This window comes from Vigna unguiculata, chromosome 4, assembly GCF_004118075.2.
Source record: "Vigna unguiculata cultivar IT97K-499-35 chromosome 4, ASM411807v1, whole genome shotgun sequence".
NCBI lineage: Eukaryota > Viridiplantae > Streptophyta > Magnoliopsida > Fabales > Fabaceae > Vigna > Vigna unguiculata.
Genome location: NC_040282.1, coordinates 1380751 through 1452255, shown reverse-complemented (window position 1 = coordinate 1452255; position 71505 = coordinate 1380751). Strand labels below are relative to the sequence as shown.

The 71505-nt window shown below is 30.4% G+C and overlaps 8 protein-coding genes across 10 annotated transcripts; 4 read left to right on the top strand and 4 right to left on the bottom strand.

Annotated features, from left to right (window-relative positions):
- Nucleotides 1-1605: 1605 nt before the first annotated feature.
- On the bottom strand, nt 1606-3897 carry LOC114181263 (cytochrome P450 CYP736A12-like). The gene is made up of 2 exons (XM_028067669.1): nt 3208-3897; nt 1606-2601 (listed from the first exon to the last, which is right to left on the bottom strand). Exons 1-2 carry the CDS (start codon nt 3874-3876, stop codon nt 1777-1779), a joined length of 1494 nt encoding a protein of 497 aa, XP_027923470.1. The 5' UTR covers nt 3877-3897; the 3' UTR covers nt 1606-1776.
- Nucleotides 3898-17050: 13153 nt separating this feature from the next.
- LOC114180987 (probable 3-beta-hydroxysteroid-Delta(8),Delta(7)-isomerase) lies at nt 17051-19619 on the bottom strand. Its single transcript, XM_028067294.1, has 4 exons — nt 19341-19619; nt 17984-18127; nt 17771-17879; nt 17051-17560 (listed from the first exon to the last, which is right to left on the bottom strand). Exons 1-4 carry the CDS (start codon nt 19492-19494, stop codon nt 17290-17292), a joined length of 678 nt encoding a protein of 225 aa, XP_027923095.1. The 5' UTR covers nt 19495-19619; the 3' UTR covers nt 17051-17289.
- Nucleotides 19620-22689: 3070 nt separating this feature from the next.
- On the top strand, nt 22690-34510 carry LOC114182207 (protein CASP). The gene is made up of 19 exons (XM_028069022.1): nt 22690-22965; nt 23163-23273; nt 23546-23724; nt 24272-24421; nt 25125-25213; nt 25757-25866; nt 26033-26127; nt 27895-27950; nt 28947-29112; nt 29643-29735; nt 29831-29959; nt 30256-30375; nt 30531-30617; nt 31300-31407; nt 31538-31681; nt 31779-31880; nt 32476-32555; nt 33980-34072; nt 34160-34510. The coding sequence occupies exons 1-19, from the start codon at nt 22863-22865 to the stop codon at nt 34218-34220; spliced, it is 2076 nt and encodes a 691-aa protein (XP_027924823.1). The 5' UTR covers nt 22690-22862; the 3' UTR covers nt 34221-34510.
- A 3105-nt stretch (nt 34511-37615) lies between these two features.
- Nucleotides 37616-39405, bottom strand: LOC114182375 (protein ASPARTIC PROTEASE IN GUARD CELL 1-like). Its single transcript, XM_028069244.1, has one exon. The coding sequence runs from the start codon at nt 39296-39298 to the stop codon at nt 37835-37837; it is 1464 nt and encodes a 487-aa protein (XP_027925045.1). The 5' UTR covers nt 39299-39405; the 3' UTR covers nt 37616-37834.
- A 2068-nt stretch (nt 39406-41473) lies between these two features.
- On the bottom strand, nt 41474-43473 carry LOC114181545 (ATP-dependent Clp protease adapter protein CLPS1, chloroplastic-like). The gene is made up of 3 exons (XM_028068021.1): nt 43283-43473; nt 42996-43146; nt 41474-41979 (listed from the first exon to the last, which is right to left on the bottom strand). Exons 1-3 carry the CDS (start codon nt 43347-43349, stop codon nt 41715-41717), a joined length of 483 nt encoding a protein of 160 aa, XP_027923822.1. The 5' UTR covers nt 43350-43473; the 3' UTR covers nt 41474-41714.
- Nucleotides 43474-47532: 4059 nt separating this feature from the next.
- On the top strand, nt 47533-53291 carry LOC114181849 (gastric triacylglycerol lipase-like). Of its 3 annotated transcripts, none has more exons than XM_028068453.1 (9): nt 47533-47862; nt 48439-48612; nt 49547-49955; nt 50074-50354; nt 50452-50520; nt 51016-51072; nt 51507-51559; nt 51648-51723; nt 51971-53291. In XM_028068453.1, the coding sequence occupies exons 1-9, from the start codon at nt 47819-47821 to the stop codon at nt 52911-52913; spliced, it is 2106 nt and encodes a 701-aa protein (XP_027924254.1). In that variant the 5' UTR covers nt 47533-47818; the 3' UTR covers nt 52914-53291. The 3 variants fall into 3 exon arrangements, with proteins under 3 accessions (XP_027924254.1, XP_027924255.1, XP_027924253.1); XM_028068454.1 differs by having other exon boundaries at nt 47534-47862; nt 48434-48612; XM_028068452.1 differs by lacking the exon at nt 47533-47862 and adding an exon at nt 48140-48235 and having other exon boundaries at nt 48434-48612.
- A 1890-nt stretch (nt 53292-55181) lies between these two features.
- LOC114182729 (mediator of RNA polymerase II transcription subunit 25-like) lies at nt 55182-61288 on the top strand. The gene is made up of 14 exons (XM_028069663.1): nt 55182-55322; nt 56211-56238; nt 56608-56659; nt 56897-57021; nt 57439-57639; nt 57729-57794; nt 58047-58215; nt 58918-59135; nt 59745-59798; nt 59929-59957; nt 60075-60149; nt 60244-60334; nt 60465-60551; nt 61060-61288. Exons 1-14 carry the CDS (start codon nt 55222-55224, stop codon nt 61084-61086), a joined length of 1323 nt encoding a protein of 440 aa, XP_027925464.1. The 5' UTR covers nt 55182-55221; the 3' UTR covers nt 61087-61288.
- A 1499-nt stretch (nt 61289-62787) lies between these two features.
- Nucleotides 62788-68024, top strand: LOC114182607 (mediator of RNA polymerase II transcription subunit 25-like). Its single transcript, XM_028069505.1, has 14 exons — nt 62788-62988; nt 64321-64348; nt 65065-65116; nt 65335-65465; nt 65589-65789; nt 65889-65954; nt 66039-66216; nt 66320-66807; nt 67002-67055; nt 67142-67170; nt 67273-67347; nt 67444-67534; nt 67638-67724; nt 67839-68024. Exons 1-14 carry the CDS (start codon nt 62888-62890, stop codon nt 67863-67865), a joined length of 1608 nt encoding a protein of 535 aa, XP_027925306.1. The 5' UTR covers nt 62788-62887; the 3' UTR covers nt 67866-68024.
- Nucleotides 68025-71505: the final 3481 nt, after the last annotated feature.

Genomic DNA, 71505 nt, shown 5'->3' with positions numbered 1-71505 from the left:
TTAGAGTTAAAATGCATCAAAATTTGTCATTAAAACGAATTTTAATTTTGCATCCAAAATTAAGGATAACAAATATATTTAAACCATAAATATATAAATACTCACCCATCTATGGTCCTAATTTAAAAAAGCTAAATATTATTTATATTTATACTTAATCAAGTATTCTATTTTTTAAATATTTAAACGAGTTTAAAGAGTGATTAAGATTTATTTGTAATTCCTAATCGAGTGTCTTTCGCTCTTCCGATAAAGAACAAGAGTTTTGCACTTATATAAATAATGTTTTAGAATTCTGTAGATGAAACAAATCAGCAGGAACAATTATTGGTTCCGAATTTCAGGTTTACCGAGCCCTTAGACACCACATAAAAATAATAGAGATAATGTGAAAGACATAAATGTTAAAGCAATATATTTTTTTTTTTAACTCAAACGAGAGGTGGCAGTGCGAGCATACGCGGTCGTTTCTGACTCTCAACTTTTTTATATATAATAGATAATATTTAATAAAAATTTACATTAATATAATTTACAATTGTATACTTATTTATTTACTTATTAAGTAACCAATTAGTGGTAAAAAGAGTGTGCAAATTCAACTCTTCTATTATAAAATATTAATAATTGATAAAAAAATATAATTACTTATTTAGTATTATCATTTTTAGTTTGGTTCAATTTATTCCTTTATTATTGATTGGTTTAATTTAGTTCTCTAATTATTTAAAAGAGTTTAATTTGATCATATGACAAACAACATTACGATGAATGTGTCCATGTGTTACCATGTGTGTGTCCGTCTTAGCACATGTTGACACATGACAACACTATTTTGTTACTCATTTTTTGCATTTTTAAACCTATTTGTATTTTCCCTCCTTTTTTTGGTAGTAAGTTGAAATAAATTAAAAGAAAATTACATAATTTGTAATATTTGTCTAGAAATCATCAACTTTATGTTAATTATGCCTACTAAGCTCATGTTTTGCAATAGTTACTTTATGTATCAACTTCCCTATCAATCTCGCGTAATCATTTATTTCAATTTTGTTTAGTGAACATCTTTCTCGATGCATATTTTGCGTTTTTGACCATTCTTCAATTTTCACTTGGCTTTATTATTTTGATTCCATGTGTAACCATCTCTTTTTTAATCTTATCCATGATGGTTTCATTTTTCAATTCCCTCACCTCAATTTTATATATATATATATATATATATATATATATATATATATATATATATATATATATATATATATATATATATATATATATATATATACTTCGTTTTTTTATATTTTTACACTTTCTTTTTTTCTTTTCTATTTGTGAAAAAAAAAATATTGTGATTAATTAAAGATAGTTGAATTTAAAAATCTTAAACTCAAAATAGTTTTTCTTAACAAATTTTTAAGAATCAATAAACTTAGTCAACATAGAACTTTCTATTTATATATTATACATCTTATTATCGTTTTTAAGTAATATGAGAATTTTAACTCACTTTGTATTCATAAAGGACTCCTTAGTCATCTAATTTATAAAACAATTCCATCAATGCAAAATATAGGTATCATTATTACAAAACAAACAGAAATATATATTTTCACATTGTCTTTGATTATGACAAACAAAAATAGTTACACTTAAACCATTGACCGGATAAAACACTTGATCACATAAATCCAAAAACATTGTTCAAATTATTTTATCATATTGTTAAATATGTCACATGTCTTAAATTGGAATTGAAATCAACCTTCTCTCAACTTAAAGGGCTAGTCGATAAACTGGTCTAGTGAGTAAATGTTTCTTTCTTGGTGTGGTGAGTCCAAATATCTCTTCCATGTCCAACTCATCACAAGACACGCCCAATGGAAGCTCCCAATCAAAACAATGCACCAATTCAGCCAAAACAAGACTAATAGTGGTCAAACCCAAATGAATCCCAGGGCACCCTCTTCGACCCGACCCAAATGGTAAAATCCGAAAGTCCTTTCCACGAACGTCTATGTTATTATTTTCAAACCTTGTAGGATCGAAAATCTCTGACTTGTCCCAAACTTTAGGATCTCGCCCTATAGCCCAAGCATTTATTATAACCCTTGATTTTTTCTTTATGAAATAACCATCAACAGTGACATCTTCTCTACATTCGCGAGGTAATAACAAAGGTGCAACTGGGTGTAACCTTAGCGTTTCCTTCACCACCATGTTCAAATAGGATAACTTTTCCAAGTCATTTTCCTCCACTTGTCTTTTCATTCCGACCACATGTGTAAGCTCTTGCTGAAGTCTCTTCATGACAGCTGGATGTCTCAAGAGTTGTGACATGGCCCACTCTACTGTAGTGGAAGAGGTGTCAAATGCTGCAGTGATCATATCTAATATGATACCTTTCACGTTTGTTCTATCAATGGCATTTTGGTGATTTTGAAGATCACTGGGTTGGTACATGAGTGACAGCAAAATGTCCACAAAGTCCATGTTGCGGTTTTTGTCTTTGTCATATGGATTACTCTCGTGTTCTTGGATTATCTTCTCCAAAAACTCGTCGAATAACTTGGTTAATTTCTTTAATCTTCTGGTTAATCCCTGCAGAATGGTTGCATTGTATAAGTATTCTTTTACATGTAATAAATGTTTACATTAATTTTCATTCAACGATTTTATTTATTATTTTGTTATAAATACGAGTTGTTTTTAAATAGTCATACTAACCTAACAATGAATTGTAACAATGAATTGTAGATTGTGTGAAAAAATATTTCTCATATTTGTGTGAATATTTTTTTTGTCCGGATATGACCAATAACCTCTGTTATTTATGGAGTTAGATAATTTTATTCAATGACCGCAAATATGTCAAAAGTTGGACTACCATTAAGAAGTGGTGTATAATATTTTTTATATTTTAAAACAAATGTATTTTGTTTCATAAAAGTATTTTTGTTATTATTGATTGGTGGGACACAGACAAATTATACAAAATAAAAATAAGGCTTAACTTTCTCTTTTGTTGTCGAAGGATAATAAATGAATGAAAATTACAATAAAGAAAAAGCAGATATTTATGTATTTATTGTGGATGTAAACAATTGGTATAAACAAAAGCATTTGTATTTTTTACTTAAAAAATAGTATGAAAATAGATAGATTTTAAAATATGAAAATAGATATATGTGATTGAATTTGATATACCTGAGGATCAAACACCCCAAGCCAGGGCATGTAATCTGCAAGATTGAAAGCTCCAACCAAGTTCATCACCTCGTAAATCAGCCATTTTAAGTCAAATCTATCATCTTTGTCACGTCCCAACACCATTTTGAACACGATGTTCTCCATAAGCTCCCCCAGCAACTGACTCAGATCCACAACTTCACCTGATTCTGCAGAATTTTTGAGCGACTTCACCAACACTCCCAACTCCTCTCTCCTCAGAGGACCAAACATTTCGACCTTTGAGGCACTCAGAAGCTGCAGAGTGCACACTTTCCTGGCGTTGCGCCAGTATGCACTGTACTCAGAAAAAGCCAAACCCTTGCTGCCATGACAAAGAAAGTCTGAGGCTTGGATTTTGGGTCTGCTGGCAAAAACAGTGTCATGGGTTTTCAGGAACAGTTCTGCAGTTTGTGGGGAAGAAACAACTATGGCTGGGACCTGCCCTAGCTTTAAGGACATTATGGGACCATATTTTGTGGCAAGAGATTGAAGGCTCCGATGTGGGAGTTTTCCCAGCATGTGAAGGTTACCAATAATTGGCAAGGGTTTGGGACCTGGTGCAGCTCTTCCATGATGTTTGTTTTGAAACACAAAAACAATGAATGAGAGTGTGATGAAGATGATAGCTAGTGCTTGAAACAACATTTTTGAATCTTATGAGAAGTAAGATATGAATATAGGGTATTTATAGACCACACTGGTATTTGTGGTGAAGGAAATTGATTTTTTGAAATATTTTTTTATTAGAACTTGACGCGATTTTTTTTAGGTAATTTTTTGTTTTTTCATATTTTAAAATAATTTAAAAGAGATATTATAAAAAAAATTATCAAATTTTTGAACAAAAGAAACTAAACAAAAATGTCAGGGAATTTTTTTATTTTAGTAAGGTAGGTAACTCCTTTGCACGAGTAAGTAAGAAAGATACACAAGAAACAGCTACAAGTCAGGATAAATAATTTCGTACAGCGTACGCGCACGTGCATCTAAATTTATTGTCGTGTAAATTTTTTTTTTATTCAAATAATCAAAACAAAATGAATACAACATTATTAAAATGTTAATATAAAAAAAACACATCTTTTAATCTACAACAAATATGTATATAAAATAAATATATAAACACTCATCATCATCAGTTGTGGATTTAATTTAAAAAAATTTAAACATTGTTTATACTCATTATGATCAAGTTTTTTTTTTTTAATATTTAAACTAATTTAAATGATAATTAATATTTATTTGTTATTTCTAGTCTTTTTCACCACCCAACTTTCCCAAAACACAAGTTTTGCACGATATATATGATGTTCTGAAGATACTGTTGATGAAACAAATCAAGAGGAAGATGATTGGTTCTGAATATATGTTTATTGGTGTTTACGTAAGTCCTTATCCACCACAAAAAAATTGGTAGACATAAATGCTAATATAATTGCAAGCATAAGAGGTCATTTCTGGCACTCAACTTTCATATAAATATCTTACAAATTTCAAAATCTTTTTATATCAAAAAATTATTATCTAAAAATTTTAAAAAATATTTTTATCTTTTCTATAAAATATGTTACATACATTTATATTCTTTTAATTTATATATTTAATTATTTTAACTGTCAATATAAAAATAACGGAATCAATACCTATTAATTATTTTTTAATCACTATCTTAGCATTCTATTTTATTTATTTAATTATTTAAGAAATTGGTTTCCTTTTATCTTTGTTGGCCCTAATCCTGTGAAAGTCCACCTTGGCTGGGTCCAAGTGTTTTCGATTTTGGCACTAAACGACGTCGGAAAAGACGTGCCTACTTTTACCTTTTAGAGCCGGACACAATAATGTAAGATTGAAAAAAAAATTGAGTTTGGATACTTCTTATTAATTTGGAGTGACTTAAAAAAAAAAAAAAAAAAAAGAGTTTTTGAGCCTTATGATTATTTATATTCTTTTATAAATATTACTCTACCGTGTATTCCGTAGATTCCTGCCTCTCATCGCATATACTGCTTTTTCCGCTTTGCCTATACTGCCTTTCCGCTCTGTCTGATTACTACTACTGCTCTCTTATTTTTCTTGTTTTACAATATTTATTTTATTATGGATAACATACAGCCATTTTTGGGCGCCGACTACAAATCAGCGTTAACCGCTGTAGAAAAAATTACAAGCTCTCCTCCTGTAGGATATAAAAAACCTACTGCAGAGGTAGACTCTGTACACACAGTCCTTATAGGACAAAATAACACTATAATAGCCCTTCTAGAAGAAGTTTCTAGAAAATTGAATCATATTATTGATTCTACCAAAAAGACAAACTTGTCCGAAGAAATGGATGGTCTTATAAAGCAAATATCAAAACTGTCCTTAGGAACACATACACCTATAAAAACAACTTTTAAAAAATCACAAAAGTTTATCAAAGTGATAACCAAAGAAGATTCAAAAGCTGCAAGTACCAACACAGCATCCTATACAAAAGAAGATTCAAAAGCTGCAAGTACCAACACAGCATCCTCTACAAACAATAATAATAGTTTGTAATGATAGCACAAACCAATACCTCTACACAAACACAAACTGACAATATTAATATGAATATTACAACAGAACCTAATAGCACACAAAGATTCCCTGGAACCCCCAGAAGACTAAGGGAACATCAGACTAGAAGTCAAAATCTTATACAACATCCAGGAATCCTAGATAGATTCCTAAACAGACAAACAACTACTAATGTTAGAAGATTAGAAGATTTAGTAGATATACAACAAAATACAGATATAGGATCTAACTCGAGGATAGATTCCTTGAATCCTAGACAATTATACAACATAGGATGGCTAAGTTCAGAAAGAACAAGCCTCTACCGATATAGGAGAATAGAAGATTTTCATCTCCCTGACAACACATATGAGATAATCCCTCTTATATCTCCACAAACTGGAAGACAGTTATTAAACCAACAAGGAAGATATGTCCACATGGGATTAATTACCATTGGAGTAAGATCCCTAGCTAGACATATGATCGGAGCTAGAGCTTTGATAGTTCTACACGATTCAAGATTTCAAAACAATGATTCACAAAGTATAATAGGGATTTTAGAGGTAGATCTAAATCAACCTTTTTCTCTTATTTATCTTGCTCCAAATTTCACATTAACTTTGCAAGATTTTATAAATCATATAAACTTAGAAGTACAAACAATAGGTTTTGGACCAAATTGGATTGGTGAAAATCTACATCTAGACATAACCTTCATAGGAAGAATAAGTAATCATATTTCTTCCATGTATAGAATAAACACTAGACCGTTAGAAGAAGCCATTAGCTCTTATGGTACACAGTTCTTACCAGCCCAAGCCTTCACCAGAAGAAATGAAGGACATTTATGGCAAACACATTTACCCAGAGATGAAAATAACCCAATCACAGCCCCTTCATCTGCTATTTTACATAACAGGTCTAGAGGACTTAGTCTAAGTTTTGTAGATTACACAAATATACCACAACTTGACTTAGAACAAGATAGGATAGCTGAAAATAGACATAGCACTTCAGCCATTCCTAATAGTGAACACATCTCCATGATGAACATAATACAATATGAAGAAGATAAAGATGATGATATAACTGACGAAGAATGGAATCATCATCAAGAAATTATTGCCATGTATAGACAAGGATCTTTGAATCCTACTACAAACACAAATACTGAAAATATTTATGATGAGACAGACGATATCATAAATAATTTCCTTCACAGTTTAAATTTAGACAAAGAAGAAAACTCTTCAGTAATATCAGAACCTTTATCAACAATAGGACTCGTCAATGAAAGTGTAGGATCAGTAAACCCCAATAGTTATCAGTTAGATCATGGGGGCACACAAGAATATCCTACCGGATTCATACCCAGACAATATCCAACAAATGTTATTCTTTCAGATAATCAATATACAACACAGGGAAAAAGACTCCCAATAGAACCAAATTTCACTTTACCAAATCTTTTATTAAATATAGGAGGAATTGACCCTCAGTTGTTACCAACATACATTGAACAATGGACTGCTACTGTAATCCGTGATTATGGTATTCATTATGAAAAAGAAGTCCAATCTTCACAAGAAATGATTGCCAAAGGTGAAACCTATTTAGGTGATATAGCAAGAGCATGTTGGGAATCTTTTAAACAAAAATACCCAGCAGAATTAAATACATTAGTGATCGAACCTGGTCCTAATATTTATAATTTTTGTTCTCTGATACAAAGATTACTTACCTCCCAATCTGCAAACGATGGGAATACACTCAGACAACGAATTTATCTGGGACACCTAGAAAGGTTGTCTATAACGTATTTTGGAAAAATTAAAGAATTTTTACAAGATTATCTCATGTATGCCTCCATAGCTGGATGCTTTCATGATATAAGTATTGGAGAAAAAATGTTTCTCAAACTTCCAGGAAAATTAGGTCAGAAAATTAGAGAATCCTGGAAAAACGATGAGGTAACTCCCATGTTAAATAACCTCTCAATAAGAATACAACACATTATGAAAATAATGGAAGACACTTGCACACATATTGCAATACAAAAACAACTAAAAAATTCTGATTCTGGAATTTGTAAACAGATATACACTCCACAACAATACCATCAAAACAGACCTAACAGAAAATATATTCCAAGAAGAAGACCTAAATATAATCAATCTTACAGCCAAAGGTCTCAATCTTCTATACAAAAACCTTCAAATTCTAGAAAAACTTATACAATAAGATCTTCAAATTCTAGAAAACCTACTCTAAACCCTGACAGGCATGTCAGAAAATTTAGAGAAAATAAAAATTACAAACAAGCATTAAAATGTTATGCTTGTAACCAAACTGGACATTTTTCAAGAGATTGTCCAAACATAGCAAATCTTTATACAAAAGAAGCAGAGCTTGTAAAATCCTGCCACATGAATCTTCTCCCAATTGACGAAGATGTATCTACTGATTCTGAAATTTTATCAGTAGTTAGTATAACAGAATTCAGTGATGAAATTAATCTAGAAAAGCAACCCAAAAATTATGATTTAATAAATGATTTCACAAATAATGAATTCATCGAAATCTACCCTAAAGAAAATAATTTCGAATTAAACGACAAATACAATGAATTAAGTGAAATATTAGATGATTCTGGATATTATCTAATGAATATAACTGAAACAAACATATGTCCTCACACACTGCAATACTTCTCAGGACCAACATCCATTCCCTGCCAGTATTGTGATAGATATTTTCATAACTCACAAAGGGCTCATTGTCCGTTATGCTACAAAAATTTTTGTATAAAATGTATTACAACACATCTAAAAATACAAGATATACCAATCTTGTTAGAACAAAAAGAAAAAGTAAAAGATAAAAACATAATAGATACTAGAATCTCAATTTTAGAAACCAGAATAAATAACCTTGAAGAAAAGATTCTTCGTCTAGAACAAATAACCCAAGATACTGGAACAAGCAACATACAAAATAACATGATGGGAACCACAGAATGTATCCCATTAGTTTGTAACGAGAAACAACTAATATCTGTTAAGGTATTAGTAAAATTAAACTTTCCTAAACAAAACAAGAACCCTGCTAAAGAAAAAATCATACAGGCCCTCATAGACACAGGATGTTCAGAAACAGTTGTCTGCAAAACAAAAGTACCCTCATACATGATTACTAAGAGTAAACACATACAAAAAACCAGGACAATGTCCGGAATAATAATGATAAATGATGAAGAAATAAACAATATCTCTCTCCAATTTAGTACAAATTGTGACCTTTTTGGCCAAAAGATACACCTTAAAACGATACGGGTAGAAAACCTGGTCCCTTCAAAACAAAATATGATCATTGGTCTAGATTTTATTTTAGGCCAGAATAGAGCTATCACTATAAACAAAGATTACGTCACTATTAGTGACAAAACACAAATGTCACCCATAATTAGTGGAGACAGCCATACAAGACAATCCCCCGAGGAATGTTCATGTACAAACCCTAATTCCTCAGAAAAATGTAATTGTATGAAAGAAAATTTAGAAAATATAGATTATTACTCAGATGACACAATGGATTCTTTTTCATCCATAAAAATATCCAAAACAATCACTTTTGATAATATCCAACAGATTTTGGATAGGTTAAACAAAACCAGTATAATAGGAGAAGATCCTACAAAATTTTGGGACCGTGACCCCATTACTTGCAAATTAAACATAATTAACCCAGATTTAGTTATAAAAACTAAAGATATACAGTTCAATAACTGGGAACAAGAAGAATGTCGAATGCATATCGACCACCTTCTAAAATTGAAAGTAATAACTCCAAGTGAAAGTCCTCACAGGAGTCCTGCTTTCATAGTTAATAAATCCTCTGAACAAAAAAGAGGTAAATCTAGAATGGTTTACAATTATAAACGATTAAACGACAATACAGTTGAAGATGGATACACAATTCCATCTAAAGAAATTCTTATAAATCGAATTCAGAATGCAAAATGGTTTTCAAAATTCGATCTCAAAAGTGGATTCCATCAAGTAAAAATGGATCCAGAATCCATAAAATGGACAGCATTCTCCTGTTCTGAAGGATTATACGAATGGCATGTCATGCCTTTTGGTCTTAAAAATGCTCCAGCAGTTTTTCAAAGAAAGATGGACAACATTTTTAATGATTGTAAATCTTTTACATGCGTCTACATAGACGATATACTTATTTTTTCCAAAACAAAAGAAGAACATTATCTCCATTTAAAACAAGTACTATACAAACTGGAAAAATATGGTTTAATTATATCAAAAGGAAAAATGGAAATTTGTAAAAATTTCATTGAATTCCTAGGAACAGAAATAGGTAATGGAACCATTAAACTCCAACCTCATATTTCTAAAAAAATACAAGATTTTCCTGATAAAATGGAAGATATAAAAACACTAAGATCCTTTTTAGGACTTTTAAATTATGCTAGAAATTTTATCCCAGATTTGGGAAAATACACGGCCTCTTTATACAATAAAACTTCACTAAAAGGAGAAAGAAAATTCAATTCTGAAGACATAAAATTAGTCCAAAATATAAAACAAAAGGTAAATAAGTTACCTATTTTACAATTACCATTAGATTCAGATTACTTAGTAGTCGAATGTGATGGATGTGAATCAGGATGGGGAGCCATCCTAAAAAGAAAGAAAAATAAATATTTGTCTAAAAAGGATGAACAAATATGCAGGTATGCTTCTGGAAAATATACTGTAAAACCACAAGTTTACCAAACTAGCACCGATTACGAGGTCAACGCAATCATACATGCCTTAGAAGCATTTAAATTATTTCTGATAAATAAACCAGAAATAACCATTAGAACTGATTGCGAAGCAATTGTTTCTTATGGAAAAAATCAAATAAATAATGACAAAAAACCTCACAGGCGATGGTTACTTTTCAGAGATTATATAAACTCCGGAAAAATAATAAATTTTGAACATATTAAGGGATCTGACAATATGTTTGCTGATATCCTTTCCAGGTACATCATACAAAAATAAGATTCGAAAGAATCTTCTATACAAGTGTATATATGGAAGTAATACACATCAGAGATCCTGAGATCCCTCTTGGATTTCGGGTCAACATCAGATTACAAACATCATGGCCAAGAGGAATTAGTCCTAATTTTAGTTCTAATCCTGCTGTCGAAATAACTAAACTAATAAAAAGGATGAAAAGAAAACTAGCCAGGTTAAGGCTAAGAAGGAATGAATTATTCCCACACAACCCCTTTCTATACACCTATACACTTGCCTCTTATAAGGCCCACATCATAATGTTAGAAAGACAACTCAGAACTCTTAGACATTTTGTTGCCTAACCTTTGTGTCTTATTGCAGGTACAAAAGTTCCAGAATGGAATTTATACAGAGTACAAAGAAAGGACCTTTAGGTCCTAAACCCGTAAAGTCCCCTTTTGTGGTGGACCAATATACAAAATATGGCAAACAAGAATTGCCAATACTTACAAATACCTACCACTTTCCTAGTAGAGACAACACAAACGTCAAATTAAATGTTTTAATTGACAATATTTGGAATATTCCAAAATACACAGTTCAGAATGAACAACAAGTCACTAAGGTGAAACAGAGCATCATTAGTGCATTATACAATTTCTGCAATGCAGATAACAAAGGAGTTTTATTAACTTCATCAGCCTCTCCCTCTGGGAAAGGATTTACACACTATGCCCTGATTACAGGGCCAAACAAAGGAGTTTATACTTCATACAAAGACCTCTCTGAGGCAAAACAGGACCAATTCTGGTCTACATACAAAGGTTTTAATTCCCTAGAAGAAGCTCAAATGGCTTTAAAACTAGGAACTATTGATGAAGAGAAAATAAAAATGGGAATGGCATTCGAACCAAAGACCCAAACACATACCTATGCTGCCTCTTGCAGTTTTTCACCACAAATAAACCCAAACATCTTCCTTGCAAAATTTGAGGTCATACAGGAATTCTTGTTTGAGGTACATTCTGAAACACAAAATTACCACGGTTTGTTTGTTAAACCCCAAACATATTTTGACACAAAGACACCTTGTCAAGAGTCCTCCGACTATTGCAAAACAGTATCCACAAAATGTACTTGCCAGATCAAGTTTATTTTTAGGAAGGCCCAAATTGACTTAAAGACCTTCAAAAACCAACTATACAGAGATGTTGTCATATGTCCTTCTCTATTATTAGAAGCAGGATGTCTCCAAACACTTATCATTCCCCCTACCGAAAAATTTAATTCTCTGACCCAAGAAATAAATTCGGTAGTAAATGAGATACAGGCAGAATACATGACCAACATCTGCCTCCAAATTACCTCTTCTCCCAAGAGTGCCAGTAACCCTGATAGCATGGCAACCCATGTGATAAAACTATACACAGAATCTAATCCTGAGGCCCATGTCCAACTACAACACGAAACCTTGAAAGGATTATCTTTAAACAAAGATAAGCTTTACCAGTACCAGCTCTGGAAGGCCTATGTTGAAGGAACAAACTGGAATTTCTTAAGAAAGGATAACTCAGAGTATATCCTTTTAAAAGAAACCATAAACACCAAGATGTATTGGAAAAAGTTTATGGGAAATAAATTTCATCCTTTCCCTATTGAAGCTAGTCCAATACTAGTAAAAAGATTTGAAAAGGAAAGGATATACAGAGAAATCTACGAAGAAACAGGAATCCATGGACAAGGGACACCTGGATCTTCTTTTCCTTCAGACAATGAAGACTCTGACCAAATCCTTGAAGAAGACCCTGAAGACTTAACATCTACTGTAGTCTCCAGAAAAGGACAATAAGAAAAGTTTTACCTGTGACACAGTAATTTTACTCTTATCTGAGTAATAGACTGAAGGGTAAAACAACACAGTCATCTCATGACAGACACTACAAGTAACCGGTCAGTTAAAATCGGTTCTACAAGTAACCGGTCATTTAAAACCGGTTCAACAGGTTACAAGTCCAGAATTTCTCTATAAAAGAGTCTGTAAGACCCTTATGCTGGGCAAGAACTCGGAACCCCTCTCTCTCTAAATCCTCACTACTCTCCTCCTCTGCCTTCTCTCTACAAATCTCTCTCTCTTTAGTTTCTCTCCTTGTATACTTTGTTTGAAAACATAAATAAACAAGGAACTTCAGATCTCCCCTCTCCCCCTGGAATCTGAGTAAGTCTTTATGGAGTAGTTTCTTTTTAGGCATCTACGGATGCCCTGAGTAATATTTATTAAAAGATGCGATAATCATTTAAAGGCTTAAAAACTTTTTATCTTCCCGTTTAGCTTTCTGTTTATATATTCTGCACTCAGAGACTAAAATTTATGAGAGAATATCTAACCGGCTTTGCCAGATTTATATTCTTATAAGTTTTACCTCTTTCATGTTTCCCCCCCTTTTCCCATTTAAAATAAAATATCTTAAGCCAAACATACCACATATATACATAAACTCAAACTGAGTACAAAATAAATAGTAAAAAGTAAACTTTCTATGATCACAGTTATATTCTGATAGAACTTTGTGCTTTAGGTCAAGATTATTCTAGTATCTTGTGATCTTAAAAAAGATAAATAAATAAATTAGAAATTAAAAAAAAAGTAGAGTAAAATAAATATAATTCTAAAGAAATAATATTTTTGTAAAATAAAACTCGATTAATTAATTATAAATATTTATAATTTGACTTTTTAATATAAAATTATTGATATAATTTGATCCATTGTGTAACAATTTTTATTTATTCAAATATAAATGTAAATGAAAATAAAAATAATATAAGTTGATGAAAAATATCAAACTTGTAGTATTTTGTAAGGATAATAATTAATTTAGAAAAATCTTAAGTTGAAAAATGAAACTAATAATTTATTTCATAAATATTAAATTATAAATATATACTAATTCTACTTTAATTAATGTAGCTACGAATCTAACCTCACACAGCTGTTATTAATATTATTGATTACGTGGCAAACTTTGAGAGGATGTTAATTAATGTAGCTATTTTACTCTTGTTGTGATGTGAAGTTGATTATAACGTTTTTTGGAATCACGTTTAACATAATATCCACGACCAAACACAATAAATATCCACGACCAAACACAAGACTATTTATTCTTTATTCTGGTCGGAAGGAGAATGGAGATCAAGGAAAAGAGAAAAAAAAAAAAAAAAGGTAAAATCTACTTATTTTATTTCTTATATGTTTTCTTTAATATTTTTAAAATTTGTATTATATTAATAAAAGTTACATAATTTTTAAAATAATTATCTATTTTTTAACTTATTTTTCTATTTAATTATCTCTAATTTTTTCCTCCAGACAAAAGATACTATATAGAGTACTATAGTTATAGTCACATTTTCATCATTATTTCTATCAATAATTATTGAAGCATAACTTTTTTTTTCTGTAGTCTATGAATGCTTTATGTTTATGTTCTATTGAGAAATAATATAAATTGCATATTTGTTAAGAGAAGAAAGCAATAATTTTATTATGAAAAGTAGTGGTGTATACTTATTTTAAGTGAATAAATAGTCCATCTTCACTATTGTTTTCAAAAAATTTTATTGATATATATTATAATAATAGTTTTGAGATTTAAATTATTAACATTTTAAAATAGATAGTATATTATACATAAATATATTTAAGAGGTGCTAGGATTCCAAACAAAGCCGAAATAAAACATGGATATCTTCATAGATACTTGCAAATGATAAACATAGGTATTTTACTATATGCTTGCAAGGGTTTAAACAGTTATTATTATTAATTGATTATGTTATGTTTGATTTTTATCGTGTTTGGTAAGATTAATAAATTAGCTATCAATTTATAACCTTTAGTTTATTTATTTATTTATATTTTAATATATTCTTGTGATATCTATACTTTTTTTAATACTAGTTATTTTAGTTTTATAACAAAATTTAATTATTGAATAATTATTTAAAGTTACATGAAAATTACATACTTAAAAATTATAAGTAACAAAACTTAATTAAAGTTTAAATCTCACTTATTTTTAATTATTTTTAATCGCGAGTTAGGTAAAAAAACCAATTGAGTAAATTTTTTTACATTTTTAATTAAATTTGTATGGTTATATTTTTTCATTAATTTGAATGATATGACTATTATTTAAAATAAAACATTTTTCAAATAAAGAAAAACCAACATAACTTTTCCTAAAAACATATAAGTACTAAAAAAGTTAATTATTTTAAAAATTTTAAAATTATAATTACATAATAATATGTTTTTATTAACCATGATTTCTTAGTTTCTAGATGGGTATGAAATCAGATTTATAATTCTTTATGGTTATGACCAAAACAACAGCAAATAGATTATACTTTTAATAGAGTGTGTTTGGGTAACTGGATTTAGTTTTAATAGCCTTTTCTTAGTTAATTCATAGTGATTTTTTAATTTTTTTAATTCAGATCTTATTTTACTTAAAAAGATTAATGTGATTTATAAGTTAAATTGACGTTGATTTAGCTCAAAAGTGATTATATCTTAATAATTTTATTTTTATTTTATTTTATAATTTTTTTTACTCACATGTTTCCACACTTTCGAAGCTGACATGACGATATAGTGAGTAAAAATAGAAAGAGTTAGAGAGTCGAAAAAATCAATTTTAAAATGGTGCAAACATCAATTTTATAAAAAAAAAAAAAACAATTAATTTTAAATAAAATAAAACCTAAATTAAAAATAAAATAAAAAATTAATATATCACATTAAATAAATCCCCAGAGAGAAGGAAAATATTATACGAAGTTTCACGGCATCTTCAGCCTTTTGATGTGAAAGTGCATCGGAATACAATAATCGTAACAACAGCAAATAGCATGTTTAGATCGACAATCCACATGTGTTTTGTCCACTTTTCTTTCTTTCTATTATTTTTTTTTCTTGTATTGAGAATATACAACATGAAAAAAAATTAATTAATGGCTCTATGATTAACTTCTTCTTTTTTTGTTTTCTACATGTGATGTGCTGAATTTCACCTAACATTTGAAAGTTTTGAAAATAGTATTGAATTTCACCTAACATTTGAAAGTTTTAAAAATAGGATATCAATTCACTTCAATCTATATGTTTGCTTTCTATTAAGGCTTTATTTTGTAGTTGCTTTCTTTGTTTTTTTTTATTATTTAGGTATACTGTTTCTTTTTTAATTATGTCCTGTGCACGTTTTATTAGGTTAATTGTTAATTTTTATTAGATTATTATTACAAAATTGAATATATAGGATATTATAATATATTGAAATAATGATGTATTTAATATCTTTTAATATGATATTCAAATATAAAATAATATTATTAATATATCTATATACAAAAGAATTTTATTAATATTATTACTTCCAACTTTTTATTTTTCAAATTATTTTTTAATTAATAAATTATATATATATATATATATATATATATATATATATATATATATATATATATATATATATATATATATATTAAAGTCATTATTATGGTAGTTCATAGAAGTTAGGATACTCATCAAAACTATTTTTACTATTTTTTTTTTCAGCTAAAGGATGGGTGATGGACCAAAATCAAACAAACTAACCCATTTTACCACTTGATACCACAAATAAATCTTTAAATATTTGAATATCACTAATTTCCTTTTAAAAAAAAATCATAGACAAGAAATACAATACACACTTCTAACAAAAACACATTAACAATTTTTAAGTTTAGTTAATTAAGTATAAAAACATTTTAAAAAAACATGAATAGATATTTAAGCTTGGTTAAGTAAAAGTACTTTTCCTACTAAAATTCAAAATATAATAATAGTGATAAATTTTGAATCATAACTAGATATACTAAACATGTGTAGATGTGTTTATTTTTTTTAACTTTTATTCTAATTTATTATCTTTAAAAACCACATAGCAAGATAACATAGATGAACAGTCTGCAATAAATTTCCTTACCATGGTACATGTCAAGCCATAAGTTCCAATAAATTTATCTGAAGAATATATATATATATATATATATATATATATATATATATATATATATATATATATATATATATATATATATAAGAAAACACCCTAATAAGGATGTAATAAAATTTCTCATAGCTCATGCATATAGGTAATCTATGAAAAGAATATAGTATCTTCTTAGGAAGCTTGAGATGGTTGAATCAAGACTAGGATTTGCTGGATGTCGAATCTGATTAAAGACTATCAAATTCTAAATAAAAATTACACAAATGTCTATGTGTTGCCATGTTCAACCAAACATTTCACACCAATGTTTCAGAAATAATTGTTCAAAACATAAAACACCACCTCCTCAAATTACACGTGTAGTTCCGGATAATCAATTCACATAATTCTTACAACAATGCTATCCTAGAACTCAAAGGTCTGCATCAATGAGTTTTAGGCCTTTTCGTCTGGCCTCCTTGAGGTCGAAATGCTGCACAGATCTTCTTCCAACAACGGACGGCAACTATAGAGGGTATTACAATCCAAGATGCATTTGCTCCGATATAATATGCATAATAGTAAAATGTGTTGCTAGAAAAATTATCACCTTCCAAAATAGCTGTGATATAATAGACAGCAGTTCCATATAATTGACCCAGAGAAATGGCAAACTGAAGAATATAGCTATATGACTTTCCTGTAGCTATTGCATATCTGTCATCACATACAAACAATGGGAAATGAAAAACAAGAGCAGATAAGATATTCAATCCAATGTTAAACTCACCACAGCAACAAGAGTTTGTTTATTAAAAGTTATTGAAAACATAAATCAGTCAATAGTCAATTAGGTAATGAGAATTCCAACAGTGTCACAACTATAGTTATCTTATTACAGTCTTTTGTTCTTTAAGTTCAACTTACACTGCTAGGAGGCTAGCTGGACCCTCCAAAACAGCTGTTATTCCTTCAACAGTAACCACCCCTGCATCCCTTCCTGCATACCTTGAATCCCCTTTGCTATATTCCTTCCCTGTTCATTCAAAAACTTTCATCAGCTAAAAGAATGCAAATACCTTGAAGGGAAATCCAAATTTCAATGTCTATACATTTCTGCTAAATGCTAAAGAAACTTACAAACTTCAGCCAGGTAGAAGCCACTCTTATCCTTGAAGAACTCAGGTGAGAAAACAAAATAACCCTCAAGAATCATGTGTGTAAGGCCTGTGAAGGCCCACCAGCACATCAGCACCCTGTCAACTTTGCTTTTCTTAAAACCTCCTGAACAAAATACAAAATCATCAAAATACAAACAGAAAACCTACTATCACCATTCCCACAATTTGATCACAGAAATTCAAATAACAATCATATTGGAAAGCACGGACATCCTAAACATACCACTCATATCAATTTCACTCTCTAATACATTATACTCTCAAATGTCCTTGTTGGTCAGGACAAAACTTAGATGCAACTTTTTAACTGCATCTGGTACTGTTCTCTCCAAATGCATGACAAATCTGTATTACTTGGATTACTCAGATAAAACTTTTGTTGTAAATCTTCATCAAAATCACATATAATTTTGTTCTACTACACAGTTAGTCATCATGCAGGTGGGTTTGACAATCAAGGACTATAAATAGTTTCAGAGACAATACACGGTTAACTGGAAACAACTGCTTTTGGATTGTATTATACTGACATATTATTAAACAATAAATCAGATGCATAGCAATGCAAATCAAGATTGGAAAACAAAAAAGAAAACAGATCTATTCAAATGTTTCACAGATTTGGAAGACACTGCACATTTGTAACCTAGAGAAACAATGTTTGACAGATGCAAATAGATTGGAAGACACTGCACAGATGAACAAATGTTTGACAGATGCAAATCAAGATTGGAAGACAATGCACAGAGAAGCAAATGTTGGATTTGACATATGCAAATCAAGATTGGAAGTCACTGCACATAGAAGCAAATGTTTGACAGATGCAAATCAAGACTGGAAGACACTACACTGAGAAGCAGATGTTTGAAAGATGCAAATTAAGATTTGGAAGACACAAGCAAAATGTTTTACAGAAACAAATCAAAATTGGAAGATACAGCAATGCTAACATAGAAGCAAATGTTTGACATATTGTTTTAATCCTGGATACTTACGATCAAAAAGAGGATAAAAAAGCAGTCTTTTCATTTCAATCACACATATTGCAGCACTTGAAACATGTGAAACATCTAACCAGCAGTCTCTCAGTAACATTCAAAATCAAATTTTGAAAAGCACCCAACACTCAATACTCCAACTTTAGCGGAAATGAAAAGTTTCGAACAAAGGGTTTTTAATTTTAAAAAAATTGTGACCAATTAAAGTCACAAAAACCTCACCATACACATACCCTAGACGCAGCTTTAAAATCTGTCAAGAAACACAATTGAAATAACATTGTGGGTTTTGAAAAGCAGAGAAGAAAGAGTGGAAACCTGAGAAAACCCAGATGAGAGAGACGATGAGCAACGAGGAGAAGGCGAAGACGACGAGGATGTTGGACATGGAAAGTAAGCAGGGAGAGTAATCGGGTAGGTGCAAATCGAGTGGGACATAGGGGTGAACCTTCGAGACTAGGGATGGATCCATCGTCGTCTTCTTCTTCTGCTTCTCCTGGCGTCGCAATGGGTATAGAGACTGCCTAGTGTTGACTGATGAGTTGGACAGAGGGAGTGTGAAAGGAGATAAGGGATGCGACACAATACTTCCTTCATCTTACGTTAATTCAATATTACATTAGTATTTGGAATTTTCGATGATATATTATAGATATTTTTAAATAAATTAATTATGTTGAATTGAATCAATATTTTTACTAATAGTATTTTTAAAATTATTTAGAGTTTTTTATGATAAGTGAAAATAGAAGCAGATTATGTATATATGAATGAAGAACTATTCATTTATTTCAAAATAACTAAAATGAATTACTCTTGATGTTAACATTTTATTTTACAGTTTAGAATTAACTATGTTTTTTATTTTTAAATTTGAATGCGAAAATATAATTCATTTCTGTCCCAAATTTTTGATACATTTTTTATCTCAGGTTTTAAAACTAAATAATTATAATTATTTTAATCAAGTGGTATTGAATTTTTTTACTTCAAGATAATTATGATTATTTTAATCGAATGGTATTGAGCTTTTGTTTAGTTCAAGGTCTACATTTGAATTGGATTATATATATCAAGTTGTTTAAATAACTCAAATATTGATGTTCACTTAAAAATATTTAACATAATTAAATTTTTTTTGACTAAATTTATTTATTTTTAACATTTAAGGGGATCAAAGTTTAAAATAAAAATGAATTTTGGTTTCACGTTAAAGTCTAATAAATAAAAATACATTTAATGTTGTATTCTTATAACGTTTCAATGAATTTTATAAGGTCACATTAATAATATTTTTATATAAAAAGAATAATTTATATACTTCAAAAAAAATCTTTCTTTTTCATAATAATAATAATAAAAGTAAATAATGAAATTAATTTAATTGATATATAAACTCTTTTTTTTCTTATCGAGTATTGGGATAACATTATTTTTTATTTAGTTCCTCTCTTGAAAAAAAAAACAAAGTAAAAATTGATATGTTTAGATAACTATTTTTAAAATCGAGATATTTGAGATATATACTTATATACTTATGCAAGGAATAATTTTTTTATGTAAAGAATTCATAATTGAGTATAATTTTTAAGAAAGAAGTATACTCATCAATTAAAACAATTTATTTTATTATTAATTTAACAACAGTTATATTTTGACAATGAAAAAGATGGAAAGATTGTTTCAATAAGTTGTATACAATAATAAAGATGATAGAGAATTGTGATATTTAATAAGATACAATTCATGAGAGGGAGAGAGAAAGAGACATTGTTGTTTTGATATGAAATATTATTGATGTGTATATATGATCATTAATAAGATGGAATATTGAGATTAAGAATAATTACTTTTGTAATAAATGAATCCTACTCATATTTTAGAGAATGAAATTATTAAAATTAGCCAATTAGTTTATCCTATATGCTATAAGTTAACATCTTAAATGGGATGAATTGGAAAATATGTTGATTAGGTAAAAAATGAATAAAAAAATTAATCACATTTATGATAGTAATTGAATTACTAAAAATGAGATGATTTCAAAATTAACATCAAAGTTAAAATGTGAAAATTTTTATATCAAATATATGTCTATTTTCCTTAAAAGGTTTGAGAGATATTAACTTGAAATTGTATAATTTGTTACGATTAATTAAATTATTTAAAATAAATAATGTTAAGTTTCACTTAAAAATAAAATTTTGAAAATATTAATATTTTGAAATTCATGTCTTTCATTTATAAGTTGTCGAGAACTTTATATTATTGTAATTTTTCGTTATTTCTCTTTTGATATTAGTTAGAATCATTTACGAGAGACTATTTTTTTATTTTTTTGTCTAGAAATTACTTCTTCTTTCTTTTCTAGTATCAACTCAAAAAAGTAAAACAGAAAAATTAATTAGATGTAATGCGTCTCCCTTTGCTGTACCCAAATATATTGTTTACCGGATCATGGGTTTTTCGTAGAGTTAAACATTTAATTATGTTAATTTTACTATTTTCTTGTGATTGAAATGGTTAACTTTATATAAATTAATGTCCAAGTAATGTTTCCGTATAAATTTATTCTTTATTATAAATTAAAACAGTTACCATTTCTCAATTATGTTTTGAAAAAAATACAAAAAATAACAATTAAACGATAGTAAACAATTCAAACATTAAATCCATAATGCAACAATAAAGAAATAATCTGAAGAAGTTAAATAAATTGTTAAAAAAAAAAAGTGTACATTAAGATTTCATTTTAATGAGTAAGAGAATAAAACACAAGTTTGATTTAGGTAAGTTATTTTAAAATGTTAATACAATGATTTAGTAAAACAAACTAAAATTTATTAAAATACCTTGTCAAATTCGGATAAACTAATTCCATCAACAATTTGGATTAAATGTTTTGTCAAACTTAATCTACAATTCGTATAATTATTTATACAATTGAAGTAAAAGTCAATTCCAATATCATATTGACCATTTTCTTTTTTTCTTCATTGGAGTTGATAACGGAACCAGTTTACTTACCAGACTTTGAATATTACCTGTACCAATGTTTTTGTTTATCGATAAATTCACGATTACTTATCTAATAAAACTATGAATTAAATATTAATATAGCTTTTTGTGTAAAATTCTCTTGGCAATTCTTTTATTCTTTTTCCATTTCCCAACACAACAATCAACGGTTTTACGCTTCAAAATTAGAAAATAAATCCTAATTTTTTTATTTTGTAAAAAAATTTAATATCTCAAATTCATTTTTAAAGGCTGGGAACAGTTTTGAAAAAAAAATTATAATCCTCAAATATTTTACTTATTACTAAAAAAACACTTTTAATTTATTTTAAGTTCACCTCAAACTTTAGGAATTCTAGATTTAACTAATTAAGTCATAAAAGTTTGTCCTAAAATAAATAAACAGACAAATTAACAAATACCCAAAAATTGAGCGGCGCGGGGGCTCAAAGCCCAGAGTACCGACTCGGCCCAACGATTACAAGGAAGAACCTGTCTCCTTCAAAATTGAACCTGTAAATGTAAAAATTACTCATGGATAATGAAAAAAATTGATAACAATGATACAAATTAATTATTAACCCAGCTAAATCACTGGTTATTGACCAAACAAAACATGAATAAAAGGTATTAAGCTTAAGCTAATATCACTTAATTTAATTAACTTTGCAACACATTCAGATCCGTTTTTCTGATTCCACATTACTCAGCACATAAGAGTTTTCCGGTTAGGCGAATACAAAACCCGAAACCGAGACACGAAAAAGAGAAGAAGAAACTATAACACAATTTCTTCAACCAATTCAGACACTGCACCACAAAATGGAGGCTCCATTAGGTGGATCCGGATCCGGACCCGAGAGGGACAAATCCACCGCTCCTCCATCCTCTTCTCCGATCTCCGTCGTCTCCGCCTTCTGGAAAGGTATCATCGAAACTTCACTTCCACGTTTCGCTGATTCTTCTCATTTCGCTCTTTCCAGTTTCCCATTGATATTCATAGCTTTCTTCTTAGTCTGTGTTTCTGTGTGCGGCAATTGACTTGGCTGTCTCTAATCTATGATGCGTTGCCGCATTGTTTCAATTACTATTGTTTCGGGACTTTATTTTTCTTCTTTTCAGATTTTGAGTTGGAGAAGGAGAAAACAGTATTGGATGAGCAAGGGCTTCGAATTGCGGAGAATCAGGAGAACAGTCAGAAAAATCGACGCAAGCTTGCAGAGAACACTAGAGGTATGAGCAGTTAGTGTTTTCGTTTCTGTTTCCGAATTGTGCTAGAAACGTATTTAGTAGAATTATTATTGATCTTTGTTACGAAATCAGCATTTGATTTAAGCTTCAAAGTTCACAGTTCACCTTGGATAATGTATATTTACATCTTCGGGCATGTTTTCACTAAAATTGGAACAACGGAAGGAGCACTGCTGCACTCTGCTTTTTCATGCTCTGTTTTTTTTTTTTTTCTTTGTCGTTTGTTGAGAAACTACATATTATACTTCTTACAGATTTCAAAAAGGCTTCCCCGGAGGATAAGTTAAGTTTGTTCAGTTCCTTGCTTAAGGGGTACCAGGAAGAGGTTGATAATCTTACTAAGAGAGCCAAGTTTGGAGAAAATGCTTTTCTCAACATCTATCAAAAGCTCTATGAAGCTCCCGATCCTTATCCAGCTCTTGTATCGATTGCTGTGAGTTCTAGGATTTAGCTTACGTTCCTCGTTCTTTTTATTTTTTATTGTGTTCGTATGTGAAAGAACTTGTGTAGTATTACTGGATGAATTGCATATACATTCTTGAGTTAGTTATGTATAATGAGTGTATGATTCTCTGATATAGAGATACTGATGTAATAATGCTTTTTTTAACAATGAGCACTGGTCCTTCCATCTTGGAATGCATGCAACTTTAGCGGTGTTTCCTTGCCATCAAATCTATGCTGAGACAATATTCTGTTTCCAGTATATCTTTTTTGTTCAGCTCATTATTGCTTTAATTAACGCATTATCATATTTTGACTTTCAGAGAGTTTGGCAACCATACTTTCTTAGTTTGTATATTTAAAGATTATCAACTTAGGCCTCCGTCATTAATTTATTATGCAATAACAGATCCATTTTTATTGCTTGCTAACTTGTAGGTACAATGCTTTTGTGCATTGGCACTTATGTTTTATGTGTGAAGGATGTGCATGTTTACGTATGCTTGTTCATGTTCTGATATGTTTTCATTGTACAGGAGCAAGATCTCAAGTTATCTGAACTTGAATCTGAAAACCGGAAAATGAAAGTGGAGCTTGAGGAGTTCAGAACAGAGGCAACTCACTTGAAAAATCAGCAGGCTACAATACGAAGACTTGAGGAGAGAAATAGGCAATTAGAGCAACAGGTTATTAATGCTTCTGATACTGTTGTATATGGTTACGTAATGTAGCAGTTCCTTTCATTTCTAGAGGAGAACAACTGTTGATGCTTTTATTTGTTGCCTCCTGTTCCCAATCTTGTATCAACTGGTGTGTTTTTCAGGATCCTATTTGACCGCCTGTTTTCATTTCTGTTATGAAACAATTCTCCCAAAAGCTTTTAGGTGAAAGCACAACAATGGTTTTTAATATATTAAATCTCTAAATCCTAATCCTTTATCCATGTTCCTTGTCTAATTTAATTTCTTAATAATATAAGGATGAATAAACTAAGGGGTACAGTAACTACAGGTATAGTATTGACTAAAGATTGCTTTACATGTGTTTTATCTAATACTGTATCCTACAACTTTCCTTAAATCTATTGGAAAAGGGGCAAAGTAGGACTTACCAAGTTGCTGATTTTGTACCCTATTTTTCAGTAAAAAGATTTCTCATGAATTTTGCATATATGGTGCAAACAAGTGAATTTGGGATGCATTTGCATGTTTCACGCCGGTTTATTATCTTAACATAACTGAATTCAACTCCCTACCATCAAATTGATAAAGTTCCTTTCAATCTGTTTTGGAGTGCTCTAGATCCCCAATATCTTTAAATTTCAATTACAAATTAAACCTAGTTTTCTTTCATGATTTTTAATTAGTCATTTGAATTTATGTGTATTAGATGGAAGAGAAAGTGAAAGAAATTGTGGAGATTAAACAACGGAGTCTGGCCGAAGAAAACCAGAAAACACTGGAAGTTCTGAAAGAAAGGTATCCTACAATCTTTTCTGCTATGGAGAATTGTTTGTTTGTTCAGTTTAGTACATGCAACAATTGCATTACGGGACCATTGAAAGAAGAGAGGGGAGGTATGGGATCGCACCATGTGTGAGCCAAATAAACACTGGCTCCAAGTACTACTTGTACACATGGCAAGGTGGGAGGAAGAAACAAAATTTGTTAATCGTGTGAAGTATAAGAAGGTCTGACAGGGAAAAGGAGGGGCAAAGAAGGACCTATTGTGACATTGGATGGATGTTAAGGTCTCTTGCATGACCTTGACTTTCTTTTTTTATTCCTTTCTGTGTGTACGTTTTCGTTAGCTTTCAGTTTTCTGTGAGTGAGGGAGAGTCCATGTTTTGTAAGTTCTGTTTATGCTATTTGGAATTATTCCTCTCTTTCTACATTCAAATATGAAATACCTAGGTTCCCATTAGTTTGTCCCTCTTGTTCTGTACAGACTGACTATTACTACTGTATCAGAAGTGTCCTCTGCTTTGATTACCTAGTATGATGATCTCTTTTTTTATGCAGGGAACAAGCACTACAAGACCAGTTGCAGCATGCCAAAGACAGTGTTTCTAATATGCAGAAATTGCATGAAATTGCTCAAAACCAGTTGTTTGAACTCCGTGCCCAATCTGGTAATCTAATAGTTTTCACTGCAATTTTAGTTGTATACTTCACTGGAATCTGTAACATTTGTTCTTTCATTACTTTATAATCTGCGGATTAAGAGTTAAGACCGTGATTCTCCTGATATTATCTAATATTAAGACCATGATTCTCCTGTGTTCTTGAAAACTACAGAGGAAGAGAGGGCAGCTAAGCAATCGGAGGTTACAATTCTAATGGATGAAGTGGAGCGTGCACAAACAACGCTTCTTAGTTTAGAAAGAGAGAAGGTGAAATTTACCATCTTTTATTTCGATAATTTGATTGTGAAGTATGATTTTTTGTATATGTGTTTACCTGTTTGATAAACTTTTTTTCAAATTTTGCTGCTTTCTCTTTATTTGTTTTAGAAGTTATGAAATAGTATGGTGCACTTCCTTGGATCTATCCCGTTTGATCAAATTCTTCAATTTTTGCTGCTTTCTATCTTTTTGTTTTAGAAGGTATGAAATAGTATAGTGCACTTCCTTTAGATCTATTTAATTGTTCTTTTGAAAAAATAGATTTTATAGAGCCTAGTAATAGGTTTTATAGAGCATAGTGGCAGAGTTTGATCTAAGGTGCAAACTTTTCCTAGTGAGATAAGGCTTGAGTTTTTTTTGTATTCTTTTTTTTTTTCACATTAGGTGCTCTGGTGGGTTGTAACTGTTTGTTGCTTTTATCCTTCAAAAAATGTCACTGCTGCAATCAATTCATGCTCCATATACATCTTAATTACATAGCGGGGAGTCTCTTACAAACCCACAATGCAGAATTTAAGTTTAGAATGAAAGGTAGAAATCTCCTTCTTAGGGTTTCCCATTGACAAAGGGGTTCCCTTTTTTTGCTTTCACATCTGAACTATTTTTCTGTTTTTCAATACCAACACTTCTCAATGTTTTCTCCTTTCATTCCCATCCTATTAGTTATGCTAACAAATAAACCAGTTCTGTAACTGATACTTGCTAATATTAACAACTATTACTAATTCCATAACTGGTTAGACTACTTTGCTCTGAATCCCATTCCCTTCAGAGTTCTTCTATACTCAAAAGTGGAACAAGAAAAAATATATTGGTAACCAAGGGAGATGGCGTCTTAACACTAAATCCTTTAACTATTCCCTGTGTTTGGTTATTCAACTATTAATTGATTCTTGTAGGGATCCTGATTGAAATAAGGTCTCTGAATTTGAGGACAGAGGAGCCTCCTAAACTAGAGAAGAGAAGGAATTCTCAGATTATATTCAGCATATCTCATAATATTAGAGTACACAGGTTATATAGTAGTCAATGCCTCATTCTAACAGAATTTATCCTAGCAAGTTGCCAGCTGCATAATATCATAATAATATTCTGGAACCACTGTTATGCTTTTATCCATAATAAACACATTCAGAGCCATGATTCTGTTAGAAGACCCTTTTGGGCCTGCTGGACTGGGCTTCTTCATTCACCATCGTAACAGATTCCAACTCTTATAAGGGTTGGTAGTTGTTGTTATTGTTGAAAGTTCAAAAGAAAATTATTTTCCTTTCTAAAGTTCATTTAATATCCTTTATAATCAACTTTAAATTTCTTTTACAACCTACCCCTCAATATTCTATACTGTTCTGGTCTCGCTAACAGTTTTCTTCCCACCAGGCATAAAGTATTGAATTACTACATTATATTATATGCTAACGCTATCATTGACTGTAAGCTAAATATAATTTGTAATTGTCATGCTAAAGGAACAGTTTTATTTGTTCAGGAATTTCTTGGGTCTTTAATGTAGGGATAGTTATTACTAGCTCATGATCAAATCTTAAAATGACTAAGGCTCTTTGGATATGCAAACTTTGGATGGGAGAGGAAGGAACAGGGGAACAAAAGGATTGGTCCCTTGTTTGGTATCAATTAGGGTAGAGAGGAAGAGAATTGGATGAGTTTCATTGTCTCAATCTGCTGAGTGCTGATGCAATTTTACATTCAATTAGACTTACGGTTTATTCTTGTGATACTTCTTTGTCTATGCAGGGGCTTCTCCGATCTCAGTTACAAACAGCAAATGAAGGTACTGAAACTAAGAATAGGTATGGCAGTCCTCTTTGTTTTCTATTTATTATTCTTTTTTCTAAAATCAATATTATCTGCATTTCAAGTTTCTAACTTCCAAATTGTACATAAACATTATTTTCATTGGTAGCTAAACAAGAACAGAAGTTACAGTTCTATGGATGTGATTTGTACTCTTCTCTAATTAGAATTGGAATTTCACCTTGGTAATATGTATAATTCTTTAATGTAAAGCTTTCCCTACATTTTAACAAGGTGAAGCGCCTAGTGTAATTAAAAAAAATAGCAGCTATTGAACCGTATGTAAGTTTTACCTTAAACAAAAGCAATATGTTGTAAGTACACGATCCATCTTTACTGTCCCTTCTAAGTTCAGTAACATTTCTGCTCTGCATTTTCTCCAAAGATCCTTTGGTCTTCGTTCTTCCAAACATGATTAGTAAAGGCAAACTTAGTTGAAATTGTTCAAATCCATGTTTTCATCAAGAAATCCAGTTTTATTTTTATGATCAATTTGCTATTTCTTGGAACAAAGTGAAAGTTGCAGCTGCTTGTTCCAAAATGAGTAAAATTATCACAATTCTATGAATATGCTAAGCAACAAACCAGAAGTTGTTGGATATATAGCACTGTTTCTGTTACTCTTATGATTCTAATTTGGTATTTTTAGCTTTATGTGTTATTATTTTAATTATTTTGTTCAGGTTTAAAAGCTTGTAAAACAAACCCACTTGATAAAATTCAGAGCAGAGCAAGCGAAGCAAACTGCATTCTTCACCTTTGGTTTTATCTCTTTCTGTTAACAGAAGCGATTACCTGGACACTTCAACCTATTAGTCGTACAAAAAGTTATTCAGTGGGCATAGCTACTTGACTTATTTTCTCTTTCTGTCTATCTGATCCTATATTCATATATGCATACTCACTCATTGATACTGCTCAAATTCTTCTAATTTCTTACCTTTTACACTGGATAACACTCTTCAGATTATTGTTTGTTTTTATTTTTGCAGTGATAGTTTTGACTCAACTAGTGCACTTGAGAATTCTTTAAATGCCAAAGAAAAGCAAATCTCTGAATTGAACTTGGAACTACACAATATTGAAACAACCTTATCTAATGAAAGAGAGGAACACATGAATGATGTCAAGAAACTTACTGCAATGCTCAATGAAAAGGTAATATTATGGTTTGCAAAAGTCTACATCAGATCTACTTAATGATATTTGAATTCATGTTAAGTTAATTGTGGTTTACGAATAAGCACATATTTTGATCCAATATATTGTTTCAAATTGTACAAGTTCCACAGTAAATGCATTTCAGTTGATATATTAGCAATTCCATCTGCATCATTTCATGGCACATAGTTTTGTTCTTTCATGTTCATGAGACTCTGAAACTACTTTTTAACTATTCCAGTCACAAAATTCTCAATTCAAATTGTGGTTTGGCATGTAGGTCTGTGAACTTTCACTTTGATGATGAATATTTCTTTTCCATTATTTGAGATATAAAAATGCAACTTGATAGTGCTCTTCCTTTGTGAAACTTTCTTTGTGTATGATACCGTGATTTACAAGCATTTGTTATGTATATCTAAAGCCATTATCTCGTAGTATGAACAGTTACAATACATGTCTGCTAATTTGAGTCTCTAAATTATTTTTGGAGCTAACTCACTTTTTTATGTCTTTTCATAATGTAGGAGGCTGCTCTTGAGGAGATGAAGAAGGAACTTCAAGCAAGGCCTACAGAAAAAACAGTTGATGATCTGCGAAAGAAAGTGAAAATTTTGCAGGTGGTGTTAGTGTTTCTTGCATTCTCTTATTTATTATTTTGGTTACCTCTTGTAACTTCACTATTTTTATACCTCCTTGTGAGCTATACATGCAGGCAGTGGGATATAATTCAATTGAAGCTGAAGACTGGGAAGTGGCTACAAGTGGGGAAGAGATGAGCAAGATGGAGTTTCTTCTTCTTGATAAGAACCGTAAAATGGAACATGAACTAACACAGTTGAAGGTAAGAATGTGATTTATTTAGCAATGGGATGCCCAGTCTTCCTGCCCCTATAAACAGAGAAAACTTTGCAAAAATTAGGGTGAAATAAATGATCAACTACCATAGCAATGTCCTTTTTTTGAAGAAAACAAGACCAGTTTCAAAAGGATCCTCTGTACTTCCTTCATTTGAGCATTGTTCATGTTAAGGACTCAGTAACACTATCATGTAGAAGGATGTTCTTTAAGATGATAACAAGTGTTCTTGCTGTGCATTTCAAAAACCTTTATTATTCAGATGAAGTTTTACCATTTCAGGTCTCACTTTCTGAGAAAACATCTTTACTGGAAACAGCTGAAGAAAAGATAGCAGAGCTTACGACAAAGGTTAATGAACAACAAAAATTGATACAGAAGTTGGAAGATGACATATTGAAGGTTTTGAATAATTGTCTCTGCCACCACTTTTACATATCCCCCACTTTGATTAGGATATGAATTGCTCTCTTTTTCTGATCTCTATTTGTCTGTATATGCATTTGTAAATTAGGATAATTATTATTTTTATAATGCATTTAATTCTTTTGATACAGGGATATAGTTCCAATTCAAAAGATCGTAAAGGCAACTTCCTTGATGATTGGGATCTTTCAGATGCGGGAGGGGCTGAGGCCTCTGAGGTAGATTCCTCTCTTGTGCTTCCATTCTTTCTGGATTTTATTTCTTTTCAAAGAATAATCTTGAAAGACACTAATGTCATGCATGCAGAAATTGGAAATAGATGCTGCCTCAACCATTAGTTTATTTTAGGCTAACCAAAAGGCTTAATCAGTGATTTGTTGGCTGGAGTGGAATTGAGTGTACTGAACAATGGATAAATTTAATTCTTATTTCAGATGCATCTCTTGGAGATATTAGCAAAATTCATCACAAGCCTTTTCCAACTTATGCTTTTGGGATAGCTAGTTCATGGGGTGGTTGAAATCTTCTTTTACCAGACAATTGATAGATTGATTCTTATAATTCGCATTCTCCCATTCAAACTTAGATGAACATTAGATGTGCTTCAAGTTAGCACGCTTTGAAGGGATGTACACCATTATTTAACTTTTTCTTTACAGCTTAAGCTTTGAGACAGATGGTTTAATGATACAATCTATTTTCTTTGGTTTTTTTAATGATGCATTTAGCTACAAATATTTATTTTTGCAATTAGAAGATTAAGACGTCGGAAAAAATGAAAAATTATTTTGCTGGATAAGTAAGTGGTGATTGATTAATCATACACCCAAATATTCCTCTGTATGTAAGTGCTTTAAAATAATATTTGAAGGACTCTTAAATTGGCTCTTTGTTTATCAGAACACAGACCAAAGGCAAGTATCCTTGGACCAAGATCAGAGCTCAATGCTTAAAGTGATTTGTAATCAAAGAGATCGATTTAGGAACCGCTTGCGAGAGACAGAAGAGGTATGTATATAATTGATATTACCTCATTTATTTTATTTCTTTATATCTAACATTATTTAAACCAAATTTTAGATTATGGATATGGCAGTGTAACAAGTGTTGACCTGGGTGAAATTTTCGCTTTTAATAGGAAATAAGGCAATTGAAGGAGAAGATTGGGATATTAACAGTGGAACTGGAAAAGAGTAAAGCTGATAATGTCAAACTATATGGGAAGATGCGTTATGTTCAAGATTATAATATTGAGAAAGTGGTTTCAAGGGGTTCGAAAAAGGTTTTCTAAACTGCGCTTGCATCATTTTGTTTCTTTCTTCAAGATCGTTTTTTAGCTTTTACCCTGAACTTGAGATTTTTTTGTGATTTTTGTTTAGTATGCTGAAGATATTGAAAGTGGTTTCTCGTCAGATGTTGAATCAAAATACAAGAAGATATATGAGGATGATATAAATCCTTTTGCTGCATTCTCGAAAAAGGTAATCCAGCTTGACTAATGTAATGAAACCCGGCATTTTAAAAGATGGCTCATGCATCATTATTAGTTTGTATTAGTGTCATGGCTTCACTGCCTTAATGAAATACACACATGTTAAAACTCTGATGTCTATATGTCCAAGATAACTAAAAGCCTAAAACCATACAATAAAATCTTTGAATGAATGTTCTATCTATTTTAAGGTTGTGACTGCCATCAAACGTGACTTCTTTATAACTGTTTGTAAAATAGCTTGAGTTTTCAGGTGTAGTATTACTAGTATTAAAAAGTTGTACGTGACTAGCCTTTGGTACAGGGAAGATACCTATTATGTCCTTGATTGAAAATCTAAACTTTGTCGGTTAAACCTGCATTTAAATAGTTGTTGTTGCTTGTTGGATCTATTAAACACTGGATTCTCTATATGCATAGATCTCCGTCTCCCATTTTGAACCTTACCTAGAAAAGGGAGGGCAAATTGGTATTGGATGAAAGAAGTGATTTGGTTAGAAATATGTAAACGTTGCCTTTGTTGTGTTCTATTATCAATTTTATTTAATTTTAATTAACTGCTTCATCTATTTTCATTTAATTAGGAAAGGGATCAAAGATACAAGGAGTTGGGATTCAGGGACCGAATTACACTCAGCAGTGGGCGTTTTCTCCTTGGTAACAAGTATGTCTTAATGCTTCTACAATATTTTTGAAATTATCCAATGCTCCTGTTTTCTTTTGCTTAAATTATTTATTAAACTATTTGATTTCAAAATAATGGAGAAAAAAAATTTCTCAATTCTTCTAATGCATTGACTTGCAAGCTCATAACTCATCATTAATTGTTGGCTTAAATATGTTTCAGCTCTTCAATATATAACCGATTTTTGTTGAGTATCCAATACAATTTTCCTTCAAATTGAATACTTAATCAAAGTTTCTGGTTAAGTCTCTTTCGATTCTTTCATCAGTTCCATGGTCCACGTGACTGTTTAGTTGTCAAACGTGTCACAAGATTTGAGTAAGTTTCTTTTGTCACTTGTATTAACATTTTCCGTCATCGCATAATGAAAAATATATCAATTGTTGTGATAAATAAAATCTTGAGGAATTAAAAGGGAAATTTAGAAATATTTCAAGGAATTGAACCAAATTAATATTTCATCTAAGAACTTAAATCAAAATTCTTAATTTATTAAGAATCCAATTTAAAGGAAAAAAAATTATTGGGTATTCAAGATAAAAATCGGTCGTATGCAGGAAAGCATATTTAAGTCTTAATTTTTTCACCAACCATTAATTTTTGGAGAAGGCTAGCTTTCATGCTTTCGAATCTCCAATTTCTTGCTGGTTCTGTCTGCCGAAAACAATGCCTCTTTCTACTGACCCAAGCAGGGGTGGAGCTATGATGATTGGCTAGAGAGGAGCCATGGCTCCCCCAAGCTTTTCAGAACCACTTATATACCTATATTTTTTATATTAAAATATTAATGAAAAATTGTAACGATTTAATGTTGTTTATTATATATATAAGGTATGTGATCGCGTTACGTATTCTGTTGGTGTCGTATATGGTCTTTTATGTTTACAAGAAAATTTAAATTATATATATATATATATATATATATATATATAATATAATATAAAATTGTAAATTTAATTATTTTGACTCCCTCGAATTCTGGATCAAGTTCCCCAGCCCAACTGGTTGCACTTTTTAGTTTTTAGGGTTACCCTGGTCAATTCTTGACACAGCCTTTCTTATATGTATGTTATTTTATTGATGTTATAGTCTATTTACCTCAATGGTATTCTTGTCTTGCGCACTTTCTACCAGTGTTCTTATTTCATGGGAATCTGCTAGTTGCAAATAATTTATTCCACTGAGTATACCTAATATTTTTCCGAAGAAAAGTGGTGCTCATTGTCTCTTCACCTTTATTCCTGGTTGTCTCGTATGATGCTGCTTTATTACTCTCTTTTCTACGGTTTCTTGATTATGTAGATAAGAGTTGGTCTAATCGTTATCCTCATGCTGAAACTAAGGAAATTGGTATCTTTAGTTTGGTTATCGTACAAGTTAATTGATAAAAAAATCACTTGCAGGTATGCCCGAGCTTTCGCATTCTTTTATACCATTGGATTGCATGTATTGGTCTTCACCTGTCTCTACCGAATGTCTGCTCTCAGTTATCTTAGGTAAAAATATGTGATGACTAATTTCACTGTTATAACTAACTATCATAGATGGATTTCAGCCACTCTTACCCTTCTCTTTTCCTGCAGCAATGGCCCAGAGGAATTCCTTGTCGGAGAGAAAAACGTTGATCTTCCACGTGGACTGTAACTCAGTTTTCTTCTGCAGTGATCGATTTCTCAAATTGAATGGTGCATGTGGTCGGAATGCAACCTCTTTTCAGTGGTCTTTATTTTTGCAGACAAAACGATAACATATTGTCAATATTCAACTATCAAATGTATTGTACATATGACTGTTGTTTTACTCTATACAATGTTGCAATGAAATAGAGAGGATTTTTTGTTTCTTTTCTTGTACACGACAAAACACTATAAAGTCGTTGTTGACGGGCCCATGAAAGAAGAAGTGTGGACTGAAAATTAGTTCCTTTTCTCAAACTTATGCCTTCAAATTAGTATATAGATTTAACAAATTTATATAAAAAGTCGCTTCAATTATGAGTGCTTAAGTCATTAAATTTTGCAATGCACCGTCACGTGATTTGTTTTGGCGATTTTTTTTTTGTTATGCAACATTGTTTTATTTTAGAAACCTCTTCTCTAGTACTCTAATTATAGAATAAATTATTATGGGATATGCTTTATTGGATTAGTTAATAATTTCTGTAAAATTTTAATTTCAGTTACTTTTATACAAATAAATTTTACCAATTAAATTGTTAAAAACTTCATTAAATAAATTAAATTAAATATATTTTAAATAAATACAACTATTGTTATGATTCCGAAAAAAGATATAGCACGAGTTGAGAGTGGCTGAATTGAATTGGAAACAAACAAGACTGTGTTTTAACATTACCTCAGAACTAAACTCCATTTCATCTTTTTTATTGATAAAAAAATGAAATGACTTATTTTTCTCTTGTTTAAAAAAAAAAAAATCATCTTTGATTGTTAGCTCTGGAAGCCACACTTCAAAGAAAGTTTGTTGTGTTATTTGATGAGAAAGTCCTCCACACGTTAACTGTTCCATTGATTTTATGGTAAGTTCAACTCTTCAATTGAGATTATATCATTCCTTTTTTGACCATATCAGAGAAAATAAAGAAATATTTGCAAGCTTTGTTGTCTTCTTCACCATGATTTTTTTTTCAATGATCATGTGCACACCTTACCTTCACTCTGAAAAAGGAAATAGTCAATTTCCTTCAGAAGAACGTTGGATACATTAGGTTAATTTAAAAGAAATAAAAAAAAAAAAATTGCCAAATGTATTCTTAAACTTGTTGAAGGTAAAAAGGTTCAATCATGTTCTTTATCAAGACTTGGATGTGTGAACAATCTATTATTGCCCATATCATGTCACTTTCAAATAGTTTCGGGAATAGAACAGAACAACTATGCTCACAGAAAATAATATACTATTCAACAATAGTCTCCTAGTAGTTGGAATTCATCAAATTCTCTTTATGAAGAGAAGTGCTTGATTTTGAAATCAAATTTTAATGAACCCCACTTTTTCCTCTTTGACTTACCCTCCCTTTTTCACACCGCTTTGGATGATCCCAATGCGTAATCAGTGGTCAACATACAAAACTTTTTCCTGTCCCAAGACTTCATAGATTTTGTGTAATGAACCCATGTTATATAAAGTGATTTTTCATCATAAAGTGAACTATAATCTTTAGTTAAAACCGTATCAATCAGTAAGCTCTTGAATGGTTGAGTGGCTGAAAAATATAATTACCCTAAGAGATTTCATCAAAAACAATCATTTAAATTTTTAAGTTACTTTTATAAATTTTTAAGTTACTTTTATAAGGTAGAATTTAAGTTTAATTTAACTTCATAGAAAATCGATAAACAGATTTGAATTCATTTAAATATTATAAATTTATTTTATTTATAATTGATGTAAAATCTTTAAAATAATAAATTTTAAAAAAATAGGTTTTATATGATCTGATAGCATCTTAATAATTAAATTTTAAATATAATTCAATCTTTGTAAAATAAAGTGTGTATCTAATTATATTTTGTAAATTCGTCTTAACAATATAAAATTTTTAACAATAATGGATAAAAATTTCATATTAATAAAAATACAATGTTAAAAGAATAGGAATAAACACATCTTTGTCTTGTAAAACCATTATATATGAGGCTTTATCAATTAGTGGCACAACACGTGCAACATGTAACATGTAACGTGTGTAAAGTATGAGATTTTGGGACTTGCATTGCACTTACTTTATGCAGCATTTGTGGTTGACCAACCTGCATTCAACCATTTTTTTCAATGACATGATTTCATAACTCAAACTCTCTCTTCTTTGCTTTCACTGTGCTTCAACATCCCCAACCACTGCTTTCAATTTTACAAATACAAAATTTTTTTTCTTCCATCCACCCTTTTCTAAGACAATAACATATCAACATGACATTTTCCTAAATATCTCATTTATTTGGTATAAATTATCTATCAATTTCCTCAATAATTCAATTTAAATAATCATTTTTAGTAGAACATCATATCATATTTACTTTATGTAGAAAATTTGAATTCAATACATTACTTCAAACAACAAATACAAGTGTAAAACCAATATTTTATTTTGTTATATTATTTTATAGGGAATATCGAATTACAATGAGTAACTTTTACAAAATGTTATAGGGTTCAATATATTTAATTGATAATGTTTCTTTTTTCAAAACTTAATGTTAAATTGAAAGTTTTTTCCTATGAATTTTATGTAGAAAATTGTGTATTATTAAACAAATTAATTTCTAATCTATGTAGATCAAAATTATCATCTTAGATAAATATTTAATTTGATATTTAACATAAATAATTATAATGCTATGAAATTATCCGTATTTTATACGTTTATCATACTTTTAATTAAAGTCAACAAATAAATACAAATTATCATTATCATAAATAAAAATAGTAATGAGTAATATTGGTAAATACTTTGGTAGAAATAGAAAATAGGGAAATATAAGAGTGGATTCCAGCTGTTTAAAGTAGACAGAACCAAACCTATTTACTGCTACCATCCATGCATTATTTGGCCTACAATCACGGACCCTCTGCCCCACTTTTTAATGTTCACCCTTTGCAAATAGGTATGCTACCCTTCTTCTCTTCCCTTAACCTTCACAATAATAATAGGTTTATTTATATTATATTCATTAGGAAAAGATTATAAGATTATGCATGCATGATTTCACCTCGATCTACATAAAAGCTGATACAAATTCTTTTTGTAAACCTTAAATATGTCCTAAAATAAATAAGGAGAAAAAATTAAAAAAAAGATCAAAGAGACAAACATCCTTAAATCTCCTTCATTATCCAAATAAAATAAGAAAAACATAACAAGTTAAGTTCTCACATCACTGTCACATTTTGTATGCCATGTGCCCTACATGCAAAGCCTTTAACCAACACAACAGAGTACAGAACAGAGGAAAAACATGAACATTGACCTAAGACTCCAAACTCAAAAACCAGAACAAAAGAGTGAAGAGAGAAAAAAAAAAAAAAAAGCTAAGAACTTCATCAATCTTACAAACAACCCATGTAATGGAATGGAGTATTCATTCTCATTAAATTAAAAACAGCTACTTTTGGATCCACACAATCCAATTAATAATACAAACCTACCATCACTATATATATCATCTATTATTCATGTTATTTTTTTTTTTTCATAACATTAATAACAATAAGGATAAAGTGGTAAATTACACGATCTAGCACTTGTTGGAAGAGAATCCGACTAAAGAGTTCGCTAGATCGAAACTGACACGTGTCCCTTGCTGCTGCACGTTCCCTATGATCGACAGAGACGACGACGTTGGCGCAAACGCGAAACAGTAAGTTCCGGCGCCGTCCACCGGAATCAGATAATTCTTCGCCGGAAGCGCCCATATCTTGTCGCCGGAGAAGTGAAGCGACACCGTCGGCACGCGCACAGACTGCAGGGACGACAGGTCGTAGCAAGTGTCGAACAGCGCAACGCCCTCCGCGGGACGCAGGTTCTGGGTCATCCTCTTGAATGCGTCGCGCACGGCATTGTAGGCCCGGGTCTGCAACCGAGTTATGGCGGTACCGGAATCGACGATCACCCCGCCGACGCCGGACTGGTCGACGGCGAAAGTGTCCGGTGGGATGGAGACCATCTCGCCGCCGACGCTAAATCCGGTGAGTTCCACGTAGTAGAACGTGTTCACTTGGCGGTTCTTCAGCAACGGCGCGGTGACCGAGTCACTGGGTCGAGGCGAGTTGAACTCAAGAGTGGACGATGTACCCGAGTCGCGGTCCACTAAACAGTACGAAAACGACGCCGCTTTGATTTGCGAGGTTAATGACAACGGCCCACCACCGAGACCGAGAAGCCCCGCAGCCCCGACGAACAGCCCCTCGTTATCGTGGCCGCACCCGAGCGCGACCCGATTAACGGACCCGGACCCGCCGAACGACACCGTTTCGGTGACGTACTCGCCTACGGTGAACGACCCGTCTCCGTAGGAAACTTGGTATTCGCATCTACCGTTTTTGCACGCCGACATTTCAAGGTCCTGGCACTGCTGCGCGTCGCAGGTTAATGGGTAGTACGAGGAGGAGGATGTCGGGTCGAAAACCGGGTCGGACTGTTGGTAACAATCTGAGCAGGGTTTGCATTGGAGCCAGTTCACGTCGGAGCCTGTGTCGAGCACCATGTAGAAGGGCTTTGCGGGCTGGCCGACGCCGACGCGTGAGAAGTACTCGCCGCTTCCCTGGGAGGTGCCGGAGGAGACAGGCGTGGAGAGGTCTTCGAGGCGGACCTCCGTCTGGGTAGGGAAAAGGTCCGATCTTTTGACGCCATAGAGTGCGAGCTGAAGCCTGGTCTCGAGCGAGTTGACTCGTGCCGAGTCGCGGGCGAGTCGGGCCAAAACTAGGGTTTTGTAATCTGGGTGTTGCTCATTGACGAGGGTTTCCCTTGAGTGGAGCTGAACGGAGAAGAAAGACGAAGATGGTGAAGTGGGGTGGTGTTGCTGAGTTAAAGCTTGTTGTTGCAGAGCATTTTGGGGTTTGAAGGAGAGGATTTGATGGGCTTGGTGAAGGGAAGAAGAGATATTGAGAATGGTGGTGTGTGAAGGAGTAGTGATGGTGCGAGAAGAGGTGAGAGAGAGGATTGTGAAAATGGTGAAAAGTGAGAGAAGAAAATTTGCCATTGTTTAAAGAGAAAAAAGGTGTGAGAGTGAGTGAGGAGTGTGGAGGAAGAGAGGGTGATTGGATTGGCTTTATTGGAGTGAGAGAAGGAGAAGAAGGCACGGAGAAAGAGGTGCTTGCATTTCATTTCATTCATTGATTTTGTTGGTTGGTGGATGGGAAATTAAATTGGGAAAAAGAGTTTGGTAATGCATCTTATGCATTATTATTATTATTATTATACTTGTAAACTGTAAATAGACAGGTAGATTTCTAATATCTCATTTTTGTCTTTATGTGCATGCACAAGGTTCAGGTTTACTCTTATTTATTTTCTATATATATAACTAAAATCCCACATACAAGAAAAAAAATAACTCAATAAAGAAAAGTTTAAAAAAGTATCAGTGGATTGAACATGTTTTTAAAAAAGATTAAAAACTGTGTCAGAAACATAGTTAGGAGATATATCGGTAAAGGGTAAGTTGAGAGTAAACAAAGAATAATATGTTAATATATGTACCATTGAGAAGTAAAATCAGTAATTAAATTATATTTGTTGGCAAGTTGCAAAATGACTTTAATATTTCTTGTTTAATTGATATTAGCATCGATAAATTATAGTTTAACAAGAATGTCGAGAATAACTTTAAATAAATTATATTGTCAATATAACTTCTTATTAACCCTTCTTGGTAACACGTGCGTTACAAAAGGAATTGTTTAATATAATGTATTTCATCAGATGGGGTAATCCTTTACATAATTTCAGTATCATTATCCACTCCAATGCTCTCAAACTAAAACTAGGGAAGTTTGTTAGTTAATATATACCTATTGTATTTTTTTGATTAGTTTTTATGTTGTTTATTTTAGGAAAAAAGATGGTTATAGTTTAGCTTGCGTTCAGGGAAATATAATTGGTGAGGAAAATGAGACGCAATGCCAGTGTCTTTAAATGTTTTTATCAAAGTCCTTCAACGAACCAATTTTATTTTATCTAAGGGTAATAAACTCAATCGAACACGATTTTAAGTGTATAGAGTATAGTAGGCTAGAGTGAGTTGTCTTGCATAGCACATTAATGTTAACATAGTAACTACCAGGGATGTTCAAACACAATAGTTGCAATTGTGAAAGGTATTTGAGCTAAGAAAATTAGAGAACAGAGAAATGATAACAACGTTAATATTTCACTAGGTGGTTTCTGCATGTGTGTACAAGAATAGGACATTGTTTGATTTTTGTTTCAGATTGTTTCTGGCCCAATATGCTTGAATGCGCTACTTTAGCCCAAAAATCTGATCAGCCCAAGTCATATTATGAATCAAACAAGGTTGATCAAGTCAAACTGCATAGATACAAAATTTCTAAGACAAGTTCTTCAACAGTAAACAAAGCTTTGATCCAAGTAGAGTTGTCGTGTCAATGTTCCAAGAAACATTGATTTATAGGAAGTGTTAGAAATTCAAGTGTGAGTCTAAGTCCTATATTGGATAAAAATGATAAAGTAGAGCAATATATAAGAATAAAGATCCATAAACCCATTGCTTTAAAGTTTTCGATTAAGAGTGATATCAATACCTTATGTGGTTCGGCTTAGCTTTCATTGGTATTAGTTTTCACCGGTGAAACCCTTGGCCAAACATAGGACCGGTAACCTGAAGATCGAAACACCCAAAAGATCTAGGAAGAGTGTCCGACCGGTCATGTAGAAGCAATTGTAGTATCTAGAAGACACCAAATTTATGTATACCTCAAATTTGTCTTGGTTGTTGAGGTTGTTGTATCGGTCATAAAAGCATGTCAGTGTCATTGCTATTCTTGCTTCCTAGATTTTCTTTTATCTAGCTATGATTATATTTTCACTTTTTCTAGATTGCAACTAACCTGGATAACTTTGGAAGCAGCCAATGTTGTGCTGATGAATATATCAGCAATATCTGTTTGTTTTTAATGCTGCAAACTAGAACATTTAAAATGCTTTTCAAGACACCAACAAACACTGCTATAGTTAAAGCTCATTCCCTGTGATATTTATTCTTTTAGGTATGAAGCATTCTAGATAACCAATTGGTGCTTCAACTTTTACTTGAGTTTCAACCAACCATCTGAATCCAAATTTTATGTTATGTTCTGAATATTGCTTATATCAGAGTCTTGCTTCGGTGAAGGTGGAAATGTAGGGAGTGATGATATAGTATAAGGCTTTAAATCTAACCCATTGGTAGCAATTTATGTCTTGTATTAAGTACAAAGTAGCTGCTACCATCCCTTTCCTTAGCTAGTCATTACTTTTCTATACAAACATCATTAATGGTCGGAATTGGAAAGAAGAACATTATGGAACTGAGTAATTTGTAAGATATGATATGATTTGTGACCCAACCAAGAAAGTACTAGGCCAAAATAAGCACATGCCAATGATCTGTTTTTCTATCAGCAACCACCACCATCAGCTGGCTCAATTGAGCTCAAAAGGCCGTTTCCTCTCAGTTGCATGCAGTGGTCTTCAGCATCCACCTGAGCACATGTGATCACCACTGCTAATCCATTATGATGTGCCTCCTGCATGATGTTAACTGCATTATCAATTGTCATTCCAGGTATCACCTTCATCAACACTTGCACAACATATTCTCTCTTGTTGAAGTTGTCATTGTGCAGCAAAACTCGAAATGGTGGAGATGTTTTCCGAGATTTCCTGGTAGAAAAACATGTGATCAAAGATTTCATCATTCCCTTTTGGTTTCAAACATTTGATGAAATGAGACAGGAACAAACAAGAAAGATAAGAGTGAGCACTGGCAGAAAGATTGAATGCGTTTCCAGAAAATGGATTACTTGTCTATTTAGTTTGAACCACCCATTGAAATTGAAAGTTGAATTGTTATCAGTGAAATAACCATAACTAATATGGCAGACAACTAAAGAAACCTTGAACAAAGATATCAACATAATTTGGACATTTGCTATTGACACAACTTTGGCATTTCATCTTCCACCAAGATCAGTTCCAGAAATCAAACATTAGTATTGATGTGATATGCAGTAATGCTTTCATTTCATCAGTGGTTTTCAGTTCTTGCTGTAGTAGTTTAGCTAAACTGAAAGATAGTTATGGAATTTAAAATCTACTCCATACTCCCAGTAACAGTAGGAAATTAAGGGTCCAAATTTGTACTTCAGAGGCAGCATCTATAGTTTTTCAAATTGTTTAAATATTATTAGAAAGTAATGTAAATTCTAAAACAAAATCAAATGAAAACAAGAAGATATAGACTAGAAATGAGAAAAAGTCACAAAACAGAGGAAAAACATTTTCTCTGTGGCATCTAGCTAGATAAACTGATTCCAAAATATAATAATTTGTGTTGAGTGTTGACAGTGGAAATTTCTGACCTTGAACTAGGAGTTACAGTTTCCTAATTACACTACACCAAAATCCCCTTTCTGTTCTTACAATATATTTGAATGCATCATAACAGGGGCTTCAACATAACAACACAACTCAGCTAAAGGCTTAATCTATCACAGAAGGCTAAGGCAAGGGTTCTACCATTTTAAGAAACCAAACTAATACTTGGTAACACTTGTAAGAAAACTTATCCAGACATACACACGAATTTTCAACACGTCTCTTCAATTCTTCAGCATAATCATACAGTGATAAAATAAAATCCTCTCAACTGTGCTTACTGTTCCAGATGTTGGTATTACCTTACATCAAATTCAGATTCCCTTCCAGGTGTTGTAGTCTCTATGGTTGGCTTCTCAACCAACCCTCCACCTTTTCCCAATATTCCAGTGGCTGCCATTGTCATTACAACAGTACGATCTTTGCAATATTTCAGAGCAAAATTTTTATCTCCTGCGATTACAAAAAGTAATGAACCCTTCTATAATTTTGGAAAATATGTCAGAAATATAAACAAACAGTTACAGTGCAATATGCTGATGAAAAAAGAAAAATGGAACATAGTTAGAAAATGGACATGCTATAGTACCAGGATTTACTGCATTGAATACTTGGTTAGGTGAAAGAGCAAGTGCAGTGCTTAATGCAGCTTCCATTGCTGCTCTTTGAGTTTCTTTGTTGACACTTAGCAAATAGCTCCTGTAACAATAGGAGGGTAGCAAGAATGTGAGATAATTAATCCAATGTTGTCTTTGTCGTTACCTCACTGATTTTTTTGGGTGTGTGAAAGAGATGCAGAGGGTATAAAAAATTGGTCAAGAGAATTTTGTAAGGTGCAAACTCAATTTGATTTTACAAGCTAATATGGTGACACGTGTAGATCCCAATTTTTTGAGGTTTTTGTGCCTTTGTGATAATGGAGGATTGAAACGGACATGAAATTTTGGTAAAATGCTGAAAGCCACAAACTAAAATGGTGAAGTTAGCTTGAATTGTATGGCTGAAGAATTTACTCAGAAAATTGAAGTTTGTGTCACAATTAATAGAGCATACATTGTAATTGCCACAAAAATCAATTACTTTGTTAGCCAAATCTTCCCTTTACGAATGTGGTCATCATGAATTCAATACCTAACTTTTTTAGGTTTTTGCATTCACATTCCCATTCTGAAGAGTCATAATCTATTATAATTTAACAGTAAGTCCTTATGATAGCAAGAATATGTTGAAAACTTTGTCTTATAACTTCTAGTAAAATATAAATAAAAAATTTTAAAGTTCAGATTTTTTTATTGATTTTTTTATTGTTATCAGTTGAATATTAAAAATACACTGTTTTGGTATTTTAAATATTTTTTAAATATATTTTAAAACATCAAAATAATAATTAATCAGTGTATTATAAAAATACAGTAGAAAAATAACACAATAGTATAAAATCAAAATTCGAAATTTTATCTTCCAAGCAAAATAATTTTTTAATGTGGTAGATTTAAATCTCTGTTTACCATTATGAGACTAATTTTGGACTAAATACACCATTCAATGAACTATCATTTTTCAACATTAAGAGAAGGTAAAATTGTGTTATTTAATGTTATTAGTATACTTTGAAAAAGCTTTTTAAAAGAGATACTATACAATTTTAATCTACCAGAAGTTCTTTTAAGATAAAACTTTGAAATATTACAATGTCTTTTTTACTTTGGAGTCAAGATTAATAACAATTCATATATATTCTCCTTTTTTAACTTATTCAAATGACTTATAAGAATAAAAAAAAAACTATAATAACATTAAATTTTAAAATAGACACTTGAATATGGTATTTGCTTTAACGATTATTATCAGAAACTTGAATTTAAAATATTAAAGTCCTTGTGAGAACAAAACGAAGGATTCAATGTTACTTTTACCTTTTAGCTCTTTATCTCTCCTTTTTTTTTTTTTCTTCTAAAATATAAATTGGAATTTGTTTATTTTTACTTAAATATACATCTAGATATTTAAATTTTTTACCTCTATATTTTAAATTTGATATTTTAATCTACTGGATTTGAAAACAAAAATCGTCTTAATCTCTTTAATTAAATAATATTATAAATTTCGCTTGTTTGATTAATAAATTATAAGTTATTTACATAATAATTTATTTAAATTTTACATTTGATTCTTAAATTTTATAACAAATAGATAAAAAAAAATTAATAGAAATATTAACTTAATTGCCTTTTTAATTACATAGACGTAGAAATAATTTATTTTTTGAAGAATAAAAACAAAACTTATCCTTAAATGAAGAAACTAAAAACAATCAATTGTTTATTAGTCAGAATATCCATGATAATTATTATTGAAAAAAATATTAAAATTACAGTATACCTTTTTTTTCTTTCTAATTTCACACAGTTAACTTAAAAATTGTGTAATATAGGTTATATTAGGTAAGACAAAGTCAATCTGTGCTAGCTTGAATGAAGTATTAATGATACCACCAACCTATAGCCACATTAAACTCTAATTGCTAACCCTAATATTGGAGGCTAACATGAATTCTTAATTTTACTTTTCATATATACATCTATCATTTTTATGGTATGTTTAGGTGAATTAGGAGTTATTTTAAATCTAACTTAATTATACAAAACTAATTTGTAAATACATTTTTTACTAATTTATATATCGTTAACATTATTTATAATTGATGAAAGATTTTTGATACATCCTTATGTTGAGATAAATACATTTCAAACGACATGTGAATAAACATTAATAGATGATTTGATAAAAGGTAAAACAATATACTAAACAAAAAATAAATTTCGTTAGAATAAACTCTAATACATGACTATTACACATGTTAAGAAGTGAATTTTAAATTTAATTCAATCTTACAAAATTCATTTGTAGATTAAGATTTACACGCACTTATATATTATAAATTGATATGATTTTTGAATGTCGATGAATAGATTAAAATAAATAAATAAGAAAAAAATTGAATTTAGAATTCATTAAACAAACAATTTCTAAAAGTCAAATTTTTTAATTTTTATTTCCTACCAAACAGAAGAAAAGAAAAACATTAACTACAATTTTCCTTTTGACGCAGTTTTTATAACAACTTTGTTAGACTTAAATTTTTTAATATTCCCAAAACTAAAATTTTTCATGTAATGGAGTATTATTATTTGACGCTATAATCCAACATACTTGGGTCAATTGAGTATAAGCAACAAACTCTTTTTCTTTATTGTTGATTCAAGACTCCGTCCATTGATCCATCTTTTCAGAATTTCCCATCATATGAATCACGTAATGAAAACGTTTATTTTGTGCTAAGTTCTTCATCAAACATATGATTAATGTTTGGTTTGGTAAAAGGAAATTAAACGTAACTTCAGGACTAACTAACACCACTTAACGGAGTGCGAAATTGACTCTATTTTTTATTTTTAGATTTAGTTCCGTCCATTAAAAGTATTTGCTTATTCACTTTTGTTTAATATTAAGGAATAAATAAATGTGTGAACTATAACATAAAAAAATGAAGTTACATAGTAAAGTGGAGCTTCGACGACAACAATAGTAAATGCTTGATTTTAGGTAGATCTTGTCGAAAATGCTTTGCTCCTTTCAATAAGCTCAAATTTATTATAATTTAAAATTTTTGACTTATCTTGTCTCATTATGAATTTATCTCCTAATTTAATAGAGAGCATGAGTAAGATAGGATACAATAAAATTAATTAATAGCATGGGATTAAAATAAAGTTAAAATTAGTTTTGCTTAATATTTCATGTACACTCAAAATTAGATAATAAATTATAGTAGTAAGGAGCTTGTGACAATGATAAGGGATGATAATAGGATGTTAGTGATAATGATTATAGTTGTGATACCAATAATAGTAATAATGAGTTAATGATGAAAATAATAATAATATTAATATTAATAATAAGAAAAAGAAGAAGAAGAGTGATGATGATTTTTATTAGAACATTAATATTAATAATAATAATAGTGATAAAAATAAAAAAATAACATAATAATAATTTGATAATAGTAATAATGATAAGAGTGATACTTGTTATAGTGAAATTAACCCATATCTTAAAACTAACACAACTTAAAAATACGAGAACAACAACAAATAAATAATACAACAGAAAAAATTATATTCTATTGTGTACAAAATAATTGCTTACAACATTATAAAATAATGACCCTATTATATCTATCATTAAAAAAAAAATCCTAAAAGAGTATTAAAAATAATAAAACCAAATCAATCGTATGACATGCACTAAATAGTTAATTGTATCAAGATAAAATAAGGTGATAAAATATCACGTTATATTGTGAGCTCCACATGATCTTAATTATAAAAGTTTTACATAATTAATTCATAAAAGATAATGTTGATATGATATATAAAATAGTTAGTTAAAAATTTAATACGGTAATATATGATTGGAGGATGCTAGCTAGCGTATTTTATCTTAAGATGAAAAATATATATGAATTATATGTATTTAATTATTAATTATTAATTATAATGTAGTAAACGTAAAAAATTTATTCACCTTTTTCCGTCAAATTAAAACGTTTGCAAAGAACGCGTGTCTCTTCTTTCAAATCAAAGCAACAGGTGCATCATTGATTATACTTCACTCGTAACTGTCCAACACATAACCGATTAAACTTGATCAACGGTTCATATCTTCTCCTATAAAACCAGGGCAATATAGCAGCACCACATAAATTCTCGGGACCCACACCTTACGTGTAATCATGATCCCCAGACCAAAAATAATATCCAAAAAAGCACACTAAACCTATTTGCCAATCAAAGGTGTCCACGTGGCTCCCGGCAAGAAACCACCGATCTCGTAGGGGAAAGGTTCTCTGATTTGGTGTTTTATTTTAGAACCTTTCATCGGGTTACCGGTCGGTCACTGATTTCAAACTTCCATGACCATCCATTCCCAATATCTATTTCCAATTTGTTATTTTTCATTTTGATTCGATTCTGGGTATCGCCCAATTTCTCGATTTTCCGCGTATTTTGGATTTGGAGAGTTTCAACAAATAACCGAACTTTGGAAGGAAAAACACAACCCCATGATGCAACGGCTGGTTGATCATGTTCTTGCTGTAACTAAAGAGTGAGGACATTTGACTTACCTATGTTGGGTTTGAATATATTATCATGGTTGTTGATTATCCATGTTTTTTAATGAAATGGGGGGTGCCTGTATTTTATTTTTTCTGTGTGTGGAGTTTAATGTAATCATATTATGATGCTTTTTTTTTTTGGAGGAAACGATTCAATGATAAGGACATGTTTGTTTTCTTTGTTGTCATAGTTTCCGTTTGGTCATGATTTTTCTTTCCCTAAGGCTGTAATTCTGCTGATCCTCCTACACAAGGATGTTTGGTATCGTTTTTTACTGTTCAATGTTTATCATTTTTTTTTTTTGTTGGAGAGGGTTAAGTCCTTTGGCTTCTCTTATAACTTTTTTTCTTCTGGGGAAGGGGGTAAATGTTGTTTTAATGTTAATCTACATGTTTTGCAGAAAATTGTTCTGTTTTATTGTTACTTTTATTCAGCCTTAAGGTGTTGATCAGTTTAACAGATTCTTTTTTTATGGCAGAGATTTCAGAATTCTAAAACTATTTCAATGAATTAATCAGTTTTCACTTGGCAAAGGATGAACATGTTTATCTGGTTTTTAGTGCAGGTCCGTGAAGGCGTTTACTTATGAGTCCTTAAACAATATTGTGAGGCTAATCAATGGAATATCTGCCCTTTTGTTGGCAATCCTTCCCGGGAAAGCTAATATACTTGAAGGTATCCATGGTTGGGAACTCAGGCCAACTTTCCGTGGACCACGATTTCCACGGTGGATGGAGAAGTAAGTTGCCATTATAACATCAGTAATTTCTGTGTGGATTTTTTCTTAATTTTCCTACTGTCACTTAGTTGATTTTATATACTTCTATCTGTTGCTAAGTTAGAACTCTGAGTATTGGTTTGGAGTAATAGAATCACTATTTATTTGCCAAGAGCCTTTAGTTCAATTATTATTACTTGTTTGTTAATGTTCTTTACAATATTATTATATTTTCCATTATAGATTTTGTTGTGTTATTTACCAAGTGATTGAATGCACCCTGGTAATTAAGAAAAGGTGCACCTATGCATTCTGAGGTTGCATTTACCCTTTACCTTCCCATGATTCTGGTGTCAATTGGGTCATGCCTACAGCACTTGGCTACTAAAAGAATTCATAAACAATGCAAGTAGCAAATAACTATATTATTGAAAAAAACCAAATTCGGAAAGAAACGACTCAGGCTTTATATTTTCTGAACTAAAGATTCAGAGTTTTAAACTCAAGACTAGAAGGAACAATAAAAACTTAAGGATTAGCATATGAATAATTTAGGACATTGAATGTTGCTAGAGAATTGGCAGAGAATGAGCTTAGGTAGACTAGAAAATAATTTATGCCAAGGAGTTAGTACACAAGGATAAAACTTGATATTCTTTTAGTTATTGTGTTAGTGAGACATACGAGTCTATCAGAAATTTGGGGTTGTGCTTATTTATTAAAAATATTGTACATGTGTACTGTATTTTATTATTTCTTTTACATTTTTGTACCTTACAATCTACATTCTTTTCTTTTAATGTTTTGTTTTTCTGATTCTTTGAAAATTTAGAGTTTATATCATTCATTCTATCTTATTTTGAAATGAATACCTTTACTCTACAGCTTAATAATGTGGCTAGTTCGTTCCTGGTATTATTGCTTTTGGCGCTGATTTTTGTTTTCTGTTTTCTAGTGGTGTATCCTCTTTCAATCAGTTTGTCTATGATCTTTCTGTGGATTCTGACAATTCAAGCTTTGAATACTCGTCCGAAGACGACGATAGTGAGATATATAGTGATGGACTTGAATACCCTCCAACTCCTGCATCTCAGAGTTCTAGAACCTCAGAAGCTAGTAATACCAAATTCAGCAGGCATCGGAAGGATTGGATCCAATTTATCAAACTTTCAATTTTGTTTCCTTTCAAGTTATTGCTGTGGATTCCACTTAACCTTTTTCGGCTAGTTTATTATGGGGTGTCAAAAGCCATGTCTTTCTCCAGAAACAAGCGTCCTCCTCCTTTACGTGCACATAATAGAGTGCTGAGTCTCAAGGATCATATTATCCACCGTGCTACTGATAGGAGACGTGGACTTGTAGAGGTTGTGCAACAATTTCTTTATATTAATTTATATTGTGTTTTTTTTTTTTTTTTGTATTTCTCAGATAAATTTCATGGGAATGTAAAATTTGTTTTGCTAAGTTTATTTTGTCAATCAGGATCTTCATCTAGGCATAGAGTTATCCATAGAAGCTGTGTTCGATGTTGTTCACAAGGCAGCACATCTTCTTCTTTCCCCTTCAGAAGCTTTTGGGGCATTACACAGGTTGTTTTCATCTCATGAAAGTGCTGTTAAAGAAGATCCTGATGGTGAAGAGGACGGTTCCATATATACAGATACATTAGGAGAAAAAGACCCAAAACCCACAGAGAGAACTGTCAAGTATCAGCCTCTGAATACAGATGCTCGGACATGTCAGGATGTCATAACAGACCTTGGGTAATGTCTATCATGCAGTTGCCTTTATAATTTATTCTTTTTTTATTTTGAAATCTTTGCTTGTATGCCTCATGATTTCCCATTCTACTTATGGCAGGTATCCATATGAAGCCATTAGTGTGATCACTTCTGATGGATATATTCTTCTTTTGGAAAGAATACCCAGGTAAAAAATTCATTCTGAGAAAGTATATGGATCTTCATAAATTTAATTGCACATCCCTTTTTTATTTTTTGTACTTATTTTATCTTCTGAAATTAAGCGCATAACAGATTGTTATATATGATGAATCACTTCAGAAGTAATAAATGTACACAGGATACACTAGTTGTGATTCTAGTTGGCGTGTTTTGACATCTCATCTATTATGTCATTGTGTGGAATGAATTACTTCAGTTTGTTGAACAGTTACTGATGGAAAATATGGCAATTTTGGGACGAGGCCTTGTACAATTCATGTCTAGAGCTGGGGGAAATGCATGAAATGTATAGTAATGTTATCATTATGAATAAAGTTCTTTTTCATAAATTGATAACAAAGTTGAAAAACACATTTATGTGGAATGTGGAGATGATTAGGGTGGTCATTGTAATTTCTAGAAAAAAAGTGGTCTCTTTGCATGCAGTGTGTTGTGTCTAATGTGTGTTCTTACTTCCCAGGCGAGATTCAAGAAAAGCTGTTTATCTTCAACATGGGGTTTTGGATTCATCAATGGGGTGAGTCATTTTTATCTCTATATTTTCATAGTTCTTACTTGATTCTGTTATTAGTTTACCTCAGTTAAAAGAGTTGAGTAGTAGTATATATATGTTTGGAAATATGGTTTTGAAGAACAAATTTTTGCCCAATCATTAGTATGACGCCAGAGTAAGCTAATTTTGTGTAGTGAATTTGGACAATGTTTTTGTGACAACAATATGAGCTTTTGTTTAAGTCAGTAGGTTCATGACTATTGGTAGGATATGAATCACCTGTAGTTTCCACTTCCCACGGAGTTAGTGACAACTGACAAAACTTTGTTCTTGTCCAAGTCACGGGTGCAGAAGAGTTATGACTTTGGATTTAATTTTTTTGTTTCAATTTACTTCTTAACCCCAGACTATTCTCAAAATGACAATGATACTCTAACCTTTTTCTTTCTTGGGTTCAGTTGGGTATCTAATGGAATCGTTGGCTCTCCAGCTTTTGCAGCATACGATCAAGGTATGCTATATTTGGCAATAATGTCTGTACTTGAGCAAAAAATTCGTCTTTTTGGAATTATTACATGTATAGTTTGTTCTATCTGCAGGTTATGATGTATTTCTGGGGAATTTTCGGGGTTTGGTTTCACGGGAACATGTCAACAAGAACATATCATCACGTCAGTAAGTTCATAAAGTAAATCTATTTGAATACTTTTGGAAATTTCAGAGAGAATGGAATTGGAAAGGGAAACAAAAAATGAAAAGTGAATAGATGGATTCAAAAAGAGGTTATTGAAGAGAAACATGTGTTTGCTATTGTTTAAAAGTTAACTCCCAAATAAGAGGAAGTATTTCCTTCCCATTCTTCCATTCTTCCCCCTCCCTATCTTCATTTTGAATAATCTGTGTTTGAATTGATGAAATGCAGATACTGGCGATATTCCATCAATGAGCACGGGACTGAGGATATTCCTGCTATGATAGAAAAAATCCATGAAGTAAAGACTTTTGAATTGAGGTTTACCAAACCTGATATAGAGGAGGAAACTGATGACGATCAACCTTACAAGCTTTGTGCCATTTGCCATAGTTTGGGAGGAGCTGCTGTGCTGATGTATGTTATTACTCGAAGGATTGAAGGGAAACCCCATAGACTTTCAAGATTGGTTTTGTTATCACCTGCTGGTTTTCATGATGACTCTAACATGGTTTTTTCTGTGGCTGAACTTCTACTAGTTTTACTGGCTCCTGTTTTGTCTCTTCTTGTTCCTGCCTTCTATATACCAACCAGATTTTTTCGCATGCTTTTCAACAAGTTAGCACGGGATCTGCATAACCTACCTGCAGTTGGAGGGTTGGTTCAAACATTAATGAGTTATGTTGTTGGTGGAGACAGCTCAAACTGGATTGGAGTTTTAGGATTACCACACTATAACATGAATGACATGCCAGGAGTATCTTTTCGTGTTGCTCTCCATCTTTCACAGATGAAGCGCACTGGAAAATTCATAATGTTTGATTATGGTAAAGCTTCTGCCAACATGGAAGCGTATGGTTCACCTGTGCCTTTGGACTTGGGTGAACGCTATGGACTCATAGACATTCCTGTTAATCTTGTTGCTGGACAGAAGGACAAAGTGATAAGGCCTTCAATGGTGAAGAGACACTATAAATTGATGAAGGGTGCTGGTGTAGATGTTTCATACAATGAGTTTGAATATGCACACTTAGACTTCACCTTTTCCCACCATGAAGAACTCTTATCATTTGTTATGTCATGCTTGCTGCTTGTGGATTCTAATGCAAAACATCAAGTGAATCAAAGGGGTTTAAGGTCAAGAAGAAAAGGGCAAGTTGCAAGCAGTGGTTAGATTGATTGAACAAAAATCTTACACAGAGTTTCATACTTACTGAAGTACTTCTGCCATTTCTTGCAGGAGTATCTGGCACATGTATGCTTGAATATAGAGTTGCTCTTTATTAGGGGTCATCATTTCCTTCAAATTTCTGTTTTCTGTTTGGAGGAAAAATAGACCTTGAAATATGTTTGTATTGTACATTGTAAAATGTTGTACTGATTATCAAAATTCAGAACACAGACATTAGAGTCTAGATTAATGTTGTACTATGTTGGTAGTTCATCCTCAGGCTCACTGATTGCAATGATACTTCATGAGATGATACTTTCTTTCTTAGTATCATGCTTTGCTGTTTACCCCAATAAATATATGTGAACGCCTTATGAAATTTGTCCTAGAGCATGAACTTCTAATTAAATGTCTAAAATTTAGATAACTTCAAAAATGTTTGTTTTATTTCTTAAAGAAAACAATCTTTTGAACATGAGAATCTCATTGTTTAACACAAATTTATTATTTTGAAACAGGACGGAATATGATAAAACACTTTTTTATCTTTGAATTTGATAAAAATATGGGATAAATAATGGGTTTTTTTTATTTCAGGGTCCCTTTGACTAAAAAATTGTAAAATAAGATCCGTTAATTTTTTTTTTCTAAATTAGGTCGAGTGATGACATTTAGGGTGAAGTCGTCCTCTCCTAGACTAATTTTGCTTGTTCTTTTTTAAAGTAATGTCGTTGTTTTTTAGAACGACTTTTATTTAATTGAGAAGTGAAATTTTCCTCTAACATGACGACTTTACTTTTCACTTTTTTTTTTCAAACTTTCCAGTTTTAATTACTTTTAATTTTTTTCAAATTTTTCACTTTTCATTATTTTCTTTTTTAAATATTTCAGATTTTTTTTTTAATTTAACAGTTTTGATTATTTTGATTATTTTTTTATTTTTCAGTTTTGATTATCTTTTCTTTTAATTTTCCAGTTTTCGTTATTTGTCCTTTTTTTTAATAAAATTTATCAGTTATTAATGTTTTATGAATTTGTAATTATTCTTACATTAATTGGAAACTGGCGGTTTTGATTTCATTAAATAGAAACTGGTCTTGGCGCACACGGTTTTGGTGGTTTCATTAAATAGAAACCAATCCTGGTGCGCACGGTTTTGTCAGGAAATTGGTCCTTCTCATCACGGTTTTGCCTGAAACTAAAATATAATTAAAATTCATTATTAACGAAAAAAATTAAAAAAGTGAAGTCATCATGTATGAGAATGATTTTACTTTTTCCAATATCACAAGACATTGCTTTTTTCTAAAAAATAAATAAAGAAACCGGTGGGGTGAATGACGACTTCACCCCAATGTCCTCCACCCTGACGACTTAACCTATTTTGAAAAGAAAAAGAGAACCCATTTATACAATTTTGACTTCCAATCGACCCCAAAATACAAAAAAACCAAAATAATGCGTAGAGAATAAAAGTGTAGTAAAATCTGAAGTATTGTACATGAAAATTTATCTTTAAAATTTATTCTTTTTTTAAGATAAAATAAAAGTATAGCAATGGAATTTTACAATAAACAAAATAATGCAACGAACAAGGTATCAATTATTTTATTGAGACACAAAACGAAAACTAATTATTTAATTATATATAAGTTTTTGTTTCCTTTATTGAATTTTAAGAAATACATATGCATTATCTTTTAGATTCATTTAATTTTAATATAATAATTCTACTGAAAAATTTGTGATCTTTATTATAATTTTATAAACTTTTTTCTGTTTTAGGTCGAAGTAATATGTTCCAAACAATACTCATTAAGAATGACGGCATTTCAAATAATACTTTATACGATTTAATAGGTTTTTGGTCTCAATATTCGAAGAGTTTATTACGTGGTTGTTCAACGTTTGTTCTCAATTCAAATTTCATTTTATTTCAAAAGAAATTAATGTGATTCCTTCCATATTTTTCTTTTAATAATAAAAATCAAATAACAAATTACTTAGAAAAAAATATAAATTATTTGAAATAATTAATGTAGTAATAATTGTTAATTGATACTTAGGAGATATTTAAATTTGATTTAAGTCTTAAATTATGAACGATGATAAATATTTGTCATTACGTGTCATCCATGCATGAAAAAAAGAATAAAAGAAGTAACGGAAGTTAATTCCATAATTAATGAGAGTTGAGCTGTGTAATGAACATGAGTGTTATATAAACAACCAAACACTGCTCCATCTTCTTCATTCTCAATCTCATCTTCATCTTCTTCATTTTCTCTGGTTTTTAGTTCCAGAGAGTTCAATGGCAATTAATAAATGGTTAAACATAATAGTAGACGGAAACTCAGCCTTACGTACTTACTGGCCCAACATTTTATCACACTTTCTCGAGAAGATTCTCAGGTTATTATTAAAAAAATCATATTTTCTAGCAATTTTATTTTATAGATTTTTTTGTAAAAAATATTTACAAATTTTGTTATAAAAAAAATTACGAAAAATTGATACTAATTTTCTTGTAAAATATTTTGTATAAAACATTTTTTGCAACAAATTTTGTAGGAAATACTTGCAAATTTTATAATTTTGTAGGAAATGATTATCCACGAAGGAATTATTTGTCAACTAAAAATCTTAGAAAAAATAGTAAAAAAAAAATCTTTTCTTATAATTTTTTTAATAAATTTGCAACAAAAATTTAATATAATATGAGAATTTCTAGTATTGGGTGTCTAAATTCTTGATGCATCATTTGCTTCATCTGTATGTATGCATTTTTGTGTGTTTCTTGAAACTATTTATTACCCTTTTTTCTTTCTAGAATGTAGATATATAAAGTGCAGAACTTTTTCTTAGATTCAAGTACCCCAGTGAAAATTAGTCGTTTTTATTATATTTTTACAAGTAAAAACCATGACTTTAACATCAATGGGGGAAATGTAACCAAAAAGAAGACGAAGGAGAATATTTTATGACTTTTACTTGATTTAATTGCTTTTATAGTAATAGATATATATATTAAAGTTAAGCTGAAGCAATATGAATAATTTTGTATTTTTATATGATAAACAAAATATCAAAACATAGTCTCCATGCATCATTTCTATCTTAGTATTTTCTCTTTTATATTTTATATCTTGAACCTCATTTTCTTGTATATAAAGTGAACTAGCCAACCTTGTTTTAAGAATGAAACTCTGGCTGGCTTAATTTATTTACTCAATTTAAAATTTAAATCTGTAACTCTGTGAACTGAATTTGCTGTGCATCAATTAATTACTTCTTATGCAGGTCCTTCTTTGACGACTCAGGAGAAGAGGTAATTCATAATCCTTCTGTATGTGAATTTTTTATGGAATGATCTCTTGTGTAAACATGCACATAGCTTAGAGAGACATTTGTGCTATTTATGACAAGAAATGCAGCGAGGAAGCAAGTTTTTTAGTAGCAGAAGGTTTAAGCTACTTGATGTTAATATACTGAATCCTTACATCGATTTGAAAACAAAGTTTGAGGTTCATGTTAAGAATTCAAGTGTGAGTCTAAGTTTCACATTGGCTAGAAATTAAGTAGAGCACTATATAAGAGTAAAAATCCATAGATCCATTGCCTTAAAGTTTTGGGTTTAGAGTGGTGTCAATACCACCAGACAAATCATTTTTCCTTACCATGCCTCATATGTTTACAGGGAACTAATGCACAGGTAGCTCTGGTAATGTACAATGCCAACTCCAGTGCAGGTATTATTTCATTCACCTTTTATTTTCAGTGTATATAATAAGATACGCCATGTTGAGTTTAATTAATAACAACTTTGTACTAATTATTTTTGCTTTTAGTCTTATGTAATGTTAATTATCTGGTACATTCCCTTAGTAAGCACACACATCATATATAGGATAATTTCTTTTGTTCATACAGTAAAACTGTTATATTGAAGCAGAAATCCTAAATTTGTTTCTGTGTCCCTTACACAGCTGTCCAACATATCCATTGGACAGGAGAGTTGGATTTTTTCTTAGGTGTGTTATCATCATTAGTCTTCAATGGAAATAGTGAAAACCAACACACCATGGTGCTAGGTCTTGCAGAAGCTCTACTGGTATATATCTATTCCAAACCATTGATTCTGATAACATTGTTGGGTTATGTGTTTTTTTTTTTTCATATATGATATGTTATAGTCATATTGAGAGATTTTGGTCGACATATATATGACATTAGTATTACACATGTACAAGACATTTGACACTATTTTAATCCCAAAATCTTAAGACAATGGTGTTATGAGTCTTTATTCTTATATAGTATTTAACTTTTTTATTATATCCAATGTGGGATTTTGATTCACACTTGGACTATTCTCAACAAGAACTGACGTTAATCGTTATATGATTAAGCTCATCTCACACACATATATATATATATATATATATATATATATATATATATATATATATATATATATATATATATATATATATATAACAATGTGTAATGTGAATCATGGTATAAGCAGTTGTTTCCAAAGCCGTCTAATGTGATGACAAAAGAAGAATACTACAATGGGAGCAGACATTGTATTGTTATAGCATCTGGGGACCCTGTTCCTAGGAGAATGTTAGTCTCTGTGCCAGAGATTGATAAAGGAAGAATTTTGGGCACACACTTGAATACTTTATATGTTGATTTTTGTGAGGTGGCAGAAATGTTTGGCCCGGTAATATTTTGGAACTCTGTTCTTACTTCTTTTACCCAATGGTAGCCTTCTATTATGTACACTAACTGTGTTCATGTTACTACATGCAGCTAGCAGTATCCCTTTCAATAATATCTGCACTGCAACATCCAATTTTTGGAGTCATATTCAATATGGTATAAGTTAACATCATTTCACTAATATCTTATTTCTTAAGCTGGTTTAAGATATGTAATGGCATGTTCCAATCTAGAGTATTGTTAATACTGGTAGCAAAGGGAAGTGATCCCTCTCATTAGTCTAAGCCAAGGTTTTTTGCACTTTAGTTTGTTACAGTGAATCATCACAAGTAGTGTTGCATGTTTAGGACAACATGGTATTCATATATGTTTTGGTTAGTACATAACTTTGTTTTCCTTCTTTTGTAGGGAAATAATGGTTCTCCACTTGCAAACACTCGAAACTCTAACATTAGAATTGGCGAGTTGAATATTTTATTGGCAAGAAATTTTAAGGAGGCACGTGATGCCCTTCGTGGGAAAAGAAGAGTGACTCCAGCCACAAAAGAGAGTGTAAAATCAATGATGATGACAAACGGTATTAGACTTCCCATAGATTTTTCTACTGACAATGGAGGCAAAAGCACCATTCTGGTGCAATTTTTATTAAAATTTACCAATTTGAAAAAAATTATGGATTTGAGTATATCATGTCACGTTGACAAGACTTTATTAAGAAGTTATACCAGGGTGACACAATTTTAGTGGAGAGTATTTTTAAGTTAAAGTCATATTAAAATGATACGACTTTAGTTCAGTGCATTTTAAACTGAAGTCGTGTTGAACTAAAGTCGTGTAAAGATAACAGGACTTTAGTTTAATTTTGATAGAAAACATGTTACGAAAGATACAACTTGAGTTTAAAATATTTTGAATTAAAGTCATGTCACCTAATCACTATTTCAACTTTAAAATGTTTTGAACTAATGTTATTGAAGTAATGGCATTCTTGTGAAATGAAGCATTGCATGTTATATCCTTGTTATCCTTGTTAGGAAAATTTAGCTCTTGCTTCCATTTTATCAAGAAAAGACTTGTCCACATATCTCAGTTTTTCTAGCTGATCAAAACTTCAAACTGTTATCTCAATTTTAGTACTAATCATTGTAATAAATCTTCCAACCACTGTGTAGCTTACTGCTATTTTTTCGTCTATAGACATTTTTTCCAATTCGTGCACAAAATATGAAAACTTTGGATGGATAACATCGTTTTTTTATCTGCAATGTGGTATTTTCAGAAGAAGTTGCTAACATGGTTGATCCAAGGGGAGCTAGCAGCAGTAGGCGTGCACATCTTCCATTCCTGGCTGCAGGGTTTGATCCATATGGTAGACCTGTGTTTGGACCAAGCACTGGGGTTCCACCTCCACCCAAAACACCTCAATTTAATCCCCATGATTTTTGGCCTCCACCACCATCTTCTACATATTCTCAAAACCTGGTGCAAGCATGGGAGGTAAACTCATTAATTAGCTTCATTTTATGCAGAAAACTAACATACTATGCCTTCGTAATTGCATGATTCATTGAAAGTCTCACACCGATTAAAGATAAGGTCGATCTATAGTATACAAGTGGGTGCAAACCTCGTTTTACAAGCCGGTTTTGTAAGGTTGAGTTAGACTTAAAGTCTATTTCTTAACATGGTATCTGAATCATGAGTGAGAGGTGTTGGAAGTCTCACATCCACTAAATATAAGGTCAATTTAGAATGTATAAAATAGTACAAACCCTACCTTACAAGCAGATTTTGAAGAGTTAAGATAAATTTAAAGTTCACTTTTTAACATGATCATTGAAAACATTTATGTCCAAAATGGATTGCTAGTTCTTTAACTGGAAGACCTGTTTGGTGTTACTTCAGGAAAACGTACAATTTAATGGAAAAATCATGTCTTTATGTTTTTTGGTGATGAAAAGATATATATACTAATGCATTGTTAGCATAGTTTTATGTAACTCGTTAAGTTTTTCTTATACTAGTTTCTCTTTAAGATATTTTCATACTTTCTAGCTTAAAATTTAATCTTTGGTTTTACATTGACATTTTCTCGTGCTTCTCTAGGGAACTTTGTTTGGACAAATGCACAGGAATCGCACAAACACTCAGAGAGGAAAGGTGTGTTAGAATCCATTAATCTCTAAAATCATTTTTCTTGGCCTAGAACTAGTTTTATGTTCTGAACTTTTAACAATCAAAATTCTATTATAATAGCTGAATTTATGTCCTCTTTCTACCCATGAAACAGGCCCTCAGAAGAGCAACATCACTTCCAACGTAAGTGTGTTGTATTCCCAATCTTAAGTTTTCTTAGAAATCCTTGTAGTTACATTTTCCCAATTAAATATAGTGCTATAAATGATCACTGTAATCTACTTTTGTTGTTCATTGCAGACTTACTTACGAGTGGTCGAGTAGGCTAGAGATATCCTTCTATTTACCTCAGAAAAGTATCGACTATATGATAACGTAATTTTATGGAACAACGTTATTGCTACTTCTGAAACAATCACTTCCTTTTTGTATGGAATCTTACACATCTTCCAATAAATTTTAAATGCAGGATTCATCTTGGACCCATAGATTATGTTTTCTTCGACATATTGCATTTCAACAATCTGGACTTGTATGAACATCTGACAAACAAAAACCTGGTCTGTCATCTATGCTTATAACAACACTGTCCAAAAACATGTTATTTCTCTATTGCATTGCCTTTTAACTATAATTTAGTTCATTTTCTGCTTGGCTTTTTCACCACTGATGTTAGATATCTGTGTGCAGTGTGCGAAAATTAATCTCCCTTCTCAGATTTTGATCATATCCCCAACCAGCAACAGACACTACTACATAGGAACAATCTTCCCTGCGGTGAGTGAGATTTGACATCATTATTCTCCTTAGGGTTGGGTAAAATATACCAAATTGCACTGCACTATCAAAAACTGCACTGAATTAAAAAACAGTTCGTCTGTACTGTATTGAACCGAAAAACAGTTCAGACGAATTGAACTGAACTGTTTTTCTTAAAAATAAACTGGACTGAACTGCATTGTATTATAATATGAACTGAAATGTTTTATGAACTGCACTACGTCAGAACTGAACTGTATTATTTTTTAACTGAACTATTTTTTAACTTAAATGCACTGTTGTTGAACTTAACTACACTGTTTTTAAACATAATTGCACTGATTTTGAATAAACTATACTATTTTTGAATCAAATCGTACTATTTTTGAATCAAATTGCATTAATTTTGAATCAAATTGCACTATTTTTGTTCAATTTAGGTTGTCTTATGAACATTTAGGTACACATGGTGTGAGCTTTTGTTCTGTTTTCAATACTTTAATTTTGACTAATCAATAAATGGCAGGATACTACATTTATTCAGAAGATCTGAGTTTGCAAATGACTTTGAAGAGAAGATGAACTGCAATTTGTAGGAGCTGTTGTGGATTTAAAAGAGAATTAAAAGGAGAGATAGATGATGCTCCTTTTTTTTTATCAAAGATATAGCAGTTTTTAACAGTTAAGGGACTGTACATGAGTTTTATCTTTTATTGTTTCAGTTTGTTAAGTAAATTCCTCTGTTCAGAAACTGATACCTTGTTTTACTAATATTATAATTATATTTTCTTTTGAAACTTATGTAAAACTATATATATATATATATATATATATATATATATATATATATATATATATATAATTATGTGTGAAATTTTTTGTATAATAAACATATGAAGGTATTATATAATAACAAAAGTGATAAGAAAAAAAATATTTGAGAGAGAAGTTAGTTTAAATGGTTAATTTAAAAAAAAAAACATATTACTCTAATTTATAAATTAATTTATTAATTTAGAAAAAAAGACGTTACATTTTTATTTTTTATTACACCCTTATTTCTTATGGTAATTCACAAAATATATTTATTATATTAGATAAAAAGAGAAATAGATAAAATACGAAATTATACAATTATTTATTAGAATAAAAAATGTATTATATCTATTTTTTAGAAAAATAAATTTAAAAGATAATAATAAAAAAAAAGAACGGATGTAATATTTAATACTTTTGCAAAGAAAACCATACTTTATAATCTTTAAATATTGTTATATTGAAAACAAGAGAAAGTTACTATTACAAATTTAATTAAGTTTCAACTGATTATTTTTAGTAAATTGTGTTATATATTTAAAATTTAATATTTTTTAATTAAGTTTAAGTATTTAATTTTGTGTTAATTATGTAATATGGTTATTATTTTGTCTCATTATTATTTAAGAAATATGAGGAAATGTGATTATGAAGTCCTGTTATCTAACTCAAAATTCAATGAAAATAATAAAAATTATTTTTCGTTATATATTAAAAGAAATGTATTTTTATGTTTTCAATTGAAAATTTTAAATAAATTTTATTAACATTCTTTAAACTTATAAAATAATTTTAATTTTTCAATTAAAAATATAGTTTTATTCTCTTAAATTTATTATTTATAAGTGACAGTTTTGAAAAACTAGTTTAATTTCTTAAATTGTGTTTTGAAACTAAAAATGTATTTTGTTTATCACAACAAGATAATCATAAAAAAAAACTAAATTTAGATACAAAATTAATTGTTATTATAATAAATTTCTAAAAATGATTTTATAAATTAAATATTATTAATTTCTAAAATAATTTTTATTGTTAATAGAAAATTATAATTTTAAATTATTAATTAGAGTCTAAAATAGTATCTAAATTCAATCTAAATTAATTTAGTTTCCACCGATTATTTCTGATTCCTCTGCCTTTCCCTGAAAATATATATCATCTAGAAATTCATTCCTCTATTTATTTATTTATTTATTTTCAGTTTTTGTATTAAAAAAATCACATCATTAATACTATTTATTTCCCATTTAATGAATTTTACTTCAACTTTATTAACCAAGAACCACATGCAGTTTGCATTTATAACGCAATAAATAATTTAAGGTTCTTTAGAAGTAGTTATATAAGAAATGTTTGTCAGTATATAGATGAATGCCTGAAATAAAGTAACAAACGTAAATTCTATATTAATGAAAGTTGAGCTTTGTAATGAACACCACTGTTATATAAACAATCAAACACTGCTCCATCTTCTTCATTCCATCTTCTGCATTTTCTGCATCTTCTTCAACTTCTGCATTTGAGTTCTTGATTCCATGGCAAATAACAAATGGTTAAACATAGTAGTTGATGGAAACTCAGCCTTGGCTCCTTACTGGCCCAACATTTTCTCAGACTGTCTTCAAAAGATAGTCAGGTTTCAAAATTCTTCATTCTCATAATTTAATTTGCTTCATCTTCTGTATATGCATGTTGTATTTTTTTTTATCATATATATGTTTGATATTAACCATCATTCATAACATGCCCAATTAATATAGATTTTGTTTCATAAATGCTGTATGATTTTTTTTTTTAACCAGAGGATATAGGAGAAAAAAACTATAAAATTAAATGAAGAAATGTTTAAAGTGATAAAAAAAGAATTACTTTTGTGTGCTTCATGGAGTTATTTCTTACCTTTTTTTCTTCTTCTTTAAGAATGTAGATATCTATAAACTATTCCAAACATTTTCTTGGATTTAAGAAGCACATTGAAAATTGATAATATTTTTAGCAAAAGACCAATTCTTTTATGAAGGAAGTTTTTTTGTATGACTTATAAGCATAAAGAGTTTCAATAAAATTTTAAATATTATATTTTAAAGGTTAAATATATTTTTAATTCCTAAATTTAGACGCGTAATTGGAATTCGTTATTGTCCCAAAATTTTGATACATTTTAATTCCAAATTTTAAAAATGAATAAATGTAATTCTTTTAACTTAACTATGTTAAAAAAAAAAAAATTAATGTATGTCAAACGTAAGAATGACGTTTGAGTTGTTTACACCATTTTTATATATTATAACTAACGTTTAAATATTAAAATGTATCAAAGTTTGCGGAAGGGATTAATTCAAATTTTGTGAATAGGGAATAAAATCATACTTAACCCTATATTTTATAATAAAAATTGATTTAATTAGTCTGATGATACCCACTTTCTTTCAAATATGTCAGTTTAGTACCCGTCTTTTACAAATGGACCTAATTAAGACATTTTTCAAAGAGTTAAGACTCAATTTTATAAAAAACGGATACTAAAATGATACATGCAAAGAAAAAAATAAGTATCATCCGACTAATTAAACTACATAAATTTAAACAGATTAGGATTATAATAAAATCGTTTATAACGTATGCATTAAACCCAATGACTAATAAATATGATACTAATTAATACAGTCTATTGAAAAAATAAAAATTAAACGACTTTGTCTAAAGTGCCCCTAATTTATACAAGAAAAAATATATCAAACTTTCATTTCTTTATTATATAAAAGATTAAACTATTTTATTTTTACTGCGTTATATTTTATATAGTCCGCTATTAGTTTATACATAAAAAGTGAACTGGCTAACCTTGTTTAATGAATGAAATTTTGGGTGATTTAATTTATTTATCTAAATTTAAACTTGTTACTCTCTTTGAACTGGTTTGCTGTCATAATATGTATTAATATAACTTCTTTCCCTATATATGCAGGACCTTCTTTGAAGACTCGAGAAACGAGGTAATTTAAAACATTATAGTTTTATCTGTTACGCGTTTATCTTTTGTAAATTATGCACAGAAATAAGTTACAACAATTGATCGATTTCAAAACTAAAACTCAAGGTTTCTTGCATAATTTATGCTACACATATCATTCAGCCAAAACTTCATCAAGAATAAAAATATTTCCTGTCTGTCATAGATGTGTTTTTGGTGTGTGAAGCGATACAAATTAAGAATAGGTAAAAAATCTAATTTTCATTTCATCTGATTCACTTTTGTTTTGATTCGATCCATTTAAAATTTATTTTATTAAAAATTTAATCCATTTGAATGAATTTAGATTTCAATCTAATCTACATTTTATATATTTTATGGATTGAATATCCATTCTCTAAATAAAGATTTTTAAATATAGATAATTCAATCCAAATTTTCAATTTATATTTTAGTTGGGTTAAACTAAATTTGACGGATCGGACGAGACGGACCAGAACAAACTGACGAGTTAAAATCTTCAACCTAACAAGTTCCTTTTAATACGAGTTGACAGACTCGTCCGTTTTACCTACCCGTTTTGTTACCCCTACTGCTGCTAATGAATACTTTACTGAAATAAACAAACGTCACAATCATATATTAATTACTCATACATTAATATGTTATAGTCTAATTAACTTTTCAAATCCACAAGAAAAATCATCTTGGCTTACCATAACTCAATTTTTTTTACAGGGAGCTAATGCACAGGTAGGTCTGGTAATGTATAATGCCAATAACAATCCAGGTATATATTATTTCATTTACCTTTTATTTTCCATGTATATATATAAGATATGCATTGTTGAGTTAATAACTAATTATTTTTGCCCTTAACCTTATGACATGTAATGTTAATATATGATCCATTCCTTCAATAAGCACACACATATAGGGTCATTTTCATTCCACTGTAAAACTGTCATGTTGAAGCAGAAATCCTAAATTTGTGTGTCCCTTATTCAGGGTTGGACATTCAATATATCCCTTGGACAAAAGAGGTGGATAATTTTTTAGGTGTGTTATCATCATTGCTTTTCAATGGAAACAATGAAAACCAACACACCATGGTGAAAGGTCTTGCAGAAGCTCTACTGGTATATATATATGTTAATTTTTTACTCCTTATTAATATCCACTATTGATGTAACTTTCTTGCATATGGGATTTGCAAGCAATGATAATAAAAGTTTGTGATTTGAATCATGCCCTAATAACAGATGTTTCCAAGGCCTTCTAATTTCATGACAACAGAAGAATACTACAATGAGACAAGACATTGTATTGTTGTAGCAGCAAGAGATCCCATTCCTCAGAAAATGCTGGTCTCTGTGCCAGAGCTTAATCATGGAAAAACTGTTGGCACACAAATATATACCGTAAATGCTGATTTCTACGATGTTGCAGAATTGTTTGGCCCAGTAATGTCATCAAACTCTCTTTTTACATTTTTTTTTTCACCTAATTCATAGCCTTGGATTTATATATACTGATAGTTATGTTCACGTTACTGCATGCAGTTCGCAGCATCTCTTTCAATCATATCCCCAGTTCAACATCCATGTTTTGAAGTGATATTCAATATGGTAAAACTTTAATATATATAAGTAACATTTTGTTAAGTAAGAGACATGTTTCATGTACTTAACTTTGTTTTCCTTCTTCTGTAGGGGAACAATGGTTCTCCACTGGAAACCGCTCCTATTTCTAATTTTAGAATCGGTGAGTTTAATGTTATATTGTCCAGGAATTTTAAGGAGGCACATGTTGCCCTTCGTGGGAAAGAAACAATGGATCCACCCACAAATGATGTTATGGTTCCTATACATTATGCTAGCGACAATCAAGGTGGTCTTGCTCTCTCTGTGTTCATCAATTTTCATCCTTCTCTCATTCAGTATCTAAGAACAATATATTATATATGATTTGAAACACCCTTTGGTATTTTCAGAAGACCTATTCACAATAGCTAAGATGATGATGAGTGGAGGGAGAAATACTACAAACCCAGTGTCCGCTGTCTCAAATGTCTCAACCAGTGCAACTCCAGCAATGGCTGTTTCCAATGCAGCAACCTCCATTACTGGAGAAGGGTGTTCAGAAGGATTAGTTGAAGGAGTTTCAGGTATGGCTGATCCAATGGGTTTTCCACCAACGCACAACTCCACACCCTCTGGTTCCAGTGAAAACTCATTCAATATTCTAACCTACTTATCACCACAAACGCTTCCTAATCTTGCTAATATTACTACCACTGGTAGTAGCAGCAATGGTTTGTCACGTATTCCATACTTAGCAGCTGGGTTTGATCGATACGGTAGACCTACTTATGAACCAAATGGGGTTCCTCCACCACCCGTAACACCCCAGTTTAATCCCTTTGATTTTTGGCCTCCACAACCATCTTCAATCTCTCTGAATCTCGTGCAAGCATGGCAGGTAAATGTGTTCTATATGTGTTCTATGTAGCTTTTTAATCTTTTTCTTACACCAGTTATATCCATATTTGATTCTACAGTATTTACTGTTGAAGAAACTACCTGGTTTATACTGATATCTGGTATAAATATTGGAATGTTTGCATCATGCAAACATACTATAAGATATTTCATACTTTCTATCTTTGGTTTCAGGGAACTTTGATTGCAAAAACACACAGGAGTCGCAAAAACCTTCAGAGAGGAAAGGTATGATAGAATCAATTACCTATAAAACCTAGAACTAGTTTGCTACAGAAGATCAACATTCTAACAATTATATATGCTATCAACAGGCTCACAGAAGAGTAACATCACCCTCCACGTAAGTGTACCTTCCATAACCTAATTGTTACATTTCCTTAATCGTATAATGAATGATATCAGTATAAAGTCACTGTCATGTAATTGTTTTTGTTCATTGCAGGCTTACGAATGAGTGGTCCAGTAGGCTAGAAGTAGCCTTCTATTTACCACAGAGAGCTGTGAACTATACGATAACGTGAATTTTTTAACAATTCCATTGCTAGTTCTTAAACGAACACTTCTTTCTGTGAGGAATCTTACCTATATATCTTGTGAAAACATTTAAATGTAGGATTTTTCGTGGACCCATTGATTATGTTTTCTTCTACATGTTGCATTTCAACAATCTGGACTTGTATGAACATTTGATGAAGAAAAGCCTGGTTAGTCATCGATACTTAGAAAACGTTTGCATTGAATTTACTTTTGAACCATATTTTGTGCATGGTTTTTTCCCATTGATATAATGATGGTATCTCTTTGCAGTGTGCGAAAGTTAATCTCCCATCTCAGACTTTGATCATATCTCCAACGAAAAACAGACACTTCTACGTAGGAACAGTGTTCCCTGCGGTGAGTGTATATAAGATTTCACATTATTATTCTTCTTAGGTTGTCTGTTGAACGTTTAGCTACACACATGTTCTTTTCTGAATACTTTAATTTTGGTTCATCAATAAATGACAGGATACTACGTTTGTTCAAATGAACTAAGTATGCAAAAAGGAAGAGAAGTTTGAAACTGAAGTTTAAAGGTGTGTTAGGGATTTAAAAGAGCATTGAAAGGAGAGATTGTGTGCACCCCTTGTGCATCAATAATGATAGCAATACTTCAATGTATTCTACTCTTTAAATATAGAAACTATTTAATTAGTTTGGAGTAAAGAATTTATGCAGTTACATGATTTATTAAATAATACATTTTTTTACGTTGAAAAAATATAATTATTTAATAAAAAATGGCAAAAAACTAATTGTAGAAGCAAAATATATATGAATTTAAAATATATTAAAAAAATTAAAGAACCGGTATTTTTAATGCTTAACGGAAGTCATCAAAATTATATTAATGTGTGTCTTGATTTTCGTAACTTTTGTTTGACCAAAAATACAATTTTTTAAAAGGGAAATATCACTTGTCCATGAATAATTAATCTATATTGATTCTATCATTTTTATATTAAAAATTAAAATAATTAAGTATATTCATTAAAATAGTATAAATATATATAACAGATTTTATAAAGATAAATGAAGACTTCGCTTCTTAAAAAAAAAATGGACAAGGTGGAGGACGACTTCACCTGTAATGTCGTTCTACACTCTGACGACTTGTTCCTATTTTACAAAAAAATTTCAACTGGGCAATTTTACAAATTTGAGTTAAAAAAAACCTTCAAATACAAAAAAAGCCATCAAATTAATACATTAATTTTTCTTTTAGTAAATTTTTTAGATGTTTAATATTATTTTTTTTTGTTGATTTCTCTGTTAATTTAAACTTTCTAAGGTTTAATTATATGTATTTATTAGTAACATTAAAATATAATTATTTTATTATTTAATTGGTTTTTAATTTTTAATGATGAGCAATAAATAAAATATTAAATACACATATATAACATTTATGAACATTTTTGTTCTTTAAATAGAATTAAATTGCATTAATAATTATTAAATCAAATTTAATTTAATATCACACTTAATTATGTATTTTTGTAAAATTAAATGCATATTAATTATTATTGATCAGTGTTCACGCGTCACGGTCAGCAAGACCATTTTTAAAAAGTAATTTTTAGAAAATAATCTCCTTGATAATATTTAAAAAGATTTAGTAGAAAATAGAAAATACTCATTTAAGATTAGTCTCGACTTTGTATTCATTTGCATGAGTTTTTATTATACCAACACTCCAACCATGTTAATAAATTCAAATTACTCTATTACCTTATAAGAGAAGGTGGAAAAATAATCTAATTTAAAAAAAATTATTTTTATAAGTTGAAATTTGTAGAAATAAATTTTCCTATTTATAAATGTTTTGATTTAGTCAATAAAATATTCCTATTTTGTTTTACTTTGATCACTTATATTTTTAAACTAAATTAGTTGGTCCGTTCAATGTTCCTTCAACACTACATTTCTAAAACGACTAAAAAATAATAATTTATAAAGGTTGTGCATTAATTTTTTTCCGAATAACACATTTATTATATAATATACATTAATTTGAATTTGCAATTATAACCAGGTTAAAAGTATATTTTATTTTAAGAGAATATTAACTAGTGGACACTAGTTAAAGAATAATTAATATATATCGGTATTGAGAGTTGAAATAATTAAGTACATTAATTAAAATAATATAAATGCATATAATAGATTTTTTCAAGGACAAAAATATTCTTTTAATTCTTAGAAAATAAATTTTTAATACAAAAAAAGGACTTTGAAATTTTTAAAGTTTTTACTCAAATTGATATTTTAGTTGTTTCTTTTTTATAATTTTAGATGTTTAATACTATTTTATTTTTTTACTCTTCTGTCAATTTAAACTTTCTTATGTTTAATTATATTTAATTTTTAACAATATTAAAATATATTAATTTTATTATTTAATTATTTTTTAATTTTTATTGGTGAGTATTAAATAAAATATTAAACATACATGTAGAACACTTATGAGTACTTTTGTCCTTTAGTTAAAATAAAATTACATTAATTATTATTATGTCAGATTTTATTTAATATTACACGTATTTATGTACTTTTATAAGATTCAGTGTATGTTAATTATCCTTAACCAGATGGTTGGCAATATCCTTTATTTTAAGGATCCTGTTAACCAGGGTTAAACACCATTCAAGATATATTTAATAAATATTGAATTCTGTAAAAATTTATAATTATCTATGATATTAAATGCAATATGACCATAATAACTATTGATACAATTTTATTTTATTTAGAAGACAAAATTGCACATAATTATTATATTGTGTGTGGTAGAAGAGAGAAAAGGGAGTAGTAAAAGGGGTCTTACATGTATACTTTAGTCTTTCTAAAAGTTATTCACATTTAAATTATTTTTTTTATTTTGATGCTTCTCCAAAGTCAAATTAAAAATAATTTCAACATTTTTAATTAATTATTTAAAATTAATTTTTAAATTTTTTCTTCGGCTTTTAAAAGATTGGGAAAAAAAATCAAAATTTGGTCTGGAAAACTAAATTTTAACCTGTTTTTGGGTATAAAAAAAAACAGTGTGCATGACTGACAATTCGGCATTGGAGTCAAAATCTGAACTTAAGATACTAAACAAGTCTAATTTAGAAAATAAAGTGTACGAAAATATATTTGAAGATTTTTTTTATTGAATTAGGTTTATTTTGGCGAAAGAAAATCAATACAAAGAGTTTTGAATATTCAAATAAAGAATAAAAATAATTCAATTAACCTTTCACGTATATTTGTATAAACAGACGAGAATTCAATTAAGCTGTGATAAAATTGAAATAAAAGCTTGGATATTTGAATAAGAGACAAAAAGTAGAGGAATTTAATTAAGTTGAAAAAATATAATAGAAAAATTAATTTAAATTTATAAAGAAAAAAGTAATTATGTAGTTTATATTTTAAATATTTTAATCAACACGATTTCATTTAAAAATTGGCCATTCATTTTGACTATAATTTTACTTATCTAAACAACAATTTTCACTCTCTTTTTTTATTTATTTTCTTTCACATCTCCTTTTATTTTCTTTTTTTTCCCCGTCCAAATGCGTGCTAAAACAACACATTTTGATGTTTCAGGGAGTAAAGAAGCACAATTTTTTTGAGACTTAAATCAAATCTCCAAATTTTTAGAAAAACAAAAAATATATTTTCAAAAGAAATGTAATAATTGATTTTCTTTATATTTATTTGTCATTAATTATATATTTAATACTCTGACTTTTTTATTAACAATATATTCACCAGCAAGGTGGCAATGTACAGGTATTACCTGCCAATTACAACATTGGACCCTTTAAAGGCGTTTTATTTTTTTTAAATACTTGGTCCATTCTTTTTCATTTATCTCAATTCTGAAAAATATGATTCCTTCTTTTTTAATTTCAATCGCACATTTCTTATTATTTTTTATTATACTTTTATTCCTTATAATTATTTTTTAAGTAATTACAGTACAATTTATTGTATTAAACAGAAAAAAGAATATATATATATATATATATATATATATATATAAGTATTTTATTAAAATTGATTATATTTTCCAAAAGTAATTTTAAAATGCATGCAATAAAAAAATTGAGTATTTGTGAGTATCTCTCATCCATGAATA

Coding starts and splice junctions, on each gene's coding strand:
- LOC114182607 (XM_028069505.1), top strand. CDS start 62,888: ATGGCAAATAACAAATGGTTAAACATAGTAGTTGATGGAAACTCAGCC. Junction 65,466..65,588: donor GTCTTGCAGAAGCTCTACTG/GTATATATATAT, acceptor CCCTAATAACAG/ATGTTTCCAAGGCCTTCTAA. Junction 67,171..67,272: donor AGAGTAACATCACCCTCCAC/GTAAGTGTACCT, acceptor TGTTCATTGCAG/GCTTACGAATGAGTGGTCCA.
- LOC114182375 (XM_028069244.1), bottom strand. CDS start 39,298: ATGGCAAATTTTCTTCTCTCACTTTTCACCATTTTCACAATCCTCTCT.
- LOC114182207 (XM_028069022.1), top strand. CDS start 22,863: ATGGAGGCTCCATTAGGTGGATCCGGATCCGGACCCGAGAGGGACAAA. Junction 25,867..26,032: donor TGAACTCCGTGCCCAATCTG/GTAATCTAATAG, acceptor TGAAAACTACAG/AGGAAGAGAGGGCAGCTAAG. Junction 27,951..28,946: donor GGTACTGAAACTAAGAATAG/GTATGGCAGTCC, acceptor TTATTTTTGCAG/TGATAGTTTTGACTCAACTA.
- LOC114181263 (XM_028067669.1), bottom strand. CDS start 3,876: ATGTTGTTTCAAGCACTAGCTATCATCTTCATCACACTCTCATTCATT. Junction 2,602..3,207: donor TTGGGGTGTTTGATCCTCAG/GTATATCAAATT, acceptor ACCATTCTGCAG/GGATTAACCAGAAGATTAAA.
- LOC114181545 (XM_028068021.1), bottom strand. CDS start 43,349: ATGGAAGCTGCATTAAGCACTGCACTTGCTCTTTCACCTAACCAAGTA. Junction 43,147..43,282: donor ATTCAATGCAGTAAATCCTG/GTACTATAGCAT, acceptor TTGTAATCGCAG/GAGATAAAAATTTTGCTCTG. Junction 41,980..42,995: donor GAATCTGAATTTGATGTAAG/GTAATACCAACA, acceptor TTTTTCTACCAG/GAAATCTCGGAAAACATCTC.
- LOC114182729 (XM_028069663.1), top strand. CDS start 55,222: ATGGCAATTAATAAATGGTTAAACATAATAGTAGACGGAAACTCAGCC. Junction 58,216..58,917: donor ATCAATGATGATGACAAACG/GTATTAGACTTC, acceptor TGGTATTTTCAG/AAGAAGTTGCTAACATGGTT. Junction 59,799..59,928: donor CAAACACTCAGAGAGGAAAG/GTGTGTTAGAAT, acceptor CCCATGAAACAG/GCCCTCAGAAGAGCAACATC.
- LOC114181849 (XM_028068452.1), top strand. CDS start 48,155: ATGTTTATCATTTTTTTTTTTTGTTGGAGAGGGTTAAGTCCTTTGGCT. Junction 49,956..50,073: donor GGAGACGTGGACTTGTAGAG/GTTGTGCAACAA, acceptor TTTGTCAATCAG/GATCTTCATCTAGGCATAGA. Junction 51,560..51,647: donor TTTTGCAGCATACGATCAAG/GTATGCTATATT, acceptor TTCTATCTGCAG/GTTATGATGTATTTCTGGGG.
- LOC114180987 (XM_028067294.1), bottom strand. CDS start 19,494: ATGGATCCATCCCTAGTCTCGAAGGTTCACCCCTATGTCCCACTCGAT. Junction 18,128..19,340: donor TCTCATCTGGGTTTTCTCAG/GTTTCCACTCTT, acceptor TATTTTGTTCAG/GAGGTTTTAAGAAAAGCAAA. Junction 17,561..17,770: donor CCAGCTAGCCTCCTAGCAGT/GTAAGTTGAACT, acceptor ATGTGATGACAG/ATATGCAATAGCTACAGGAA.